At 39.3% G+C, this 72089-nt stretch overlaps 3 protein-coding genes and 1 non-coding gene across 6 annotated transcripts; 3 read left to right on the top strand and 1 right to left on the bottom strand.

The window, feature by feature from the left end:
* Positions 1-12300: 12300 nt before the first annotated feature.
* On the top strand, positions 12301-13978 carry LOC131253861 (polycomb group protein EMF2B-like). The gene is made up of 2 exons (XM_058254991.1): positions 12301-13350; positions 13455-13978. Exons 1-2 carry the CDS (start codon positions 13246-13248, stop codon positions 13668-13670), a joined length of 321 nt encoding a protein of 106 aa, XP_058110974.1. The 5' UTR covers positions 12301-13245; the 3' UTR covers positions 13671-13978.
* Positions 13979-14258: 280 nt separating this feature from the next.
* LOC131253860 (sugar transport protein 13-like) lies at positions 14259-15696 on the top strand. Of its 2 annotated transcripts, none has more exons than XR_009175312.1 (2): positions 14259-14795; positions 14910-15696. XR_009175312.1 is itself a non-coding variant. In XM_058254990.1 (2 exons), the coding sequence occupies exons 1-2, from the start codon at positions 14484-14486 to the stop codon at positions 15257-15259; spliced, it is 342 nt and encodes a 113-aa protein (XP_058110973.1). In that variant the 5' UTR covers positions 14294-14483; the 3' UTR covers positions 15260-15696. The 2 variants fall into 2 exon arrangements, 1 of the variants encoding a protein (XP_058110973.1); XM_058254990.1 differs by having other exon boundaries at positions 14294-14795; positions 15230-15696.
* Positions 15697-28185: 12489 nt separating this feature from the next.
* Positions 28186-45904, bottom strand: LOC131252816 (uncharacterized). 2 transcript variants are annotated; one of them, XM_058253541.1, is made up of 11 exons: positions 45585-45903; positions 45295-45465; positions 44183-44332; positions 39049-39103; positions 38832-38890; positions 38102-38227; positions 31306-31437; positions 31142-31196; positions 30864-31033; positions 30695-30778; positions 28186-28575 (listed from the first exon to the last, which is right to left on the bottom strand). In XM_058253541.1, the coding sequence occupies exons 1-11, from the start codon at positions 45702-45704 to the stop codon at positions 28552-28554; spliced, it is 1146 nt and encodes a 381-aa protein (XP_058109524.1). In that variant the 5' UTR covers positions 45705-45903; the 3' UTR covers positions 28186-28551. The 2 variants fall into 2 exon arrangements, with proteins under 2 accessions (XP_058109524.1, XP_058109525.1); XM_058253542.1 differs by lacking the exon at positions 38102-38227 and having other exon boundaries at positions 45585-45904.
* Positions 45905-66552: 20648 nt separating this feature from the next.
* LOC131254607 (small nucleolar RNA R71) lies at positions 66553-66658 on the top strand. The gene has a single exon (XR_009175726.1). It is a non-coding gene; the product is annotated as a small nucleolar RNA R71 (small nucleolar RNA).
* The last annotated feature ends 5431 nt before the right edge of the window (positions 66659-72089 follow it).

The following is a 72089-nucleotide window of genomic DNA, read 5'->3' as shown; positions in this document are numbered from 1 at the left end:
CAGCTGCAATAGTTGTAGGGCAGTCCATTTGTGACCATTGAAACCAACACGTGTGCGTGCATGAGTGCATAAAGTCAACATGGGTTTGGCTAAATCGAGCCCCTCTGCATGATGAACGGCTCGGATTGAGCATTTGGACCATGATGATGGCCCACTAAGATCATCCGCAGTCTCTGTTTCATACCAAAAACAGAGTTCTGTTTTTTTTGAAGAGGAGACGTCCCTGTGTTGCCATGCACGTCTTAGTGCAAAAAGTGTACTATGTACACTGTATGATGATGATGATAAATCCACACCATCCATCTTGTTCTCCATTTCATTTGAGCCGTGGGGGCCGAAGTTAAAGCGTATCTGGACAGCGGGTGGGCCCCAAATCAGGGTTTTATGGACTGATCTATTAGTTCAGCCACTTTCACGAGGATCCAATGGCTGAAATTTGACGTGTACGGTTAGTTTTTGGTCCTCGAGCCATGTATAAAGTTTCGAGCCAAACAGATGATGGAAACCCAGTGATCTTGCATTCTGGCTGACTTTCAGGCCGCTTGAGCTTCAGTTTCTCAATTTTCGCGGATCCCTGGCGTGTAATTCCGTCGATCTTGGTCCCCTGGAGTCCGTCCCTTGCCTTGGTGCATTCTGAACGTTAAATCCGTGCTTTTAACATCCCGATCCAGTCTCAGCTCGCAATTCCACCTTGCAACACAAACATGATTAAAATGGGCTATTCAACGGTACCATGTTCATAAATCCAGGCAATAACTGGGTCTGATATGCAATATTTGACCCTCAACATCCACTAGGACTTGTTTGGGCCCCCTAGGGCATCTAGTGGGCGATATAATAATATGGTGAAGGAAGCCTGTTCCGGATCCTTAGGTTTATAGGTAGGCCACCTAAGCCCAACCTTAATATGAAGAGAATTTATCCTCACCATAGATGAAGGGATCCATGCTATCAGATTTGGTATGTCCACAGTTGAAGACTGACCCTCATGTTATAGATTTGTTGTCCTTCCATGGACCTTGCCTTGCATATAGGCCGATTATCGATGTTGATTATGAGTATGTGATAGTATAGCTTCATGATACATGCTCATACGCATCATCTGCATGCTTGTTATGAGATGTGGTTGATCATTGCATATGTCATTGGACAGATTGTTGATTGGGACTCCCTGATAGGCAGAGTTGTCCCATATGAGTGCACGGTACGCGCAAGATTGATGCATGATTGGATTATGTGACTAATACATCTTGTATTGTGTGTTATGATTGCTGTACACCTTAACGGTATCAGGGTTGTTGCCTCCGCAGTTATAGCGCGAATGGCAAGATTGGATACCAGAACTCTTTTCTCTACATGGGGTACTATAAATACCCCTGTTTGAAATTTTCTAAACCCTTATGGTGCGAGAACGTCGCTCCAGTGTCTAGATCGAGTGGATATATGAGCGCACGAGGGCCATATACCATTAGGCCGCGTCTCTCACTATGTCATGGTCAGTTAGAAGGGGGTGCGGCCTTACCCGCCCAAGAGGAGGGGGCAAAGCTAGGCTAAGTTTGACCGGCTCAAGGAATGGGTCCGCTATCGACGAACCAAGCCCGATATTGGCAGGCGGATAGTGAAGTCTCTTCCACTCACCTTGTTGTGCGCGATGGGGCGGCAATTTGGTTTGGAGTGTACTAGACCCCGGTGATTATCCAAAGAGAACTGTACTGATATACGATGCTTCATAAATGAGCTGGTTTGATATGTGGATTGGTATGCTTAAGCTGCATCTTACACGTGACATTGGCTATGTAGGCCTTGCATTGCATCGCATGACATTGGTGTGGCTAACAACATTCATGCCTTGCATCGCATAGCCTTGGTATGGCTAATAGTATTCATGGACTCGCTAAAATATTCCGTATTACTCTGATATTGCATACTTGCATTACTACCTTGCACACACACTTTCACCACCCTCTAAGCTTTTTATAAACTTATGCATGATTGACGCGTGCAGGTGACGCTAGGTCATACCTAAGCATGAGCAGGAGTAGGAGTGTGTCGCAGAGCTTCTGGAGTTGTTATCATTATTATCTTTGTGTTTCCCTTTATGCGCTTTGTACTTAAAGTTTTGATTATAGTGGATATGTGGTGATGTTTCTGGTTGTTGTTGTTTGTGAGTTATGCTTCTTGCGAGATAAATGTACGTAAAAAAAAAAAAATTTTAAAAATCATTCTTGTATGATCGTAGGATCAGAATCTGACGTATGGGAGCTAGAAGCCGAGAATAAGATACTATGGAGGCTATCGGCACTGGATTCGGCAATCGAAAATTTTGTGAACCCAATTTCTAAGTTTAAGGCGTGACACAAGAACTATTCATATTTGATAAGGTTTAATTTCAATAATTAAAAATGGTCAAATTTTCATTTTGGGCCTGTTTGGATACCACCAAATAATTTACTTTTTCTACTTACAACTGTAGAAAAGTAACTAATTAAAAAAGCAAGTTTCGTTCAAGGTCAATTATAAATAACTTTTTTTTACTTAAAAGTTACTTAATCACTTTAGCTTAATAAGTAAAATTGAAAATAAGGCAAATGTAGCTTATCTCAAGTAACTTATGATCCAAGCACTCCTTTAGAAAAAATGAAAATGTAAAAAAATTGGAGAATGAAAAGTTCAAATTTAGCATAATCATTTCTAGAAATATAAGTTTAAAAAAAAACTATTTATGCATATGCATGGATATACAATATATTAGAAAAAATACAATACCTCAAGTAAAATTGATATATTTCCATAAACATGAGAAATAAAATACATAGGAAATCAAATGCTTTGGGTTAATATCATTCCTTGCCTGTCTTAAAATTAGGAATATAAAATTAATTTGCCTACGCTAGGATTATTTTACCTTTTACTCAATTCTATCAATGGATGGTGAACACCAGTATTTATAGAATTGTTGTAGGAGGTTTTTAATTTTTCTTAATAAGACATGTTTTTAAATAAACGATGTTGATATTTTTTAACACCCACACACTCACGCCCACATACTATATGGGCACTCAAACCTATGACTTCAGTGTTGAAATGTATAGGCCTTTTTTTTCTTATTCCTCTTTTCAACAAGGTAAGAAGTTTTAGACGTTGAATGAAGTACATGGTTTTTATTTCTCTTACAAATAGAATTTTGCAAATTAAGGTCACACTTGAGTATTGGATTAGGATAATTCTTGTGATATATGTTAAACACAAGGAGGGGCCACCAAATGCATGGTTTGGATTCTAAATAAGAATCATAAGAGGGAATTGCACGGATGGTACATATGATAATTATCGTGCATTCAAATAATGTGCCGGATCATTCCATTAATGGTTAAGGGACTTAGACAACTTGGACCCACTTATTTAATCTCTATTAAAGAATGAATAAGCTTGACATGTCGGAGTCATGAATTGTGTGCACGACTCGTGGTGCTGAATCGAATCAGGTCTGACAGACAGTCGTAAAAGTATGGCCATTCCCCATTAGCCAAACCTTGAAATTGCAATTACGTCATTTCAAGTTGGACCATCAAACCATCGTGGCTGCAATTTTATTTGGCTTCTTTTACTAATGGAGCCTAGTGGGCCCACTTGTGTCACTTAATCCATAATAGATCCAATAATTACTATTTTAATTAATTAAGCATCCAAAGGCAGTCCTACAGGTGTAAATTTATAGTCCATTTGGAGGCACTTTGGAAGATAATTAATATAACTAGGGAAAAGATAATTTTTTGTGTATTTTATATAGGAGTTTGACATATAGTATCCTTCCTTTTTTTCTGCAAAGAAAAACAGCACCCTCTCATGCTCATATTTTCAAGATAATACTTTGTATTTTTAATTTTTTATCGAGATCAACTTGTGGCTAACATCCTTCGGGAAAATGTGCTACAACCATGTCATAAATATTATATTTGATTGTTGACCATATAAAATGATATGTTTACCCTCATTTTAGGTTTACAATTAGGGTTTTGGGAGAGGCTATGTTAGGATTATGATTCAAGAAAAGAGAGATTAGGATTAAGGTTAAAGTATTAGGGTTTTGGAAAAGTGGTAATATTGTAATTTCCAAAATTTTGATAATTAGACTATCATAAGTTTTTCTATCAAAAATTAAGGCAAGGTAACCTTTTACTATATTTGGAAAAATCGGTGGTGTTACTTGAGAATCGCAAGAGGGTATTATTTATTTTTAGACCAAAAGGGAGAGTGGTACATGTCAAAACCTCTTTTCTATCAGATCAACGAGCAAAATGCAACAGCTACATGTGTAGCATTACAAGCATTTTAATCCTTGGGCCTGTCTATACTAAATTCATGGATGTGCCACTATAGAGGATCTCACTAATTTGATTGTGCCAATAATCTGATTCTCCACCAGCAAGTGAACCAAGTCAAACACAGAGATAGTGGGATCCTTACTCTTGCTCCAGTGGTAGACTCTTGGGAGTTTCAACACCCGGTCAAGGGTTCGAGTATCCATAGGTGGTGAAATCCCACTACAGCGTGAGTGTGTGGGGGTGTGTGCGCGCGTGTAAAAAAAAAAAAAATACAGCAGTAGTGTAAATTTTTCCATATTTATTTGACAACTTACTAGATTTAGAGCTCTTTAATGTGTCAAAATTTGAGTGGTCCACGGCTGTGACCATAAGGAGCGTCTGGATCGTAAGTCACTTATGCTTTAAGTAACTTATATTGGTTTATACTTATTACGATAACTTAATTAACTTTAAGTAAGAAAGTTATTTATAATTGATCATAAACCAAACTTATTATCTCAAATAAGATACTTATCTACTGATGAAAAAAAAAAAAAAAACCCTTATTTGGTGGTAACCAAACAGGCCTTTAATGGTATTTTGGTTAAAATTGTCCTTGTATAATAGGTTTACTACAAATTATTCATCTACTTGTAAAAGTTATTCACCTACACACGTAATGTGTGGTTTAGATGGCTTATACGTGTGAGCCACAACGCAATGATCGGATGCCTTAAAATTAAGTATACCTAATCATTAGGTGGGCCACACCATAGAAAACCGTTCTAATCACCTAAAAACCTCCAAATTCACAATGTGGCTTACATGGCGATTGGATTGGCTTGATTTTAGGAGCATCCAACTTTTATGATGGGCTAATCCTTCTAGAAAGGTTGGATGCCACGTGCAACCAATAGGCTTGTTCCACAAGGCATGTAGAGGAACCGGCCTCCACCTGTTTTGACTTAAAAAGAAAAATTGAAAATAAAAACGGTTGACATGTCCAAACATATCCATTTTGGGATTAGAGGGAAATATTCAGCAACTATCCGTTACCGCTAACTGCCATTTGAAACCACCTTTCCCGCCAAAATCGGGAACCCATATTTTGACAAATTCAGCTCAGTTCCCACCTCATTTTCTTATAAAAACTCCAATAACATACAAAACCAAGAAATAGGAAAGGAACCCATGTCCTGGAATTTCAAAAATCGAGCCATGGAAGAAGAACACAACATCTTCAAGCATCAAATCAAGAACTGGGAAGGGGATAAGCCACAGAGCAGGCTACAAAAGCAGGCGCCCTTGTCTCTTCGGCTCGATCCAGGCCCCATCGATACCTTCTCCTTCGGTACTGTTGCATCTTCTAACAGCCCGATTCCATTGTTATCGCCCCTCGTGGTGGCACCGCCCCCATTACCAGAGTCAGAAGACAAAGGGACCGAAGGAGGAGGAGATGGGCCCGATCGTGGTGAAGGTGATGACAAAGCAATGGGGCCACCACCATCAGATGGTTGGAAACACCCGGCGACACCTGTTGAGACAGGACCTTCGTCTCTCCTTTCATTCTTTCAGTCGCAATGTGTGCTAGTGCACCATGCAAGATAAGTTTGATTTTTTATGTAGTACGCCAACTTCATTGTCCTTCTCAAATTCTCTCTCTCTCTCTCTCTCTCTCTCTCTCTCTCTCTCTCTCTCTCTCTCTCTCTCTCTCTCTCTCTCTCTCTCTCTCTCTCTGTTTTTGTTTTTGTTTTTTTTTTTTTTGGGGGGGCAGTATTGAAATCTCAATCTCCCTCTTCTATTGTAAATGTATGGCAAGATGGAAAAAAGATTAATGTTAATTCGATACAAAGAATCGAATATTCTTGGCTCATTTTCATTTTTTCCTTATGAATTTTAAATAAGGGTGTGTTTGGTTGTTCCAAATTTCATGATATTTTGTACCAAATTAGACTGATTAATTATAAAACATCATGAAATGGTCTTTTGTTTATTTATTTATTTTGAAAGTTCAGACCATGTGGTATTTTCTGGTATAATTAGGCAATTGAGAGCTGGATTTTGTTTCTAATTATCGCTTTCGTTAGGACTGTCCGACTGGCTTGACTTCCAAAGCAGTTCACATTCGTATTAGGACCCACCCGATGAGCAGCTCAGATCTTGTAACTTATGTTCATGTGCGCACCAGCTTGTATCATATTAATGTAGAGCAGATCGCGGATAATTTTATGGCCAAGATGGATCAGAAAATGCCCGATTGAAAGTAGAGGTGATCTGGACCGTCAGAACTGAAAACGGACGTATCTTGTAAACTGGAATGAGCTATTGGACGTACCATATATGATTTTGGGGTAGGACAAGATACTTTAGCCACCCAATATTGGGTCCCCCACACCAAATTTGCGAAATGCCATTAGATCGACGGTCGAAATCCTGTTTTATTTTTGTTTTTACTATTTTTAGTAAGTTTTAGTTTCAGTATAACTCTTCATCCATTTGGCTCTAGGAGTTGGGCCCAACATAAAAAGTGCTTAGAATAATTAGGAGAACATCATGGTTTGGCCAAATAGGACACTATTTTTAGTCGAAAACCATATGCACTAGTAGACATCACGACCGTCTATAAATAGTAAGTTAATAAGTCACGATTTATAGGAGTTTTTGTTGTAGTTTAATTCTGAAACTTCTCCCATGGCTTAATATTCATATTTAAAGAATCGTGAACTCGTTTATTTCATTCATCAATCAAATTATGAATTTTATAATTTTTATTTTTTATTTTTCTTGTTTTTTCCTCATGAATTCGAGAAGTTTTTGCGAGGAGTCCAGAGAAGCTCCATGAATTTGGAGTAGTTATCCTTGAGGAAGACGGTGATCGACCTCATCACGATTCATCCTGTATTAGATATGCAAATCTCCTCTGTTCCATTTTTAACAACAAGAGGGAAAAAATTGTCAGATAAAGGGGCTATGATACAGCCATTTTTTTCGCGCCAGCATATCATGTATAGAATATCCAATCCGTAATAAAGGTAGACCACACCATGGTAACCACCTGACATAAAAACCTGGCCGATCCACTGATTGATCGGTACACAACATCAAAATAAAGGGACAGACAACGGTTTGACTCGGTGTACTATGTAACCCATCCAATGAATGGATCTGCAAGATTTTCATACAAGGTGATGATCATGATCATGGTGTGGTCCACCTCCCTCACGTATTGGATATTCTTACGTGACAGGGGAAATAATGACACAGACACTATATCTGGTCATTTCTATATACAATCACGCTGTTTCAATCAGAGGAATTGTATGAACCGCCCAGATTGGACAAGTGCACCTAGTGACCACTGATCCAGGAAGTTGGTCTCCTGGGTCCCACCGTGGGTGAGAAACTCCTTACTGGACAATCCTAACTCTCCCATCAGTCGTCTGCAAATAGAGTGGTTAAGAAGAAAACAGCTATCGCTAAACATTAGACTGAAAAACGGATTTTTTTACCTTAAAATCCTCAGAAACTTAGGATTTTATAAAATAAAGCCTCCAAATTTAGGGAAGTGCTAAAGTGGAGAGTTATAAGGGCCGCATGATATATTTATGATATCGAATCCATCTATAGAAATAATTAGCCAAGACGTTAGAATAAAAAATTCGGTCCATCTAAACATAGAGTGAGGCACATACCATAAATAATAATAATAATATATACTACTTTAAAAAAATATCAAAATACACAGTGTAAAATGCATGCGCAGGCTCATATGGTGATCCAATTTCACTACAAGAAAATAGGCCTTTAGCCACAATTTATTAGCCTCAGTTGAAAAAATGGAGGCTAAATGTGTCTTTTAGCCTCGGTTGCTAAGGAACTGAGGCTAAAAGTTCATCTTTTGTCTCAATTGCATAAGAACCAAGGCAAAAAGTCTACCTTTTAACCTCAATTATATAGAAACCGAGGCCAAAAGTCTACCTTTTAGCCTCAGTTACATAGGAACCGAGGCGAAAAGTCTACCTTTTAGCCTCAGTTACATAGGAACCGAGGCAAAAGTCTACATGTTAGCCTCAATTGCATAGGAACTGATGCGAAAGGTCTACTTTTTAGCCTCAGTTGCATAGGAACCGAGGCGAAAGGTCTACTTTTTAGCCTCAGTTGCATAGGAACCGAGGCCAAAAGTCTACATGTTAGCCTCAGTTGCATAGGAACCGAGGCGAAAGGTCTTCTTTTTAGCCTCAGTTGCATAGGAACCGAGGCCAAAAGTCTACATGTTAACCTCAATTGCATAGGAACCGAGGCAAAAGGTCTACTTTTTAGCCTCAGTTGCATAGGAACCGAGGCCAAAAGTCTATATGTTAACCTCAGTTACATAGGAACTGAGGCGAAAGGTCTACTTTTTAGCCTCAGTTGCATAGGAACCAAGGCGAAAGGTCTACATTTTAGCCTCAGTTGCATAGGAACCGAGGCGAAAGGTCTACATTTTAGCCTCAGTTGCATAGGAACTGAGGCGAAAGGTCTACTTTTTAGCCTCACTTGCATACAAACCGAGGCGAAAGGTTTACTTTTTAGCCTCATTTGCATAGGAACCGAGGCAAAAAATCTACTTGTTAGCCCCAGTTGCATAGGAATCGAGGCCAAAAGTCTACTTTTTAGTCTAATCGAGGCCAAAAGTCTACATTTAGGAATATTGAAAAAAAAAATTGAAAATATTGAAAGAATTAATAATTTTTAAAATTTTTGACAATTGTGAAAAAATTGAGAATTTTGAAAAAAATGAAGACAATTGGGAAAAAATTGAGAATTTTGAAAAAAAAATTGAGAGTTTTGAAAAAGATTTGAATTTTGAATTTTTTAAGAACTAAGAATTTTTAAAATTTTTGAGAACTTTTAAAAAATTAAGATTTTTTTTTTGAAAAATTAAGAATAAAAAAATGATAATTATGAAAAAGTATGAATTTTTTTTAAAAAAAAAAATTGAGAATTTTAAAAAAATTAAGAATTTTGAAATTTTTGAAAAAAAAATTTTGAATTTAAAAATCTTGAAAAAAATTGAAATTTTTTTTTAAAATTGAAAATTTTCAAATAATTAAAAATTCTGAAAAAAATTAAAAAATTTCAAATGAAATCGGATGAATGGACGAAAGGAAGATTTCATAGGGAGGTCAAATGTTTACTTTTTAGCCTCGGTTGCATAGGAACCGAGGCTAAAAGTCTGGAATATAAATTCGACGAGCATGCTTTTTCCCTGCCTCCTTTTCTCACTCGTCGTGCGAGCGAGCGAGAGATATCTGCGTTCTCTTTCGAGGGTTTTCCCCTGGGATTTTCACACCTCGATCGTCCTTCCTTTTTTTTTTTTTTCATTTAATTTTTTACAAGTCTCTTTGATTTCTTCGATCTTTGAAGAACCTGTCAAGACCTCGATCTCTTTCTTCGCTTTTTCGCCTAGGGTTTCTGCTCCCGATTCGTAGATTTTACTCCTTTTTTTCTCGTTTTCTCAGCTTCAATCTCTGTAAAAGAGCTGGAATCCTTCTTCTCCGCTCCTTTCTAGGGTTCCTGCCCGAGATTTGCTGTTTTGTCCGTTGGGTTCCAGGACAATACATTCAAGAAGGTTGGGAGAATGCAGCAGAGATTGAAGCAGCAGCAACAGCAACAAGCCCTAATGCAGCAGGCGTTGCTACAAAAGCAGCAACTCTACCATCCCGGCGTCCTCGTGGCTGCCATGTCTTAGGTGCCATTCCAGTATTAGATTTCCCCCCAAATTTCTCAGTTTTCGTGCTTAATGCATGTCTATGTCATGATTTGCTCAAAAATGCATTTTCTAAAAATCTCGTTTTGTACGTTTTGATTCTCATAATAAATTCCATTATTTCGTTTTGATATGCCTTTTGGGAAGAAATTCCCAAATTCGACCTGAAAATTGTGTTGAATGCCGTTATTTTTTTAAATCTTAGTGTATGATATCTACTGGCGATAACATCATTTAATATTTATTCCAACCACTTTTGTAACTCGCCTTTTCATCATTAGATGTGAATAATTAAAAGGTTTGTCGTTGATTCTGTTTTTGCGTATCACGGTCTATTAGTATAGTTTGTTGGGGTTTTAATCCATTATGATTAGGTGGACCACACATGGACGCTAATTAAAACCAGTGGCTATCATTGATTGTGATGGTGTTGCTTCCTTGATGAAGGGATCGGCCTAAGTTTTAAACAGGTAATTTCAATGACTTTACTAAAATAATATAAGTAACAGTGTTAAATCAATTTAGTTGTTCTTTCTTCGTCTTATTCTTACATGTTGTCCTATCTTTCCTATTATTTTATGATGTGAGTAAGATTCACAACACAATTATGAAGAGATCTTCTGCAAGGTCTCTTCTTATTCTGAAGATAAGTGGTGTGCTGTCAGGCCAATGGACCATTGCCATATCATTATGGGGGACCAGATACAGGATTGAATTGTTATTCATGATCTAAAGAAGAATACATATTCATTTAAGACAGATAGGAAGAAGTTCAAACTTGAAACCTGAAATCAGAGGTGTGGCTCAACTAGAGGTTCCAAGCCTGATGTGACTTCAAACTTGAAACTTGAAATCAGGTTTTAAGGTGTGTTTCTTTGATTCATCTATCCTATATCACTCAGCTTCCACTAATTGAGTGGGCCACCATGTGGAAAGGGGTTGGAATGTAGTAGTCATCCAATCATTGACCTACAAAATAGACTGTTGACTAAAAAGTGCAATGGTCCACATTCAGCAGGAAAATCACAAATTCACAACACGATTGGATAGGCAGATTATGCATCCAGGCCTCTGACTGCAACAACCTGCCACCTAAAATTAAATCGGGGGGCACCACAAGCAATCAGATCATGTTTTCATGTGTGCAACGCTTGTCCACGTACACCGTTCACCCATACACACGCATGGGATAAGCATAGTTTTCTTTTTTTCTTTTTCTTTTTTTCAGGTTAGTAGTTTGTTTCCACTTTTAAGTAAAAGAACACTTGCTAAGCAAGCACAGAGTTAGAGTTTAAGTCAAACTAGGAAAGTACATTATCCCCCAAAAAAGAAAGGAAGAAGTTAAACTAGGAAAGTGGTCTGTGCATAGCCTATATATAGAAGGTTGTAGGTATGGAACTCTACATGTTTAACTTTTTATGGTTAAAGACTTCTTTTACTGGTAACATCTAAGGGTCGAGATTGTGGGATGTGATGCTCCCAAAATAGTGGTGTGATGCCCTAGTTCCGTCCTTTATAAGGTGTGATGCCCTATAAGTCTTTAATTAATTTATTTATTTTTTCCTTCTTTTTTTTTGAAAGGTGAATACACACACTCTTACACCCACACCCACACACCATATGGGTTCTCGAACCCATGACCTCGGTGTAGAAACACACATTGTCTACCACTGAGCCATGAGTCTTTAAGGCGGCGTATGGATCTTAAGTTACTTAAGATAAGCTACTTATGCTTCAAGTAGCTTATTTTGGTTTCCACTTATTAAGCCGAGTTATTAAGTAACTTTAAGTAAAAAAGTTACTTATAATTGATCTTAAACTAAACTTACTTATCTCAAATAAGTTACTTATCTATTGCTGTAAGTAGAAAAAAATAACTTATTTGGCGGTATCCAAACAGGCCCTAAAGTTCATTCAACAATCCTTTAATTATCCAAAGAGCCCTGAAGCCTTGGCAACCAATTTATACTAGAATATAAGATAGTAGCAAGACCAGTGTTGAGTAGAGTAATAATTACAGTGGATTGGCATGAATTTTTGGCATGAAGCTTTTTTGCTTCATGCTTTGTTTGCTAATGAACTCCATTAGCTAGTGGCTTGTAGTTGGTTATTATGTTGACTTCTGATATCAGCAAACTTTCAACAACTAGTCCAAGTTTTTAAAATGCTCTAACTATATTTGAAATATCTGTTATAGATTAGATTATATTAGATTTTAGGTTACCTTTAGTATATAAACATGTCATTGCCAATGGAATAATTCACCTAAGATCTTCACAATGTAGTTGCTAGATTGTAAGAACTCAGTGATTTGGTCCTTAGTACAAGCTAAATGTATGTCATCTCATCTAGTGAGGTTGTCACATTTCAGGCACTTGTGGTGAAGCTAAGGGAAGGCACCGGGCCAAATGCTAATACTGGTGTTGTCACTGGAGTTCTTGCAACTGTTGGGGAGCTTGCTAGGGTGGTGGGTTTACTTCCCTATTTTTTGGGTTATATTTTGAATCACGCAGTGTGCTATGGTACAAGTTCTAATTTCATCAAGTCTGATACTTTAAATTAGCTTGCCTTTTATGTGGGCGGTATGAAAAGGAATGATGAAAAGGTTCTATTTTGATGCTAAAATGTCGAAGCATTGCTCTAGGAGGTTTTGCTTGTTTACTTTAATTTGTAACAAGTAGTAATCATGTTGTCATTTTGGTATCTACCTCCTTTCATAGAGGCTAGCATACTTGCTTGCTGCATTACACTTTGGGGACCACATGATGTGAATTATTGTTCTTGAAGTTTTTCAGCTTAGTTTGGAAGAAAACCTTCAAGGTACATTGTTCAACTCTATTGAATAAATTTCAGGTAGATTGGATTTAATCTTCCAGTTGCTGATCTTTTCCATCATTTGTGTTGTTAGGGAAAAAAGATCATGTTGTCCTCAGTTGGAATCAGAGATATAAGATTGCTATCAATGTAGCTGAGGCACTTGATTATCTACATAGCCGCAGTGCTTAGTCCATTATCCAAAGGGATGTGAAATCATCGAACATCCTTCTAGCCGATGATTTTGAGCCACAGTTCTTACATTTTTCTTTTATGTAGCTGAATTGATATGTTTGTTATGTAGCATCATCATTGTCTTTAGCCATTCAAACCTGAGGACACTGACTATATCACCATCATTTGACTTGTAGAATACAAATGACCATATCACTTGGGACTGGGAGTGATGAAGTGCAAGTGCAAAATGCATTACTCCTGCATGTTCTGTTGGCAAAACCTGTTTCTGATATTACAGTTTCAGAGGTATGCCATATCAAATGTACATGCTTCCATAGGTCATTTAATTTCCTGTGGCATGTTGCCTATCTGTCTCTTTCTGGATAAGCTCTGATGTGGTTGTACAACAGCATTCTGCAGTTTATCAGCTCAGGAGGACATGCATTCTGAAAGCTTTCTCTAAGTTTGGGAGTAGAGATAAAAAAGAAGCCACCTTTGTTATTCCTGAGCTTAGGAAGTTGTCAGCTGATGGCAAAGCTGGCAATCTCACCATCTTACTTTTTCTTCAGGGGAAGCCGCAATTACTTCCAGTGAAAGTGATCTACTCAAAGACCAATTCGATCTAGCATCTTTTCCATGTAATTTTTATTTCTATTTTCTTTCCTTTTTGTCTGATGAACTGACTTGTTATGTTGGTTGGTAGACTTATACTTTATGCATGCAATGCAGAGAACTACATTGTTATCATTGTTCATAGGCTTCTTTTCCATGTACCATATTCGTTAGACGCAGAACTAATCTGGAATGTTGGTTGGTTATAATATGTCATATGGGGGATGCAAAGAACCACATGTTTTACCTGCATTTTACATTGTTGTCATGGTTCATGCTCTGGAGTGATTAGAAAAAAAATAATCTAAAAAGTTGGCAAAAATCTCGCTACAGTTCAATAACTGTTTTAATACATTGCTACAATTGGATTATCCATATAACATGCTTTTGTGCATATGCGTCGTGGGTGCCTGCTTGTATATGTTTCTGGTTGAGTGCTATAATATGCCTGCTTGCATACCTTTCTGTTTCCGGTGCCTTGCATTCTTTATTTTTACCAATGAGATTAATCGCCCTCAATCCTTTTTAAAAAAAATTTAAAAACATGTTCTGTTTGGAACTCTTTATTTAAAAAAATGCTTAGTTCTGTTACCAAACACCTATATAGGAATTAATCTCACTCTAGATAGCAGTAATTATATATTAGATATTTTGAACTCCAATGCATAAAATCAATCATTACATTGAACAATTAGATCAACTCACTTTTTTGGGTGACTACCAAACAGGGCCTTGAGTATAAAATAAACATGCAAGTCTAATTGTTATGAATCACTCCTCTGACATGGTGGTGTATTGGTTTCTCTGTTGCAGGTGATGTAACATCGATGGACGCCTACTTGATAAAGTTCTTCCCAGTCGTCTATCGAAAGACCAAAGATCTTGGTTTGGACAGCCATTACTGCAAATACGACAACCACGGCCTTCAGCTATTGATCACATCATCGTTGTATCTGGCTGGCTTGATTTCGTCCTTCTTCGCATCCTACACCACAAGAAACCTCGGTCGGAGGCTGACCATGCTTATTGCAGGGATTTTCTTCATCATTGGCGTGGTGCTAAATGCAACTACCCAGAACCTTGCCATGCTCATTATAGGAAGGATCTTCCTGGGGTGTGGAGTCGGCTTCGCTAATCAGGTCTTTTTCTAGTTTCACTTCCGATTCCTCAGGCATGACCATTTTTATCCCCTTTTGTAACCATGACATATGTAGATTCCCATTAAAATGGCATTTACCTTATTTTGCTAGCAGTGTCATTACTAAGATCAAGATTCACGGATTTTTGGTGCAACATAATATCTACAAGTCTGATAATTCAGTGTTGAATACATGCTGATATTTCATTGGCAGTTTCAAGTTATTTTTTAAAAATCTTTTTCTTTTCTTTTGTTTTTGTTGATTGGTAGGTAAACAAGGTTCAAATCTGAGACCTCAATGTTGAAATGCACCCTGTCTACCATTGATCTACTGGCTCAAATTCTTGCAGTTTTGCTACCATCTATTTTTTATTTTCTTGCTGGTAAGATCTTTTTTCTGATTGTTGTGGATGCTTATATTCCTTCTTGTGGCAGGTTCAGCTGCACAGTATCGTTCCTTGGTAGTTAGCTAATTTGAATCTACAACAAGTTGCTGGAAATAGCAGCTATGTTGATGTTGAATTCATCGATCCTGTGATTATGGCCGTTGGCAGAGGAAAGCTTCCACTGCCGATGACGCACCAGATCTCTCCCAACTACAGCTCCATCATGTTGGCTGATTTCTCTGAGATGGACCAGAGGCTTCAGTTGTTGCAGTCAAGATCTAGTAATCTGAATTAGAATCCAGTGATGACGGTTGATCAAAGCTTCAGTTGTTGAATTCTTTTTTTTTCCCCAGATTTCTATTTCAAATAGAAACTAAAATTTCAATTTGAAAAGTCGGTGTGATTCTCATGTTTTTCTCCATGAGTTGTTACCTTATGAGAACAAAAATGCAAGCCATTTGATCAATGGCCACTGAATATGCATAGGTTTATGAATGGGTTAAAATAAATGATTTAGGCTCGATTATTGATAAATGATGTTAGAAATTGATTTTAGCCTCAATTGATGTCAACAAAGGCTAAATCTATCTTTAGTCTCAGTTTTGCCTTAGTTACCTAAACTGAGACTACAACTCTCGTGGCTAAAGGCTTTAGCCTCGGTTGTTGAGAACTGAGGTTAAAAATAGATTTAGCTTTGGTTGGAGGCAATTGAGGTTAAAATTTAGATTTAGTCTCAGTTGAAAATAATGGAGGCTAAACTTTTGATTTGGCCTCATTTCGAGAAAATTGAAGCTAAAAAGGCTTTTAGCCTCACTTGAAGAACCGAGGCTATAAAAGTCAATTTAGCCTCGGTTGCTAAAATTGAGGCTAAAGCCTTTAGCCACCGGGGTTTCAACCTCGGTTTGGATAACCGAGGCAAAACTGAGGCTAAAGGCTTTAGCCTCAGTTTTTAACCTATTTAGCCACGGTTTTGAACCGAGGCTAAAGCCCCTTTTTCTTGTAGTAATTAGCAAGATTTTTGGTTAGTGTAATTATCATGGTTTGATACATATTTTTGATAGATTGGTATGTGGGTGCTAAAATTTTCTGACTTTATTACATTTTAAAGAAAGACAACATGTGGAGCTATTTTGTTTACTTCCTTTCTTGAAATAGCATAGCTTACTTTGATTCGCAATTAAACATTCTTCAGTAAATTTGAGATTCATGAAGAATTTTGTGAGTGTGGAGAAGGAGAATAATGCTCACCGGCACACCTGCTTAGGTGAGCAGCACACTTTTCTCCTGATTCAAAACTTAGGTGGGCCATAGCAAAATAGAGGCAAATCAAGGGGAAAGATTTGTTTCTCTTGCCATGGCCCACCAAAGTTTTTGATTGGTTGAAAGTTGGGCACCCCAGTCTCTTGGGTGCCGCATCACATGTGTATGTGTGTGGGAAATGGTACTATGAGGTCGACCTCATGGGAAGTTCCTATGAGGTTGAGCTGCCCGGGCCCCACCATGATGTATGTCGAAAATCAACACCTTGCATTTGATGGGTCCCTTTTAGGTTATGGGATATATAAAAAATCAGCCGTATATGGAACTCAGGTGGGCCATATCATCTAAAACTATGTGAAGACATGCCTAAAACTTATAAAAGTACTTGGTGGGGCTCACCTAAGATTTGGATGAGGCTTAAACTTGGTTTGACCCCTCATCCAAGTGGGACATACACAATGGATGGTCCGGATTTGTGAACCACATCTCGGTGGGCCCAATAAATGATTGTGAATGTTTTAATGGGAGGCTACCCCTCTCAATTGTTGTATGTGGTGTGGTCCACCCAAGTGATAGATTGACTTGATTTTTCAGTCTGTGGCCCACCATTGAATGTTGCATCTGACCGATGGGGTAGATGTTTGGCACACATCACGGTGAGGCCCACACAGCTCAACCTCATGGGATTCCCATGAGGTCAACCTTATAGTACCATTTCCCTATATATATATATATATATAGGGAAATGGTACTATGAGGTCGACCTCATGAGAACTTCCCATTAGGTCAAGTCGTGGGCCCCACCGTGATGTGTCATATGTGTCGAACATCAATCGGTGCATTTGATGGGTCCCCTTTAGGTCATGGGATATACCAAAAATCACCGACATACGGAACTCAGGTGGGCATACCATTTAAAACCATGTGAAGACATGCCTAAAATATGTCAAAGCACTTGGTGTGGCCTATTTGAGTTTTGGATGCGGCTGAAACTTGGCTTGACCCCTCGTCCAAGTGGGACACACACAGTGGATGGACTGGATTTGTGAACAATACCTCGATGGGCCTAATAAATGATTATGAATGTTTTAATGGGAGGGAAACCCCTCTCAACTATTATATGTGTTGTGGCCCACCCAAGTCATGGATTGAGTTGATTTTTAAGCCTGTGGCCCACCATGGAATGGTGCATCTGACTGATGGGGATGATGTTTCACACACATCATGGTGAGGCCCACACATCTCAACCTCATGGTACTATTTCCCATATATTTATATACATAACCCAATGCTCAGCTGCACACCAGGTCCCATGGAACTCATGCAAACTTTTTGAGAACTCACCATACGTGATGTGAGTCCAATATCTGAATGGTCTGCGTTATGCATCACCCCATGAAACCCCTAGTGATGCAGGACATGAAATTTAAATATGATATGCAAGATTTCAGGCTTAAAATCATACTAATTTAGAAACAATCACAGAAATTCCACATCCCACATAAGATCAAGCATTTAACAACGGGAATCTACGAGGGTCCAAGCCTACACATGTTACGGCTGGATCAATTAAAAGTTATAAACCAAACAATGCTCAAAGAAGAGTAGATTCATCCACACATGCAAAGGATTATTCCCTAATCCAAGGGATTCACATGTTCCAATTCGAAAAAATCTAGAGTTGCAAAAGTGGAATAGTAACTTGGGATTTAGGATTATCTAGGGTCAGGGTTAGGGAATTAAGGCGAGAGAAGAGTGAAATAGAGAAGAGACGAACCCGAGATGTTCCACACCTGTGGACAGTGGGTGGGTCTAGACGCACGTGCGTGGGATCCTGCCTGCACATGTGTGGGGCCCACGAACCCAAAAAAGGAAAGCTTGGGTCTAGTCGGGCAGGGGTGGGCAGCCCACACACCAAATTTCAGGCTGATCTGACATCCGGTCTGTACGTGGTGCTCCGCCGAAGTTTCAGCCCTCCTGTAGGGCCTGATTCTACAAATCTGTTGTAAAGGAATTATTGACTACAAAAGGGGGTGAATTTAAAGCGTGGATGACTGTGGGAGATGATGAATATTGATAGTAGGAGATGGGAACGATTTAGGATGGGTGTGGCTTCGCACCACGGTAGTTAGCTCTTCGAATAAGGGAGGGTTTCACACCTAATTAGATTCCTCAACTCAGAGAATTAGAGAAGCAGGAAAATGCAGAATTTTTTTTCACAATCTTCAATGAGAAAAAACGTATAAGGGGTTGCCTATTTATAAGAAAACATTATACCCCAAAAGTCGCGTTATATGCGCACACTAATACTTAGAGACGAAGTAACAAAAATAACAACTAATCAAAGTAATTTAAATCGTTCATGATGTTCCTAATAATGATAATAAGCAAGACTCAGAGTCCTAAATCATCTAGGGTCGTGGGCCACGATCATGAGATCCAATGGTGGAATCCACATGATGATCGGATCCACTCCAAGGAATCATGGCACGGCCCTCTAACTAGGAGGCTCTCCATGGATGTTGTCATCGATCCAGATAGATGGCGGGGCCCTCCTCCTCCTTGCATACATGCGTATGGGGGTGTGCGTTGCGCAAAATGTCTCCATCAACTCTTTCCAACTGCGAAGATTTTCCCATTGGCGAAACAAAACTTCTGAACCGCTCCAAAATGTCAGGATTAATTCGTTGAAGCTCCTCCTTAGTGAGCGATATACTATCTGAAACTGATTGTGACTTTCAATGAACCAGGTACTTTTGGAACCCGTCGTCTAACGTTGATACTATTTGATGGTCCAGAAATCCCTTATCTCCTCTCTAGGTGTGGGAATGGTAGGTATGAGAGGTAGAGGTTGGGAAAAAGAGTTGGGAAGAGGTCATGGATCAAAGGAACAGTCTGAGAAATCAGGATGGTTAGGCGAAAGGCTAGACAATGTATCAGGGGTCCCCTGAAAAGCAACTAGATCCTCCACATTGAATATGGAATTAATTCCCATGGAAAGTGGAAGATCTACCACATACGTATTGAGACCGTTTTGTTTTATAATTTTGAATAGTCCAGTGCTACATGTGTGTAATTTACGAATGGCTTCCTGAGGATACCGCTCTGGCCTGATGCGAATCATCACAGAATCCCATATATTGAATTTCTTGAAATGTTTATGCTGGTCTATAGAAAGTTTGTAATGTTCATTACTAGTAGTGATCTTTCACCTGATTTCTTGATGTAATGAATGAATGTAATGTGTAAAAGACTCTGTAGACTCTGATGGCCTATGGGACTGACATAGGGACAAGATCAATAGACTTCCTAGGTTTATAACCAGTAACGACTTTAAAAGAACTTAAACCCGTGGACCTATTGACAAAACTATTAAATGCAAACTTGGCTATAGGTAGTGCAGTGTCCCACGTCCTGGTTTGCTCCCCCACTAAACATCTGAGTAAACTCCCTAGGCTCCTATTAACCACCTCAGTCTGACTATCGGTTTGAGGGTGGTAGGCAGAAGAAAATTGAAGCCCAGTATTCATCATGTGCCATAGTGTCTTCCAAAATAACTCATGAATTGCACGTCACGGTCAGACATTATGGTTTTTGGTAACCCATGAAGTTTAATGACCTCACTAAAGAACAGCTTGGCAATATGAGATGCATTGGAGGTCTTAAAATAAGGAATGAAGTGTGCCATTTTAGAAAAACAGTCCACGACAAAAAATATGTAATCATGTTTCCGAATAGTCTTGGAGAGCCCAAGCACGAAGTTCATACTGATGTCCTGCCAAGAGATGAATGTAACTGACAAAGGTGTGTATAGTCTCATATTTTATTTTTTTCACATTGTCAGTTAACAAGTATGACATTGCCTATAATTTTGGCCACGTTTCGCTTGAGGCTTAGCTAATAGAACCTATCCTCCACTAAAGCAATAGTCTTGTCTCGACCAAAATGACCTGCGACCTCTCCTAAATGTAACTCCCAAACAAGAAAATCGTAGAGGGAGGTGCGTAGTATGCATAAGCGATCACTCCTAAACAAGAATCCGTCTAAAATCAAGTACTCATTACTAGCTTTTGACGGACTCTCTAATAATGACACATACATAACTCTAAAATCTGGGCACTCAAAATAATCCTCTCTAACACGTTCAAGGCCCGTGACTTCGACGTCATGGAATTGAGTAATGCAACTCGACAACTCAACGCATCGGCGGGTTTATTCTCTACACCGGCCTTGTGCTTAAGCATAAAAGTGTACTCTCGAAGGAATTGAACCCACTTGGCGTGCCTAGGGTTTAATTTCTTCTGAGAGTTCATATATCTCAAGGCCTCGTGATTTGAGAACAAGACGAATTCTTGCGACAATTGATAATGATGCCAGTGGCGCAGTGATTGCACTACCGTAGAGAATTTCTTGTCATATGTGGAGTATTTTTGCTTCTCTTCATTTAGTTTTTCACTAAAAAAGACAACAGGGTACCCTTCCTGACTAAGTACTCCTCTTATGTCGACTCCTGATGCGTCACATGCTCCTTTAAAAGCTTTCAAAAAATCCGGAAGTCACATGATTGGAGCTTCAGTCATCTTGATCTTTATCTTCTTGAAGGCTTTCGAAGCTGCCTTCGTCCATTAAAACCTCATTTTTTAATGCAATCCGTTATGGGAGCCATAACGGAACTAAAGTCTCAAATGAACCGCCTATAGAAAGTGGTCAAGCCGTGAAAGTTGTACACCTCGTGAATATTGCGGGGTTTAGGCCAATTGACAATGGATTTGACCTTCTCGGGATCCGCCGATACACCTTCAGCTGACACAACAAAACCTAAAAAGATATCACTACTAGACATAAACGCACGCTTCTTTAGGTTGGCGTACAATTTCTCGGGTCTAAGGATTTCACAAACCTGCCTCAAATGGCTGAGGTGTTATTCCTTGGTCATGTTATAAATCAAGATATCATCAAAGTATACGACCAGAAACTTCCCCATGAAGGGCCTCAACATTTGGGTCATCACATGCATGAAAGTACATGGGGCATTAGTCAGCCCAAAAGGCATGACTAGCAACTCGTATAGCCCGTCTTTCGTCTTGAAGGTTGTCTTCCACTCATCACCAGGGCGTACACGGATTTGGTGATAACCACTTTTGAGGTTAATTTTTAAGAAGATAGCAGTGTTCGCCATCATATCAAACATGTCATCAAGACGCAGTATGGGAAACCGATACTTGACTGTGATTTTGTTGATGAGCCTACTATCAACACACATCTTCCATATGTCATCCTTTTTAAGTGTAAGAAGGGTGGGCACGGCACACGGGCTCATACTCTCTCGAATGAAATCCTTTTCTAAGAGCTCATCAAAATCTGTCTTTTCAACTCTATGTACTCCTTTGGGTTCATTCTGTAATGAGGGAGGTTTGGTAAAGTCGCCTCAAGGACTAAATCAATGACATGCTATATATCCCTCATAGGGGGGAGCTCATCCGGTAAATCCATAGGAAAGACATCACGGAACTCATCTAGTACCGAAATGACCTCAGTGGGTAACTCTACGCTAGCCTCTGGTGCACTCTCCCTAGCCACAAGGGCGTACATTATTGAGTCTGACTCAGTCTCTCGCTCAAAGTCCTTGGCATTTAGAATATGGAGAGGCTTAGACTTGGACTTCGATTCCTTCAATTCTTTTGAGCCGCTCACACCACTTTGTGTGATGGACTCCTTTCCAGTCGTGTTCTTGGGCGAAAGTGAGTTTAGCTTGACTTTCTTGCCCTCAAACCAGAGTGTACACACATTCGAACAACCAAATATGGTAACATCCCTATCATAGAGCCAAAGCCTACCCAGAATGATATGACCAACATCCATGGGAACAATATCACACTAAAGTGTATCTTGATATGATCCAAACTGAATATGAAAAAGAAAACGATGAGAGACTGGAATGGAAGTTTCATCAACCCGAGACACTCTATAGGGTTGAAGATGGGCTTCAAGCTTCAGGCCCAAACGGCTTACAGTGCTAGTTGATGCCATGTTGACACAACTACCATATCCACGATCATCTTACAGCTCTTTTCACTATATTTTGCATAAGTATAGAAGATTATGTTGTGGCGCCAATCGTTAATATTCTTGGCTTGTGCAAAGGCGCGACACACAACTGCGAGGGTCACAGACTGTTGCGCTTCCTCTTCCTCATCACTAGGGGTATCTGTTGGCTTATATTCTTCCCTTTCGCCGTCACTCTCTGGGGGCACTACTTCTACTTGTCAATAAGGAACACCTTGGTGTCCTCTTTCGTGCCACACTGGTAGGCAAAGTGACCAAACCTCTGACATCTAAAACACATAGTTGCCTCATTTTTGAGCGAACTAGACCCGACAACCTCTTTACCCTTATCATCCTTGGGCCTAGATTGAGAACTACTGGAAGGTTTGTTTTAGTATCTAGTGCTAGGCTTAGCCCCAAAATGGTTGGCGTTAGCGCCAGAATCGCGAAACTCAAACCGCATTCCCACAAACACTTTAAGGTATTGCTCAACCTCCAACATTACTTAATACAATTGTTCAAGAGTGTTTATGTCCTTGGCGAGAAACTCTCTCTTAATGTCAGAACGGAGGCCCGTCTTAAATTAATCAAGAGTGAGTACGGGATCCTTATCAACTTTACATCGGGTCAAGTACTCTTCGAACTTATCAATGTATTTAGCAACACTCATGGAACCTTGTCGAAGAGACTGTCATTCCTCAACTAACCTCAAGTGATAAGAGAAAGTGAGGCATTTTTTCTTAATTGTTTCTTTCATTTCTCCCCAATGGATTATTGGGACTTCCCTCGACCTTTCTTTCTTTCGCTCTACAGTAGCCCAAAATCCCTTAGCTTGGCCCACAAGCTTCATCTTGGCAAATTAGACTCGACGAGCATCCGATATATCATACCACTCAAAATAGTGGTCAATATCCGCCAACCAATCTAGAAAAGTCTTAAGGTCCAAGTGGCCATCAAACGTAGGGGCCTCTACTATAACTCCCTCGAGAAGTTGCATATTTAGGTCATAATGATCATGATGCCCTCGCGGTGCGGGTGTATGGGTACGCACTTATGACCAATTCTTTGGTCACCTTCATTCCTTGGTCTATCCTCCTGACCACTTGTATGGGTATGCGCATATTAAGTTGTTTAAAGCGTCGGTCAATACGTTATTTTAAGTGCCTACCCAAAGACTCAAACTGTCGGGTTATGTTGTTCATTGATTCTTACAATTGCTCCATGTTTAGTGTAGGGTGCGAGCCAAAACCACAACTAGTACGTGTGGGCATACAACTACTCACTCAACTCAAAGACCCTCTAAAACAATTATATACGCTTAAATGAGATTAAATGATCATATAAGAATCTATATGAGGAAAACTACATAATGCTACTAAAATTCCAGAAACATAACCACCTAAATAGTCTATTAACAAAAAATTCGGCCAAGAAATTTAGGGATTTTCTGACAATAGAAAATTTAGCAGCCCATACTGTGAATTATGGGTCCTAAACCACCCTATATGATGAGACTTGCTGCAAAATAAACACAAACAAATTAAACCGTAAACATGCAATGCATTCCCCTATGAAAAACCTAAGCTATAATACCAAATTTGATGTAGGACATGAAATTTAAATATGATATGCAAGATTTCAGGCTTAAAATCATACTAATTTAGAAACAATCACAGAAATTTCACATCTCAAATAAGTCGAGCATTCAACAATGGGAATCTGTGAGGGTCTAAGCCTACACATGTTAGGGCTGGATCAATTAAAAATTATATATCAAACAATGCTCAAAGGAGAGTAGATTCATTCACACATGCAAAGAATTATTCCTCAATCCAAGGGATTCACATGTTCAATTCGGGAAAACCTAAGGTTACAAAAGTGGAATAGAACTTAGGATTTAGGATTATCTAGAATTAGGGTTAGGGAAATTAGGCGAGAGAGGAGAGAAATAGAGGAGAGAGACGAACCCGAGATATTCCACACATGTGGACAGCGGGTGGATCTAAACGCACCTGCGTGGGATCCTGCCCGCACGTGTGTGGGGCCCACGATCCCAAAAGGAAAGCTTGGTTTGGTCGGCCAGGGGTGGGCCACCCACACACCAAATTTCAGGCTGATCCGACATCCGGTGTGTGCGAGGTGCTCTTCCGAAGTTTCAGCCCTCCTGCAGCACCTGATTCTGCAAATTAGTTGTAGAGGAAGGATTGACTGCAAAAGGAGGTGGATTTAAAGAGTGAATGGCTGTAGGAAATGATGAATATTGATGGTAGGAGTTGGGGGCGATTTGTGATGGGTATGACTTCGCACCATGGTAGTTAGCCCTTCAAAGAAGTGAGGGTTTCGCACCCAATTACATTCCTCAAATCAAAGAATTAGAAAAGCAAGAAAGCGCAGAATTTTATTCATAATCTTTAATGAGAAAAAACCTACAAGGGGTTACCTATTTATAAGAAAACCCTATACTCCAAAAGCCGCGTCATGTGCGCACACTATTACTTAGAGACAAAGTAACAAAAATAATAACTAATCAAAGCAATCTAAACCGTTCATGATGTTCCTAATAACGATAGTAAGCAAAACTCAGAGTCCTAGATCATCTAGGGTATTAGGCCACGATCATGAGATCCAATGATAGGATCCACACGATGATCGGGTCTAGTCCAAGGAACCATAGCACAGCCCTCTGACTAGAGGCCCTCCATGGATGTCATTATCGATCTAGATCGATAGTGGGGCCCTCCTCCTCCTTGCGTACATGCTTATGGGGGAGCATGCGTGTGCGTGAGATATCCCCATCACCCAGGGCTCAACTTTTACTTTGATTCAAAACCTTGGTGGGCCATGAAAAAAGAAAAGAGTTTCCTCCCTTGATTTGCATCTCTCTTTGCTATGCCCCACTAGAGTTTTAAATCAATGTGAAAATTGGTCCTTTGGGGTTTAATGGGATGCTACATCATATGGACTGCTTGGATTAGACACCCATGAAACATGTGCAAAGATGCACACATGCGCAGGTGAGCATGCCTATATATATATATATATATATATATATATATATAGGAACTTCCCATGAGGTCGAGCTGTTTAGGCCCCACTGTGATGTACATTGAACATCTACCCCATCAGTCAAATGCACCATTCCATGGTGGGCCTAGGGCTTAAATATCAAGTCAATTTGCGAGTTGTATGGGCCACACCACATACAAAAGTTCAGAGGGGTTACCCTCCATTAAAACATTCATAATCATTTGTTGGACCCACCAAGATGTGGTTCACAAATCCAGCCCATCGATTATGTGTGTCCCACTTGGAGGGGGGGTCAGACCAAGTTTCAGATGCATTCAAGTTTTAGGTGGGCCCTACCAAGTGCTTTTATATGTTTTAGGCATGTCTTCACATGATTTTAGATGGTATGGCCCACCTGAGTTCCATATACGGCTGATTTTTGGAATATCCCATAATTTAAAGGGGACCCATCAAATGCACGGTGTTGATGGTTGACACGCATCACGGTGGGGCCCACACAGCTCGACCTCATAGGAAATTCCCATGAGTTCGAGCTGTGTGGGCTCCATCATGATGTGTGTCGAATATCTACCCCATCAATTAGATGCACCATTCCATGGTGGGCCATGAGCTTAAAAATCAAGTCAATCCATGACTTGGGTGAGCCACACCACATACAACAGTTGATATTGATAGGGGTTACCCTCCCATTAAAACATTCATAATCATTTATTGGGCCCACTGAGATGTGGTTCACAAATGCAGCCCATCCATTGTGTGTGTCCCACTTGGATGAGAGGTTAGACCAAGTTTCAGCCGCATCCAAAACTAAGATGGCCCCCATCAAGTTCTTTTATATGATTTAGGCATGTATGCACATGGTTTTAGATGGTATGGCCCACCTGAGTTCCCTATATAGCTGATTTTTTGGATATCCCATAACCTAAAGGGGACCCATCAAATGCAGGGTGTTGATGTTCGACACACATCATGTTGGGGCCCACAACTTCCCATGAGGTCGATCTCACAGTACCTTTCCATGAGGTCAAGTGCTGGACTGCGTCCTACCCCCACCGGGATGGTAATCCGTCTGGGCAAGGCTATGTGGGGCCCAATGTGATATAAGTGGTTTATCCACATTGTTCATTGCTTTTCTCAGCTCATTTTAAGATATGATCCAAAAAATGAGTCAGGTCCAAGGATCAAGCGGACCAAATCTATGATTTCTTTCGTATGGGTCTAACCTTGCTTTCTCATTCATCGATATATATATATATATATATATATATATATATATATGTGTGTGTGTGTGTGTGTGTGTGTGTGTGTGTGTGTGTGTGTGGAAAAGTTTCTATACGGTCCAGCTCATGGGAACTCCCCATGAGATCGAGCTGTGTGGACCCCACAATAATGTATGTCGAACATCAACACTGTGCATTTGATGGGTCCCCTTTAAATCATGGGATATCCCAATAATGAGTCGTGTACGACTCTGGTGGGCCATACCATCTAAAATCATGTGAAGACATGCCTAAAACATATAAAAGAATTTGGTGGGGCCCAACTGGAATTTGGATGTGTCTGAAACTTGGTCTGACCCCTCATCCAAGTGGGACACACATAATGGATGTTCTGGAATTGTGAACCACATCTTGGTGCGCCCAAAAAATGATAATGAATGTTTTAATGGAGGGTAACCCCTCTCAACTTTTGTATGTGGTGTGGCCCACACAAGTCACCGATTGACTTGATTTTTAAGCCCTAGGCCCACTATGGCATGGCGCATCTGACTGATGGGGTAGATGTTCGGCATACATCATGGTGGGGCCCACACAGCTCGACCTGACGGGGAGTTCCCATGAGCTCGACCGTATAGAACCTTTTCCCATATATATACCCCAAAGATTGGAAAGTCCAATCTCCGGGCACATCCAACCATCGGATTAACAGTCCACACCCCCATGGACCATGCTTTGAGGCTACTCTGTATATGTTTAAGGCCCAACTAAGATCCAGATTCTTACAACTCCTCCAGCCTGGTTGGGTAGGAGGGAGCTGACGTTAGGACTTTCAATGGACAGGCTCTGTCGGATCCAATCCAGTTCAACCCCACGAGTCACACCCAACTCGGGCGAGTCACAACTTAAATCGGGACTGAACAAGTTGGTCCAACTGACCCAGTCATTTAACTGACAATAATCTCCTGAAGAGAGTAGATTGGTTTGACCCAGTCTTTTATCTCACAACAATCTCCTGGACAGAAGGTAGTGAGAAAATATATAAAATAAAAAATTTACAACCTGACCCACATGGAGGGAACCAGGGTCGTCTGCAGACGGGGACGGATTGGTTTGGGTCCATTGGGCTGACTCTGTAGAGCAAAGGCCTTTTCATAATTTTGACTGCACTCAAGCCTCGCTCATTTGAGTTCGGTCACCCCATTATCACAATCCAAGCTCTTAAATCTACAGTTTAAAAAACTGGTCCAAGATCCAACTCGGCAATACGTAATCCGATTGATGGATAAGAACTTCAAAATCAGTTGGGATTTTCAGTATTTCTGCTTCATCCAATCCATAATATGCACAATATCACCTACACATCGAAGATGCTGCGGGCTCCATGAAGAAACGAATAAAAGAAAAACATACAACCAAAATGCATGGGCAGCATGACCAGGCCATGCCGACAATCTGATTTAAATGCATCCCATATAAAAAGCTCAAATAAGGCTTCTTGAGTCAGGGTGCTGCAGTTTCCCCGTTCAAAGTTGTACATGTACAAAGGGGTTCTTCCGAGGGAAATATGAAAGCAGACATTAGTAAATATCATACTGTAATTATCACCACAAAAGTAAAATTTACAAAACGAACAAAAACACAAACAATCTCTGCAGAAACGAAATGGAGTGGAGCAGTTGGCAACAAGGGCTTTTCTCTATACAGATCTCTCTTAGGCCATTCCCAATTCCACTCTCACCAGACAACATCCTCAGGAAACAAATCCTTCCAGGAACCCATCGGCTGGGATTAGTTCTTCTGAGGCAGAACCCGTCAAAGGCTAAAAGTCGAACTCCCCATTTGCCTGTCAAAGAAAGAAAGGAGAAATGGGGGAAAAACACATTGGAGAAGCGCCCAGATGGCCGCAAGATGACAATGTTTATGGATGATAACAGATGTATTCCTTAGAATATAAAAGAATAAAATACTATGAAGACTGTAGAAGCAGCCGGTTAATGGAGCCCACTATGATTATGGCTGTCAACACGGCTGTCAACGGGCCTAGTCTGGGCTGGTTTGGGCCCTGATTGAGCCCCTTTGACAGCTGATGATAGAAGGTCTTATTATTGGAGAAATGATAGTGAGGGAACAGGAATAGGTTGCTCCAGCACATGGTACAGGAATGGGTACACAGTACACTAGTTCATCTGATATACGGTATGCTAGGGCTAGGATCACATGGATTGCTCTAGTGCATACATTAGGCATACACAGTCTATTATCATATACGATTGATATTGTAATTTATGTATGAAACGAGGAATATGGTTATTTTTATTGAACTATACAGACTATTTCAATAAAAATAACAATATTCATCATTTCATATATTATATATAATATAGCGATGAATATTAGGTCCCAGGAGCATACTATTTTATGTATTCATGCTGTTGCATACGTCAACATGTAAATTTATCATCATCATCATTCAACACTTATCCCCATTAATTGGGGATGGCTACGTAAATCCTATTCCGCCATTCCACTCCATCGTGGGCCAAACCTTCAATTAGACCATAGGTCATCAAGTCTTTTCTTACTATCTCCATCCACGTCCCTTTGGGCCTTCCCCTTGCCCATTAAAATAATTCCATATGTTCTAAATATAGATTGAAATTACAAGTTCATCTACACTAGTAGTAAAACCAAAATTTCAGATCGGTAAAAATAGTGATCCAGATAGCAAATGATCCATAATCTGGATCTTGCAATCCGGAACGAAAAACATAGGGGGTTTGGTGATTTAGGTAACAGCTCCAACATCTAATGCTCCTTCCTACTTGGCCAGGAAGGATGGATAAGCAAGCTTTATAGAACCCTTTCATCCTTTCAAACATTTCCACTCCCCCCTCGTGGGCCCCACTTCACATGGGTTCCGCTTCACACGAGCCACCCACCCCGAGCGTGCCTCTGCATCCCACAAGCCACCCCACTTGAGCCCGGTGTGAAAATACCCTTGCATTAATCACCCTCGGTAAGGAGTCTCGAACAATTAACCACTTGCTCTAAAAGCTCGAACTGATAGAGCATGGCGAATTAATCTTTTTGTCTCATTGCCCAGGCCCCATATCCCATGGATTAGGACCTCGGCTGAACCCCCCTTGTAGGCCCCACTTCGCATGGGTTCCGCTTCACACGAGCCGCCCGCCTCGAGTGTGCCCCTGCATCCCACAGGCCACCTCACTCGAACCCTGTGGGAAAATGCTCCTGCATTAGTACAGCTGTACAAGGAGTTCGTTTTCACTTGAGCAGCTGACTGGGATGGCAATCCCCAACCTAACGACAGTCCCTCTAATTGTAAAAACAATATCAGCATTAGGCAGACCCTACCCTCATATCAGATGATGGAAATCATGGTTCCAAAGGCCAAAAAACCCAACTTGAAAGTCAGTCGAGTTGAATTGAATAATCAGTTAAGCGTTGATCAAGTCTTGAACATCGAGGGGCAATAAAGTAACCATTTTAGCTGAAAGAATTATCTTTCTGATTAAATCTTCAGTTTCAGAGTGGGTGCCGTATGTTCAGGATGCTAGATCTGCAGATTTGTCCTTTCTGTTCTAGTTTTTCTGCTGCTTTGTATTCTTTTCGCTTCCGCGGTTTTCTTAATAAAAGTTTTGTTGCTTCTCAAAAAAAAAAAAAGGTTCACATTTTATGATATAAGGTTGTTGTAGTCTTTGTAAGTCGCAACAACTGAATCTCAAGTTGAATTGAGTAAATTTCTCATCGAATCAAGTTAAATTGGCTTCACTGCGTTGAGTTTTCCAAGTTTTCGAACAATATTGGGAACTGAAGCAAGACCATTCAGCCATCAAACAAAACTAACAAGTAGGTAAAATTAACGCAGGCGTTAGAAGAAACTAGAGAGGCCATTCCATGCAAGCATTTAAAAAAAAAAAAAACGCAGAGGAAATTCGACACACCTTATTGAAAAGAATATCCTTACTGTTGATGTGCATTATTCCATCCTTAAGTGCACACTTCCATCTGTTTTTGGTCCGTGTGACCTACACAAATGCGACAAGGTACGAAGATCGTTAGTTATTCTAAGGATAGCTGCTCACAAGGAAAAAACAAAATGATGGCAATTACCTTATCAAACTGGGCCAGAACCAAATGGTGGGTGCTGGGCTCTTCCTCTCCTTGTTCCAGATCATCCAAATCATCGTCGTCGTCATCTTCATTCAGTGGTGGCTCATCATCATCAGCACCCTCATTCTTAGCTGGTTTTGGTGTGCCAACAGTGTGACCGGCATTTAGATCTATTGAAAGAAAAAGCCTCCAAGGTCAGCATGACATAAAACTGTAAAAGTCTCATCTCCTTGTTCCAAATGGTCCATGTTTGACATGAATTCATCAACATAATTTACCATGGTCGACCGGGGTATTGAACTCTTCATTGGCAACACCTGGAAAATTGAAAAACTTCAAAAGGAAAACAAAAGAAACAGAGTGAAAATTGAGGAGTGAGATAGAAAATAATAATAATAATAGCAACAAGGTAGATGAAATTCACAAGAGTTGTGGTCATTACATCATCGTAACCATCATGAACCCCATCCTGTTGTGGAATCCTCTGAGCAGTCCTTGCTTCTTGCGCTGATTGCATGTCACCATTTGCAGTTACTCCGCCATATCTATTTGATGAACTTTTTGCTGTACTGACCTAAAAACCAAGGGCATATGAGAAGGTCAGAAGTATACACATAAGAACAGAAGAAATATGGCCAATGTTAGAAACATGCTACTTATGATAGATGATTCTGAATTGACTCAGACCCGCAAAGAATGAGTCATGTGTCGTCAAAATTGATGCACAAGGAAAAAAGGATTAGAAAAGTTTCACACTTCCTAACATGCAAGATGCAACTAAAAAATTACGGTTGATGACCAGTGCCGTTTCCCTCTCCAGCCATGAAGCATTGTTAGCTGCACAGAGTATCAGTGGTATATCTTTCATCTTTTAATTAGTTTCTTGCATGGTGAAAGTGCTAGGATTCTTGTCAAATGATAATTGATTCCCCTAGAATGACATACGAGTATTGGGCAGGCTATTGATAAAAAGAGATTTCCAAGAACATCAGGTAATTAGGCATGCATTTGGATGCATTGTCGAAATGAATGCAACAATGAGTTTGACTGAGTGAAAATGAACCAATTGTATTACCCTGCAAGTAGCATTCACATCGAGGTACTAAGCTCCTTTTATCTTTTGAATGGAAACGAAGTTATATTAGAAAAACACAGAAACATTGCAAAAGAAACAAGTGACCATGACCCTTTCATCAGTCCCTCTCTAGTGAGTCTATTGGATGCAGGACGCATGCATGTGGCTAAAGAATCAAGTGAGATCAATCATCGACTTAATCTAAATAATTAAAATTTACAAACTATTTACAAACTATGCTAAATCATCATACACATCGAGAATCAAGCATTTGACTATGAGAATTCCAGGCCACATGATATTTCTCATACAAGTTTTTGTTCATAAACACACCAATGAGTGGCAAACCTAGTGGTGTGAAGAAGTAAACAGCCATTGGTGCCATGTTAAGCTCAACAACTGAAGCAAAACCAAGTTCATTACAAAGCTTTCCTTCAACTACGAGTGAGCCTGTTCTTTCTACTATATATAAAGAAATGGTACTGGTAGTCCTACAACCACTTATTTTGTAAACAATGAAGAAGGATTTGTGTGTGTGGATATATCCCTATTTCCACTCAATTGAGAAACAAGATCAAACATTATACCGGTTTGTCCCGTTTTTCACAAAAATTATTCCTCAGACAAGGTAGCCAATAAGCAATCAAAGGATTTGTATGAATAACAGAAAGGTAAGCATTAATCATTTGAAAGTATTCCCCGCTGATCTGATCTTCTTTTTTAAAACTTGTGCAAACTGCTTCTTTACAATCTGACGGTGGCAGAAACTCTGATGGAGGAAACATGAAATGAAACAACAATGAGGGTTATAACTGTAGTAACAATGACATGTTGCATCTTTTGTCCCTATAGCTCATCCCAGATCTAGAGAAAGCCCTGATTTAGCGCTTTAGCAAATCGGGGAATTTCTCAGTTCGGTCTCTCTACCGCATGCTCTCAGCCTAGCTCAGGGGAGGATTGCTTCTTCACAGCGGAGTTATGGTCAATGGCGCCCCACCAAAGATTGCGGATTTTGCAGGGGTCGCAGGGAGAAGGAAAATCCTCACGATTGACAATCTGGAGAAGAGAGGAATGGTCCTTCCAAACGCCTGCCCGTTGTACCTTGCTGTGGAAGAAACCAGGGATCATCTTTTCATCCTCTGCGCTTTTGCTCGTGTTGTGTGGTCTGGTATCTTCAGTTCCGCTGGCATGGCCTGGGTAATGCTGGATTCAATGGAAAGCCTTTATTTCGGGCCTAGCACGGTGATCCTGGAGGTCGTTTGGGTTCTCGGAAGTGGAGGCTTTCTCCATTGGCTTCTTTATGGTTGATCTGGCCTGAGCGCAATAACAGGGTTTTTGGGAATCTCTCTGTCTGCAGAGATGGTTTTCGTTCGGGTGGGGAATTCAGTGTCTAAGTGGTTGTAATTTGTGAGCTTGGGTTTGGAACTTTTTAGCTCCTTTTTGTATAGTTTTCCTTTTCCTCTTTTGTTTTGCTTTTCTTTCCTTTTTAGTGCTTCTGCCTAATAAATTTGCATCATCTTTCCAAAAAAAAAAAAAATTTGTAGTAAACAATGACAACAATGTGTGTCACCGTGATGATGACGGCAATTAGCTTGCAGTAGGGAAGATGAGTTTCCCACCAACATCCAGGGCAACAGAATCAAGGCCATCAAGATCAGAATGTCAATTGTCACCAGATAGGAGCTAAGAAAAATCAAATCCAAAACCAAGCAAGTCCCCTTGTAGCCGCAAATAATCAGAACAAAGGGGATAATAAGCAACCTCTTCACTAATTCACCCCATTGAAGTTGGACCTATGCTCGGTAACACAAAGATTCCATTTTCCATTCACCCTTTTGAAAACATTTGATGCTAGGTATAATCCCACCAACCAACAAATCCAACTTAAGCCTAAAGGGCCTAATCTGATCAATCGTGCAAGAACCCTACCAGCCTACCTCATCAAACAAAATTCAGATGAGAATTCGATGATGGATAAGAGAGGTAAATCTGAAGTGCTCAGATTTGGTAAATGACAACAAACTATTGGAACCAATTGAACCTTCCAAGGAAAGGTACAAGCTCCTAGGCAAAGTACTTACATAGTCATATTGAACCTGTTTCAGTTGCCTTACAGCAGGAATCATGTAGGAGGTTATGCTAGGGGAGAGTTTGACTACACAACATAGATAAATTCATTGTTGTCATGTGCAATCGCATAGGCGAATATGCAATTGCATCGCATAGGCGAATATGCAATTGCATATGCCATTTTTTTCAGAAGATTGCGTATGCGACCTGGGAGAGTATGCGATGGCATACTTTTTTGCAAGATACGTGCGAGATCGCATATGCAAGTATGCAATGGCATACTCCATATGTGATGGCATACTTTGTACGTTGTGCTTTTTTTTTTTTGTAAATTAAGTTGTAATTTGTAAGTTGTTCAAGTTATCAAGTTATCATTTATTAATCAAATTTGTATGTTAAAAGTTTTAATGTAACTTGTTGGTTGTTATATTAAATTTTATGTAAATAGCATAGAAATATTTAAGTACTTAATTTATAGATGGTCTAATAGTCTCGAACACAAACTACAATGAAATAGATCGAAGAACCCAATCCAATCACTTGTAGTAAGTAGGCGTAGTTTTTTCCCTTTTTTTTAATTTTTCCAATTTTTCCCATTGTTTTTACATTTTTTATTTTTTTCGAAAAAAGAAAAAGAAAAGAGAGGTCAGAGCAATATGCAATTGCATATGCGAGTATGCAATCGCATATGCCAACAGCATATGCCGGTCGCACACAAACGCATATGCGAGTTGACAACATTGGGTAAACGGTTATTAATGTTTACGTTAAAAGATGGAGATTGAATAAATTTAATAAATGTTACAAAAACAAGGTGGTTGAATTTAAAAGGAGAGAGAGCAATTTATTTAGTAATTAATTGATGGAAGATGAAAATTTCGAGTTCATGTTATGTGGAACAAGATGGTTGAGCATTGGGAAAGTGGCTAAAGAAGTTTTAAGAGTGAGGTAAAAGCCACTGACAAGAGGAAACTTAGAGGTGAAATGATGAAGTCCAAAAAGGCAAGTGGCATGAAACAATCATGTTTCAAGCCTACAAAGCAACTAGAAATGAGAAAACATTAGAAGAATATAGAAATGCAAAAAGGAACTCTAAGAAAGTAGTGAAGCATATAGTATTTGTATCATATATTAGGGACAAGAAAAGGTGACAAAGATGTCTTCGAACTTGCAAAAATGAGAGAGAGGAAAAGTAGGGACCTAGATCATGTTGAATGCATTATTAGCAATGACTAAAGGGTGTACTAATTAAGGGCAATTAATTAGATCAATGAGAAGTGGAGAAGCTATTTTCAAAACATGTTAAATGGAACTACTCCCAAAGCACAGGGGGATGTAAGGAATCTTAAACTCAAATGATGCCGGACACCATATGTTTGTAGGATTACAATATATGAAGAGAGAGAAGCTTTCAGAAAGTTGAAGTGAACAAGAGGTACAAGTTTATTTTGGCTGACAATGTTGTTCAACAAGATTGTAAGATTGAAGAAAATGGCAGACGTGTGAAGTGTGGTACCTATTTACATGAATAAAGGAAGCATATAGAGTTGCACTAACTATCATGGGATTAAATTTATGAGCCATAGTGTGAAACTTTAGCAAATCATGATCAAGCTAAGGTTAGTCAAGGCTTGAGAAGAATGTATCGGGGGATCTATGCAAGGATTGTCAACCATTGAGGTACACCGTTATTTTTCAGAAAGAAAGAAAAGGTCAACCATTGAGGTACATCATTACCTTTCAGGAAAAAAAAAAAAAGGTCAACCATTGAGGTTATTTTCCTACATAGACAGTTGATGAAGAATTATAGGGTGAGGAAGGATTTCCACATGGTTTTTATTTTTTAATTACACACACACACACCCCACACACTCACGCTAGTGGAATTTCACCACTTACACACGCATACACACGCACACACACCCCACTTATGGATCCCAAGGAGTTAGTGGGCATAAATGAGTCTCAAGAGGATAAGTTGACATGATTAAGGATATAGCATGACAGAGCGGTAACAAATGTGATGAGCGCTAGGTGGAAAGACAAGCGAGTTTCTAATGATTGTAAGATTACATCAGGAGTCGGCACTAAGCCTGTATCTTTTTAATTGGATATGGACAAGGCGAGGAGGCATGTACAAGAAGAGATCTGATGGTGTGTGTCTTTTGCAAATGACATAGTTTTAATTGACAAGATGAGGGAGGGCATGAACATAAAGCCAAAACTATGGAGAGATGATTTAGAATCTAAAAGTGCTAAATAGTCAGACTAAAACAAAGAATAAAAAATGCAATTGTAGTAACGTATCGGAGTGGAAACAAGGAATTAGTTAATATTGTTGGCCAAAAAGTACCCCAAAATGACCATTTTGGATATCTTAGGTTGATAATTCACGAGGGTGGTGAGATTGAGAGGGATTTTGCTCATAAAATTCAAGTTGGGTGGAAGAAGTGGAGATGTGACTCTAGAGTTTTATGTGATCAATGTGTATCGATCAAACTAAAGGGGAATTATTATTTTTTTGGATAGCAATAATAATGCAAGAGCATTTTCACACCTGGCTCGAGTGAGGTGGCCTGTGGAATGCAAGGCACACTAGGGGTGGGTGGCTCATGTGAGGCATGTGGCTAGTGTGAGGCGGTACCCATGTGATGTGGGGCTCACGAGGGGGTTTTAGCCGAAGTCCTAACTCATGGGATGTGGGGCCTGGGCTATGAGCTAAAGGGATTGATTTGTCATACTCTATCAGTTCGAGCTTTTAGAGCAAGTGGTTAATTGTCCTGCATGGTTTCAGAGTGGGAGGTCTCGTGTTCGAAACTCCTCACCGAAGGTGATTAATGTATGACATTTTCACACCGAGCTTGAGTGGGGTGGATTGTGGGATGCAGGGCACGCTCGGGCTGGGCAGCTCGTGTGAGGCGATACCCATGTGATGTGGAGCCCATGAGGTGGGTTTGGCTGAGGTCCTAACCCATGGGATATGAGGCTTGGGCTATGAGATGAAGGAATTGATTCGCCATGCTCTATCAATTCAAGCTTTTAGAGCAAGTGGTTAGTTATCCTGCATCATATAAGACCAACCATGTTTTATGAGGTAGAATGTTGGGCAGTTAAGGAACAACATGTTCCTCGGACAAAATATAGCTGAAATGAGGATGTTGCGATCGTTGAGTAGAAAAACAGAAGGATAGACTTAGAAATAAATATATTGGGGGAATTGAGTAGCACTGATAGGTAATACAATGAGGGAAGTGCATTTAGATGACTTGGTCATGTGCAAGAAAGACCAAGAGTTGCACCAGTTTGGAGTGGGTTAGTTCAAGTTTAAGGCTCTAAAAGGGCAAGCAGAAGACCTAATAGGAAGTCAGTGGAGGTAGTAACAAAAGACTTGATGACCTATGGTTTAATAGAGGATATGATCCATGATATAGTGGAACGGTGGAATAGAATGTGTAACCAACCCTGTTAGTTGGGATAAGGCTTAAAGGATGATGATGATGCTATCCTTCTATGACCCTCAGTATGTTTTTCATGAAGGAGACAGCCACTTTCAGTAGGGCATACAACTTTTTGAGTTGCCTACCTTGGATGACAGCATGTGCAATAATTGCATTCAGTCACTCATTTGCAGGCAGAGAGGAATCTACTATTCCTCTGTTCCAGGTGGAATCTCAAATATCAGACAATTCTTCTATTGTTCATGTGGGAAGTTTATATTTGTATGTCTGTTCTGTGTGGTTATATAATGCAGTAATTCAAAGGCATCTCAATCCTTCCCCTTGAAGTTAGTCCACATATGCAATCCCTGCAGCCACTCCATTTCGGTTTTTTTTTCACATTGGCAAAACCTAAACTGACACACACATGTATGTATTTGCATTAGCAAATGTAAGCCAACATATACAAGGTGAATATAGAATATACTTCAAATAATAATTAGACTAATTTACATGATTGTATACCCGTATTACTTGCATCAGGTAAAAACATTGCCAAAATAACCAATCATTGCAACAAGAAAGTGATAAAGGTAACTGAAAGATAAGAGAAAAAAGAGGGACGAATATGAACATAAATATAGGGGACAAGGCACCTCTAGTTCGAAAACCTCCAATATAGCATCTCCAGCTCCATCTTGCTGTGGTATGTACCCACCTGGTGGAAAACGTGAAGCATAATCATCTCGTTTCCGCTTACCAGAAGACATCATGAAAAAATCCTGGAAACAAGACAAGTACTGAACTTCAGTGGTAACACATGTGCAGAGAGAGAGAGAGAGAGAGAGAGAGAGAGAGAGTGATTGATAACACACATGTTAATTTACAATCTACCCAGTGAATTACTGGTAGACAGACTGTTTCAACACTCAGATCATGGGATCAAGTGCCCATGTGGTGTGGGTGTGTGTGAGTATTGTGTGGTGTGGGTGTGGGTGTAATAGAAAATAACAATAATAATAACTTAGCAAAAACATGTTTAGCCATTGATAAATAACGAAATACAAGCATGGTTTGCTCAGTAAGTGGATGTGGCTGATTTTTGCACACGGTAATTCCAATGATTGGGCCAACTTATTGGATGGGTTGGATGGCGAACAATGCGAAGGTTGGAAGTTATTTGCTGGGTGGACCATAAACTATGATCCAACAGGTTTGGACTTGAGACCTCATATCTAAAAGGAGTACAAAAATCTAACTCTATTTATATAATAACATTGATAAGTAATAAATGAATGCAAGAACTAATTCGCCAACATCTCCTGAATAAACAAGTAAATATATGGCACCAACAGAAAAATAGTTGGTTATCAAATAAGAAAGCACCTGTGTCATGGGTTGATGAGAACTTCCTCTGTCCACCTCCTCTCGTCCCTCCACATAAGCTACAAACAAGTATAAACAAGCAATTACACTGATTATTGAAACAAATTAAACTCATTACGCATGGTGAGGAAAGTAGGTCAACATCACCCTAACAAATGACAAACTTGTGAAATTCCCATGAGGAAGCTTCCATCTCCCCTTTTCCCATTATACTTACCTACATTAACATCAACACCAAGAGGTCTTTGATTCATCCAAGGCGAAGGTGGTTGCTGTCAGAAAAGGGAAAAGATACATAAAACATCACAATCCCAGGGATTTCATATGTCATTTACCATACAATTGAATAAACCAAGAAGCTGAGTCATTATAAACAAGACTTAAATCACTGCAGCCCATTTATGCAGGCTTACTAATTGAAATCCCGCAAATTCATTTCCATGGATTAGTTAGACAACAAAGTGGCAATGTTTCCAGTCTTACTAGCAATGTCATCTCTTGGGATTTGGGCAGACATGCGCATTCTCCGGCTCCAAATTTGAGAAAAGACAGCCACCTCAAATGATATCATTTGTGAACACTAATGTAAAAGTCACTGAGTCCACACAAATCCTACTTTTGGCAGACATCAATGTTGCTTGATGGAACAGCTTCAAACCCGAATTCTGTTACAGATCTTGTTGAATTAGTAGATCTTGGGAGATTTTCTTATGATATTTTGGGAGATCTAGATTAAATAGGAGGGAACAAATATTTTGGTTGGGATAAGCTGCTTGCCCTCTCTTTCCCTATAGTGTATTCGCTGTCCACTAATTTTGTGAAGATCAAGGATTGCTTCAAACTAGAGGGGGGAAGATCATTTGGAGACTTGTGTTCAAAAAGAACCTTCGGGAACATAAAGGTCCCATGGTTGAGCTATTAGGTATGCAAAAAGATGTCTATGTGACGGAAAATGATGTGGATAAGCACATATAGGCACCTTTGCTAAAAGAAGATTTCCCTGCTAAAGGATTCTTTAAGGTTATTTGCCCTAAGCATCCTTCTTTTTCCAGAACTTGCAAATATTTGGGAATTGGTTGCAAACTCTACAGTTAAAGCATTCTGTTGGACGGCCTCGTCTTCTAAAATCCTTATGCTCAATAATCTGCAAAAAGAGGATGTGTGTGTGTGTGTGTGTGTGTGTGTGTGATGGGAGAGTCATTTGTTCTCATGCCAACGAGTGGCACTCCTTGTTTTTCTGAAGTTTCTTTTTCTAGTGTTAAAAAATAGGTGGTTATCTCTAAAGAAGCAATGAAGGAGCCCATCCCTCCCAAATGTGTACTATGAGAGAGAGAGAGAGAGAGAGAGTCACCTTTTTGCACTATCTGTTGGACCGTGAGATCCAGGCCTTCTTGTTCGATCGGTTTAAGGTTAGTTGGGTTCAGCCATAGAGTATTATCACTCTTTTTAAGGGATGGGGAGCGTCTTTATGGCTAGAGGAAGAACTTGTGGAGAATGATTCCCTAAGCAAATCTCTAGAGCATTTGGAAGGAATGCAACGGAAAAAAAAAATGAGAACTTGCCCTAGTGCACTACTGTTTTTTTTTTTTTAAAGATAACTTTGCCCTCTACTGTTGACAGCCTAAAAGAGAACATTAAATTTATTCTTAGGGGCTGTTTGATTTTCTAATTACCCCTGGAATTCTAACGAAATAGGCAATAATTATTTACCTTTTGTATTTCCAACTACTTCTCACTCTGTTGCAGCAGTCAGTCATGCCACCCGAGAAAAAAATTGCTGAAACTATGCAGCCCGCAATGATGTATGTGCCTTATCCAAACTGTCCATCCCTTTGGCCAGCTCATTTTAGGGCATCACCCGAAAAATGAGGCAGATCCAAAGCTCAAGTGAACCACACCAAAGGAAACAGTGGGAATTGAACACCTACCATTGACAGCTTGTTGCAGGCCCCAAAAGTTTTAGATCAAGCTGATATTTTTGTTTTCCCTTTATCCATGATTGTGTGACCTAAAGAACAAGTTGAATGACAAATAAACATCAATGTGGAACCTAGGGAGAAAATATCTTTCAATGGACATCTTTAGGACCACTGTTTCCTGAGGTATGGTACACTCAATCTTTGGATCCACCCCCTTTTTGGGCTAATGCCCTAAAATGTGCTATTAAAACATATGGACAGCATGGATATATCACATACATCATAGTGGGGCCCACATTAAATTTAGTAGCAACAAGGTTTTCTTTCAGACCAATTTTTGAGACAAAATTCCTCACCCATTTTCATCTCCATCAAACAGATGGAGGTAGTCATTATTATCCATTTCCAGTGTATTTACCACGGAAATTGAAAATCTAACGGCCCCTTATAGATTGAGCCCGAGCAATGAAAGTAGCAAGTTTGGATTGTGGGAAAACCGGAAAAGAAAATGGGAGATTTCCATTGTTTAGACCTTTTGCATTGTTTAGATAGCAAAGGAATAGTGAGATTGGAAATAGCAATCATTAGCCTTTTTCCATAATCAAATTCCCACACACAAGATTTGAGGTAACCATTATGAGAGGAATATGAGATTTTCACTTGGTATCCAGACAAGACACTCAAAAATGGAATCCATGTTTCAACGGTGCTGATGGAACCCATCATTGGATAATCATTACACTTTTCTTTTCCCACAATCCAAACAAGCCCTAAAGGAATTTATGCCCAGAGTTGGGTAAAAGCTAGATCAAAGACCTAAACAACTATGGTAGTCCAAGAAAACAGGACTAATGGATGGGTCCCTTCTTTAGGTTGGTGGAAGTTTAACGTGGATGGAAGCTCCTTGAGCAATCTAAGATGGTCAAGGGCTGGGAAAGATTGTAAGATATTCAAAAACCATTCTAGGATTGCATTTTATGGCATTTCAGGCTTTAGTGATTCTAATCAAGCCTAATTGGAAGCATCAAAAGTTGCGGTGTTGTTGCCTCTTGCGTTTTTGGGACCTTTAACAGGGTCATCATCAAAGGGGGCTCGAAAAGCAAAGCATGGGTCTCAAGATTGAGACCATGTCCTTGGAAAAGTTCATTTAATGTTAATGAGATCAAGGGACTGTTGTCATCAGGTACTCCCTATACAATTTGGTTCCCATTCGTTGCCTTGTGAAAAAGGATCACAGTTTATTTTTAATAAAATCTCCATTTCATTTTCTTTAAGAGAGATAAAATCTCCACTACTTATAAAAAAATAAAATCATCATCATCTAAGCCTTACCCAACTAATTGGGATCCGATAAATAGGTAAATAATGAGGGATATCTTGCACTTTGGGAGACCTAGTTCATTAGGAAGAGTTGAGGCCCATTGGGTGCAGTCTATGGGACTAGGATATAGATGAAGGCACTGGTATCAGGCCCAAGCGAGAGAAGTCAGATACAAAGACCCCGGAAAATTCAATATGTATCATCATCATCATCATTATATAAATTCTAGTTTATAAATGCATAAGATACATAACAGAACTGTATCTGCGTAACTATAAACACATTAAAGTTTAAAACTAAATTGATAATACATAAATATACACGAAATGTAAGAGTTGAAGATAAATTAAGGTTCTTTTTTCCTGGCATCGGTGAAGGTGTGTCTGGCACATCTGACAACATGGGTATTGGATCCAGCAATTTTAGAAAATGAACTGATTTTGTTATAAAAGGGGGTGATCTCCTATTAAGGTTTTCATTCCAGAAAAGAAAAAGCTATTTGGGTTGCTTAATGAGAAATGGTCACGTACAGTGGCCATATGTGAACTTCCACATACTGCTATTCATTTCCCACTGACATGTCACACGAGCAGAATATCAGATCCCTGAAAGAAGGTGGGCCACACCAGTAGATTAAGTCATAACATTGTCTTTCCAATTATTTTGAAGTTGCGTCATGCTTGATGAGTGAATTGGCCTGCTTTTCAAACAAGGTGATCATCATGGTGTAGCACACCTTTTGCATGGATCAGATATTCTACACATGTGAAACGTTAGCAGGAAAGAAATGGCTGTATTGGAAGTTTCAAGGCAGCAGTTGTGCATGTCATAGTTTTTCTTGCTTAATTAGGAATGACTGATAAGGTTACTAATTTGGAGCTAGGTCAAAGTGTCATAAATATGGACAGGGTGGTCGTAAGGGGGGTGGTTTTTGGGGTTGGGGATGGTTCTAGGGTGAGATTTTGGAAGGATATGTGGCTTCATGATCGGAGTTTGCAGAATTGTCTCCTAGTTTAGCATCGGTAGTACAGTTTATCATTGCTTCTCGGTGGCTAGAGGGGTGTGGGCTCCTTTGTGTCACAGGGATCTTTATGATGACGAATTTATAGAATTATTCTCTCTTTTGAATCTGTTATCAGGAGTTTCTCTGTCAGAGGAGGCCGACTCTTTGCGATGGAATGAGGTAAATTCAGGTAAGTTTTCAGTGAAATCTCTATTTTCCATGCTCTCGGGCGTTTCTATCGAAGTTGGCAAAGTGCATACTTAACCTCTTTGGTCGTATGATGCTCCCTCAATGGTGGCTGTGTTCGCATGGTTAGTGGGTTGGAAAAGGGTGTTAACAGTCAACAACTTGAGGGAGAGGGGCCTCATCATTATCAATGTTTGTCCTTTGTATTAGCAAAATGGTGAATCATCTTTTCTGGCATTGCACATTCTCTAAGGAGGTGTGGGAAAGTTTTTTCGGCTGTTTGGCGTGTCTTGGGTTATGCCGTGGTCAATCGAAGGTTTTTATAGGCAATGGCATGGTGGGGTTTTGGTAATTTGCGTGGTCTAGCACGGAGAATGTTTCTTCTTGCTAGGCTCCGGGCGATTTGGGGGGAAACAAACAACAGATGCTTTCAGAACAAATCAGGCCATCCAAAGGGAGTCTTCTTTCGAGCAAAATTGAATGTTATAGAAAGGGTTGTGGTTTCTTCCAATTTAAAGGCTTCTAGTTGAGCTTAGTGGGTTGGGGTTGTGTTGTAATGTTTTTTACCTTTTTCTTTTTCTGTTTCTTTGTTCTTTGGTCTTTGCCGCTTTTATGAATAAATTGTTATCCTTTGGGAAAAAAAAAATTAATAAATAAGTAATGTTTGGAGAAGATCTTTTATCATTAATTGCACCTCAAAGTTACTTTACAGCAAGGACGCCATGAAGTGACACTGTGACAGTTTTTTCCCCCATCTTTATTCATTGACTAGGTTATTTACAAGCCCCACACACTAAATCATTGCACTGGATTTCTGACGTTCAATATGCAGGGCATATGCAAATGGATGTTGGCAGACACATCACGAAAATGGAATGAAGATGAAAGACACATTTTAAGTGGATGTAATAAAAGAATATACCATATATGGGCTTGGCCTTCCACCTTTAACATCTGCACCACCCCTACTAGTATCATTTACAGGAGTGAAATCATTAGATCCCATGGGAAGCTGATATAGGGAATTCTCAATTCCTGGCAAGGGAGTCTGAATGGGAGTCTGTAAAGGCGTCTGCAAAAGAAAATTCCATTTCCACATCAAAAACCCAAACACCTAGAAACAAGAAAATGTCAAATAAAGCCAACCATGCAGTGAACTAACAGTGGACTCTCCAATTAAGAACTCAAACTCAAGTGTTCTAGCTGCCCCATGGAACCCATCACTTAAGAACTCAAGTTCTGCAAAAATGGCCTAAAATACAGGAGATGGGTCCTTTCATGAAAGAAATGATCTCTCTATCCATGGAACCCTCTTTGATGGAATTCATCATCCATGGAACTTGGGTGGAGAGTTTCATGCATCCAAGCAACCCCACAGAATTTTTTTCCTTTTTATAGTATGGACTAACAGAGTAACTATTGATCACCCAATTGAACAAACAACATTTTTGTTCTGCACAGCAACTGTGCAGGCGAAGCCCAACTTTCATGGCATCCGATCTGTTCATCTGGCAAGACCCATTTGAGCAGGCCATGCCAGAAACATCTCCTTGATTGAGAAATTTTATAACTGATTAAAGGCCTGCAAACAGAAAGTTTTGAACAATGGTCCACAATCAAGAAGAAAAAGAATCCACCAAACACATGGATAGCATCTTCCAATGGGGGAGACTTTTTGGGGCATGTCACATTCATCATGGGTCCCACCCGATTAACAATCAATTCCCAAAAGAATCCATTCAATTCCGCCGAGCATTATTTTATTATTTTATTATTTTTTTTGAAGACACAGGGTGTCCCCGCCTCTTTTTTGAAGTGAGACTAATCCCTGCGGATACACGCAATCACCCACAACCACGTGTATCAGGTAAAGCCAAGGAGGGGAATCGAACCCTCACCTATAGGGAGCAAACCTATGGTGAAGACCATTCGCCCAAACCTCGTTGGGTCCGTCGATCATTATATGCTTCCTTGCATTTAAAAAAGCAAAAATAAAAAAAATAAAAAAAAAAAGGAAAAAAAGGTAAAGATTACCGGTGGAAAGAGCATCTCAGCTGTGGGAGTTTCGTACTCCTCCGTCCCTTCATACGGCACATTCAGATCATGAACGGGCGCAGCGGGCCCCGCAGTGGCAGTCTTAGGCAGGGACGACCTATCTATTGGACCGCTTATCACCCCACATTGCATCATTTTCAGTTCCCAGAGCTGAAATTCACCATAAAATTTTAATTAAAAAACGAAAAAGAAAAAATCAAATTTCAGGCACGGACGCATCTAGAATTCCCCTAGAATTCCCGTACAGGGCAGCAGAATTACGAAATTACCCCTTGCAACTCGCTGAGGACGTTGTCCCCCACGCCGACGCTGAGGAACTCATCGCGAACCTTGCTGATGACGTCCTCGACGACGTGGATGTAGACGGAAGACACGCTCGGGGTTGCCATCAGTGGACGGTCAGGATGCGTCCGGGCTTAGGGTTTTGTCGAAGGAGGAAGAAGGGGAGGTGTTTTGGATGGGAGAGAAGTGGCAGAGCGGTAAATTCAAAGGGATAGGAGGGCAGAAGCATGGGGTTTTAGAGGGCGGAGGATTTTGATGAGAGAAGAAGAGCTAGGGTTTGAGAGAGAGAGAGCGCGCGGACGAGAAATGGGAATTAAGAGGCGCAATATAAATAGGTTTGCATCCGAAGGTGGGGTGTGGGGGCCACGTGTCGTGAAATGCAGGCTCGAGTCGTTCTCGTTCGTCTGGGAGCGGTTAGGTGCGGCCCCGGCCTTACCCTAGACGGTGCGTCCCTTACTGTGGGACCCACCTTGATACATTTATTCTACATCCATTCTGTCCATTGGTTTTTTCAGATCATTTTAAGTCACGAATTCTAAAATGAAACTGATCCAAATCTCAGGTGGACCATACCGTAGGAAGCAGTAGTGAATGACCATTGACAACTTATAATGAGCTACAAAATTTTTTTGATCAGGATGATATTTTTTTCCTTTACTCCAGGCTCATGTGACCTTATTAATACGTTGGATGAAAAATAAATAATTCAGAAACATTTTGGTGGACCCTGGGAATATTTTAATGGTGGGACGTTCAATCAACACTCTTTCTTACATCATGGCCCATCTGAGAATTTTACCCGTCTCATTTTTACTATTATAATATAAATATCTGAAAAAACGGATGGAGGGCGTGGATATAGAATAAATACATCAAAGTGGGCCCATCATAAGGGCCGCACCGTTTTGGGTGAGGCCGTTGCCGCAACTAATCTGCTACCCGTTCGTCTACGACATCAGGATGTGTTGCCTTGGAAATAATGCGTTGATTCGCGCGAGGAGATATTTAAAGTCATCATCTGTTACACACGTGCCAGAAGTGGCTCCTCTTAGATGAATCTGTACCATTCAACGTGCGGAGGCTACGTTAAAAATTCTATATGCAAAGTATTTAGAAGGTCCACTCATCAAATGGGCCGATATCATAAGTCGAATATAGACCACATGTTGAATTTTCTCCCAAATGTCACTTTTCTCAGATACATGTAATCCAGAACAGAATCTATTATATGATGAATGGTCAAGATTTTATACGGTTTTCAATTTTTCCGCGAATATCCTCTTCGATGTCTCCTGTGAGAATCGCCTTAAAATTCCTCGTATGATATTTTCACAGAGTAAATTAACCCGCACGCACGCACGGTGCTAAACATACACGTGTAACATATTGCCTACATCAGAACCGTCAAAATCAGGAGGCTCATTATGGATAGGTTATATCCTAAAAATTACATAAAACATACACATGGATGCAAACATGGATGGTTAAAATGAGAAAACATCAGCATTCCAACAAAAATCTCCACTAATTGGAGGATAATCTTCTCCAACCTATCGAACATCTGCAATGGGGGCCACGATTTAAACCGTCTGGATCAGTGTGCGTTTATCTCACACGTGCAGAGATTGCCTGGATGAGTATGGATGGTCATCTCAACGGCTAAAATGTCATTGCCCACAGCGAAACAAAGGTCCAGATAATCCCCCCACTGTCCAACAAATATTGGAAGCCGTTGGAAAGAGACCCACTTAATATGACTTTTTGAGAGGCAGCGGTATGAAGTGGGCTCATTTTCCTTTGGGTCCAATCAAGATCCTTCAATGTGCCCGCCCTTTCTGCCCCACCTTGCGATGATCCAGTCCGTTCATCTAGAATTTCCCACCGTAAATGTCTAACAAGGATGATATCTCACTCTTCAGTGGCTTAATAACAATAGTCAAAAGAAATCAGTTTCTAACTTGCTTTACGATGAGGGATGATGGTCTCCGATCCGTAAGATTCTTTTCATGTAGACCAGAACCTGTATGGATTTCTCCGTGAACGGTCTGGATCATCACGTTGGGGGACAGATGGGGTGAGCAGATTGAAATAATCTAAGGAAAGCTATTAGAAGCCGCTTATCTGGCCTTGCAGATGCTCCAAACACAAGAAACACGTACATGTTGAAGGACGCGGATCGCCTTCTTGGTAACTAAGCAGGAAGCGGATTAGATACTGAAAAGGTCAGTATCCAGATGGCTACTGAAGCGACGTCACCAAGCTGTGTGGACCCCAACACGATGCATGTGTTGTATCCATACGGTCCAACCATTTTTAGAGATCGTTTTATGGCATTACAAAAAGAATAAGATAGATCTAAATTTCAAATGGATCCACCACAGAAAACCGTGGGAGCAGTCACACCCACCGTTGAAACATTTAAAAGGCCGACCGTGATGTATTTTTGAGATCCAACCTATTCATAAGTTAATATAGAGATAGATGAAGTGAAAAAATATATATATCAGCTTGACGGAAACTACTGTGGCCCCTAAGAAGTTTTGAACGGTGGATGTCACTATCCCCACTGTTTTCTATGGTGGGGTCCAATTGAACTTTAGATCTATCTCATTCCTTTTGTAATGCCATAAAATTATCTCTCCAAATGGTTGGACGGTATGGATACAATACACGTATCATGGTGGGGTTCATAGAGCTTGGTGACGTCACTTCAGTAGCGATTTGGCTACTGACCTCCACGCCCAACTAAGCACGCTATAAGCTCCGTGGGGGCCACGGTGACGTGCTTTTTTTTTTTTTTTCTCTAAATCCACGCTGTCCATCCGTTTTTCTGTTAAACCATATCCAAAGCTCACATGGACCACACCACAGGAATAGTTTGAATTGAATGCCAACCGTTGAAAACGTATGGGGCCATATAAATTTTGTATCAAGCTGATATTCGTGTTTTCCCTTTATTCATTTATCCATTTACGTGTGACCTCGTGAAAAGACTAGATGACAAATAAACATCACCCCAGGTAACAGTGGGCATAAATGATTTCCAGCTCATTCAAGGGTTTCAGCCCACCGTGAATATATGTCATTTATTCAGGCTGTCTATTCGTTTTTCCAGCTCATTCAAGGGGTTGAGGCCCAAATGGAAGCATAGGAAAAAAAATCAAGAGGATCATACCGCAGGAAACAGTGAGAATAATGATTTCCACTGTTGAAATCTTTCTAGGCCTCACAGTGATGTCTATTTATCATCTAACTGTATGTAAGATCATACGGGCATGGATGAAGGGAAAACATGAATATAAGCTTGATCCAAAACTTCTATGATCCCTAAGAATTTTTCAACGGTGGATGTTCAATTCACACTATTTCATGTGGTGTGGTTCATTTGAACCTTGGATATGTTTCACCTTTTGGCTGAAGCCCTAAAATTATTTGGTAAAATAGATGAATGGATTGAATAAAATATATAAATTAGGGTGTACCTCACCAAGTTTACTCAGTGCACCAGTACTAAATCCACTTCCAGCATATATGGGGCACTCGAAGGGGAACAGCTTCAAATGTAGTGCGCTTAAAAGATAGGTGACAGCACATGAATCTACCATATGGGATACTTTTATAAAGACACCCTCTCCTCTCAATTCCCTGGAGTTCATGGGAAGGAAGGACTTTTTTTTTTTAATTTGAAAGGAAATAGAAAATGGCATCTTTCAAGAGACATAAGCAAAATAAAAGCACCATTTTCCAAGAATAATGTTTCTTAATTTATACTTTAACGAATCTAAACATGCCTCACTGGATAAAAATATAAATAATAATAATAATAAGACTATTGTCTCGGTTGTTGTTTTCAAGGGATACTTCAAGAAGGTCGTTGGACATCTCGGGAAGGCTGATATCTTTTTTATCCTCCTTTAAGAGCATTAACAAGTTTTTCAAATAATTATTCTTTTGTTACCTGGATTTTTAATTAAAATCTTTTACTTGAGACTTTCTCAAATGGATTTTTCAGTTATTGCATATTTTGAAGAAATATGCCGATCTTTGCCTTTTAGCATATAATCATAGTTAAACTTCCCTCACCATTTAAGACTTGTTTGCACTTCGGGAGTGGAAAAAAAAAAAGATCGAGAGTTAATAGAGAATTCCCACCTAAGATTCCACGATAGGAAGTTCCCACGGAATAAATCTAGAGAGTGGAAATGATCTCAAGTGGAGAGAGTACGGTTCTAAATTCTTAAAATTTTTAACGGAGGGAAGAAGAGAAAATGACTTCATACACACCAAAACCTTACCACCATAAGAAAAACCATGCAAGGAAGCTCCACTTGAAAGAAGAGTCGAATTGAAGGAACCGTGAGTGTTTAAACTGGCAATCTTGATAAAAGATAACATATGTCCATGCTTGAGTATATAATTATCGAGGAATTTTCCCTACAAAATGTTAATTTGAACACTTTAAGAGTCCTGGAGAACTTTTGAATAGCATTCTTGAGTTTTGCCATGAGATAGGGGAACTAGGTATTCACCTCCCAGGGAAAAATATTTTGCGACAATGTCATGAACGGGATAGGAAATATCTCGAGGTTCAATTGGTAGAACACGGTATGTTTGAGCATGAATATTTGGTGTTTTAGTTATGAGTCTTTCATTTGACTATTGTGAATAAATAGTTGGAATTCATTAGTTTTCAATAATTTTTTGAGTTCTTTTAGAGCATGAAGAAGAATATGATCTGTCATTAGGGGTCTTGAGCCGGTAGCTAGAGTCTCGATGGGCCATATGACGACTGTCTCAACAAAATTTCTCTAGTAAGTTAGGAAGAGAGTGGAGCCATTGATAAACTCAATTTTAAAATAAAAAATGGCTAAAAGGCTTTGCCAAATTGGCCAATTTTTATTTTAATGCTAGATAGTTTACTTCTTTCTCGAGCACTTCTTTGGTGCTTTTGCAATCAATTCGAATGTGAATTTTTTGTTTTAGGAAATCATATTGGAATTTATTGATACAATGGATAATAGATTTATTGTGGAGTACCTTTGTCGAGTTTTATTTCACAATTTGAATGTAAAATTTACTAGTTGTTCTCGTTTATTTTCTGTTTTAGTATTCCACCATATCCTACGTAAGAAGCATCTGTTTCAACTATTTTTGCTGCTTTAGGATTAGGAATACCGAGGCATGGAAGAGTTTTGACGTTACGTTTAGTTCGTTGAACAACTTATGTATAGTTGAATGACTAAGCTAGAGGTTTTCCTTAGCCTTCAAGTTAACAAATTTCGTTCTTCATGAGTGAGATTTTGGTAAAAACCCACAAAAAAAAAAAAAAAAAAAAAGAAGAAGAAGAAGAAGAAGAAGAAAAAGAAAGAAAGTGAAGGCAACCCAAAATTATTTGTAATTGAGATTTTCTTTAATCTCATATGGAATTTGTTTGCAAATTGGATGACTCTATGGATAGGGATGATTTTACCATGTATCATTTTGTGATCCAAAAAATCAAATTTTGTCTAAAATTTGAGATATAACTAACATATCATGTTTTATTTTATTGAGGAACATATTTAAATGTTTCCAGTGTTGATCTATGGACTTGGAGAATATTAATATGTCATCTATATATATGATTGGAAAGTTGGTGCAAGGAATAAAGATTTTATCCATTATTCATTGAAATTCAGAGGGTGTAGGCCAAATGGCATCACATTCCGTTAATAATATCCGAATGGGATAGTAAAGGTTGTCTTGTCCGAATGTGAAAGTAAAGGTTGTCTTATATTGGTCTTCTAGTTTAATTTGATATTGCCAAAAACTTGATTTCATATTAAATATAGAAAAGATTGTGACTTCATAGAACCATTTTAGTAAGTCATGTTTGTTTGGGATTGGAGATCGAATCCAATATAATACCTTACTCAAGTGTTTATAATTTATGACTAACCTCGTGTTGTATTTTTTTAAAAAAAGGTACTAAAATAAATGTGCTTCAAATTTGAAATTTCTCCCTTGTTTTTCTTTTGAAAAGTGTTTTATCTTTTACTATATTTCTTTGTCCTACATTGGAAATGACCAAAGAAAATTCCGAGTATATAAGAGATGTGGTTTATATAAGGCCTGAGCCACTATAATAAGAAATGGATGTTTAGATTGGACCATCTCTTTATAACATCCATTTGCGTGGTCGCACCAATTGGGTTTTAACTTGATAGATCTAATCCATTTGAAACGGTGCTTTAAGCACCTAATTGTGGTATTTAAATTGACTTCTTATTGATCAGATTTCATTCATTCATAATTCATTTTTTCTCTACTTCTTCTTCAAACTATCTCTAGGTTCTTTATAACTTTTGTTTGTCATCGAGTCAACTCATGTCGGTTCTAAGTTCTTCGTTGTATCCTGGATACCAACTACTCGAGATTCCTGTTGCACTTGGGATGTGGTCCCAGGAGGGTAGATTCGGTTTCAAGCCAAGTGACTCGGTCACACCTCGTCTCAAAACTATATGTCATATTTTCTTTACTTAACTTTTATTATTTTTATTTTTTGTTTTCAAATTTTATCTCCTATTTTCCAACACTCTTTCAAGTTCAGCCGTATTCTTAATGTAGAAGGCAATGCAATTCCAAGGTGATGAGCAAAGTCTTATTAAACCCTTCTGAAGAACTTTCATTTATTATTTGCATATTTCCAAAAGTCAAAGACTCATCTGGATTCGACGAGCTTTAATTGGGATATTTGCTTCATTAAAATCTTTGATATATGTGAGTCTCGCTTGATAAACTTTATTATGCCAAAAGGCACTAAGGACCACAGAGGAGACTTCCATTTCTATTTGATCTTGGAAATCTTTTACTTGCTTTTGTAAGGATATATTCAGAATTAAGTAATTTTGGAGATATGCTTTATACGAACTTCTTCTCTCAATTTGTTCATAGACATTTCCTTTTGTTAGATTAAGTCTTTTAATTGGTTTATTATAGAGATTTTTGGCTTTTCACAAAAGTTAAAAATGATTTTTGTTCAGTTTAAGACAATATGAATTCTGTCTTGATCCACTTTAAAATATTTGATAATGGTAAGGAATGGCATTGTTAGGATTAGATTTTATTTTAAATATTTATTAAGAATAAAGCTAGTTTTTGAGCAACTTCTTCTATCACAAATGTGAGTATTGAGAATTTTAAATTGAGGAAGCCTTTATTATTCCATTCGGACATTACGAATGGAATGTAATGTCATTTGGCCTAAAAAATGCTCCCTCTGAATTTCAACGAACAATGAATGAAATCTTTAATCCCTACACCAACTTTTTGATCGTATACATAGATGACATATTAATCTTCTTTAAGTTCATAGATTAACATTGAAAACATTTAAATGTGTTCTCAATGGAATCATACATGATGAGTTTGTTATGTCTAAAAAAATATAAAAAAAAATATTTCAAACAAAGTTTAATTTTCTGGATCACATAATAACCTAGAGTAAAATCACCCCAATCCAATCATCCAATTTGCAGACAAATTTCCATATGAGATGAAAGAAAAATATCAGTTAGATTTTCAAGTTGACTCTAACTGTATTTCCGATTTTCACCAAAATCATGCCTAAGAACGAAAATCGTTAACTCAGAGGCTAAAGAAAAACCCTCCAGCTTGGTCATCCAACCATACACAAGCTGTTGAGTGAGTTAGACGGAAGATCAAAACTCTTCTATGGTTTAGTATCCCAATTTTGAAGTACCAAAAATAGTTGAGATAGACGCTTTTGACATAGGATACGGTGGAATACTATAACAGAAAGAAAAAGAAAAAAAAAAAACCAGTGATGAACAACTAGTAAGATTTATATCCAAGTTGTGGAATAAGACTCTACAAAGGTACACCAAATATATATATTACCTATTGCCCTTTATATTAATAAATTCCAATCTAATCTCCTAAACCAAAATTTCCTCCTCCCAATTGATTGCAAAAGCACTAATTAAAGAAGTGCTGGAGAAGGATGTAAAACACATAGCGTTAAAGCATATTTTTGTCCATTAGCAAAGCCTTTTAGTTATATTCAATTTTCAAATTGAGTTTATTAGTGGCTCAACCAAATATCTTATTGGCTTCCTTACTAGAGAATATTTGCATGGACAGTCTCCACATGGCCCATTGAGATTCTCGCCAAGAACTTGAGACCTCTAATGAGCGATTCGCTTCTTCATCGACCTCTAAAAGAACTCACCAAAATATATTGGAAACTGATAAATCTCAAACTATTTATTTGTGACTGTCAAATGAAAGAGTCATAAGTCAAACACCATATATTCATGCTCAAACATGCCATGTTCTACTAATTGAACCCCGAGATATTTCCTATCCCATTCATTACATTGTAGTAATTTTTTCCAAGAGGTGAGTACCTAATTCCCCAACTCATGGCAAAACTCAAGAATGCTATTCACAAGTTTTTCAGGACTTTGAAATTGTTCAAAGTAATATTTTTGTAAGAAAAGTTCATCAAATGTTGCATACTCAAAATTTACAATATTTAATATTATCTCTCATGAAATAGGGAATAGACCAGCTTTGTAAGACCATGAAAATAAGATTTTCTTATTATGGTTGCATTTATTATAACTATTATGACAATGTGAAAGCATGAACTAATGTTAACTTTTATCAAAATCGCCAGTTTAAACACTTGTGGTTCCTTCAATTCAACTATTCTTTAAATTGAGCTTTCCTGCCTGGCTCTTCTTATGGTGGGAAGGTTTTGGAGCATTTGAAGTCCTCCCTTCTCTCCTTTGTCAATAAATTGAAGAATTTAGAACCAAGCTCTCCTCCACTTAAAAGATCATTTCCACTCCTTATATTTCTTCGCTAGGAACTTTTATAATTTCTTAGGTGGGAATTTTCTATTGAAACTCAATCTTTTTTGTGTACTCTCCAAAGACAAATTAATAAGCCTTACATGATAGGTTAAGTTTAATTATAATTATATGCTAAAGTCAAAGCTCCAACAAAATTTTCAAAATCAGCACTCACTAAAAAATCCATTCGAAAAGGTCTCAAGTAAGTTTTTTTAAATTAAAAGTCCAAATATAACAAAAGAAGAATTATTTGAAAAACTCATTGATGCACTCTTAAAGAAGGATAAAAGAATTATCTCAGCCTCCCTGAGATCCCCATTAAGAGGCAGAGACTTGTTTATCACTTGGCATCGACACGGTGGGGAATGCCCCACGAACGCCACTGATTTCTCACACGTGTGCCTTGGTTTGATAACCCCATGTAGGAGATGTCGCATCAACAGGCCACCATATATATCACCGTGGGCATGATTGCAAGATCCAAGCCATCCATCAGGTGAGTCCAGTGTAATGAACGGGATAGGCCACTAATAAAAAATGGGATGGGCCTACTTAGAAAAAACATGGACTTCTTAATTTTTTCCTAGATTATGATTTTAAGATTCATGGGATTCATTAAGTCAACTTGGAGTCGGTTGAACGTGACTCAACTGAGATCAGACAAGTCCGTCTCAAATCGCCGAGTCTTTTAACCATGGTGTAAACCTAGTATCACGGCTCCGTTTTGGCATGTATGCCAGGTAGGCTGGGCAGATGTAGCATAGACCACAAACTGCATATTTGGGCCCAAGCCCATCTTTTATATTTACCAGGCGCGGTCAATTGGACATTTTAGCCAGAGTTAGACCCATGCCCAGCCCACAACAGGCTTGAAAATACAGGACTAGCCTGATGTAGAGCGGGTCACGGACAATTTCATAGCTAAGATAGATTAGAAAAGGCCTGCTGGATAACAGAAGTGATCCGGACCGTCGGACCTTAAATCGAGTGTATCTCACAATCCGGAATGAGTTATTGGATGTAAAATATATGATTTTGGGGTAAAACGAGCTACTTTAGCCACCCAACCCTGCAATATTGGATTGCGCAAGCCGGATTTGTGAAATACGATTAGATTGACAGTCGTTTCCCTATTTTAATTCCATTTTTACTATAAATGGTAAGTTTTAGTTTGATTATAACTCTTCATAGGTTGGGCTTTAGGATTTGCGCCCAACGTGAAAAGTGTTTAGTATAATTAGGAGAACAACATGATGAAGTCAAATAGGACACTTACTATTTTTGGCTGAAAACCTAGCACACTAGTGGAAATCACTACCATCTAGTTTACTATTTATAGTAAGCTGCGAATTCTAGGAAATTTTGTATTTGTTTGATTAAAAAATCCCTCCCATTGCTTAGTATCCCTATTGAAAGAGTTGTGAGTTCATTTATTTCATTTATCAATCAAATTATGAATTTTATAGAATTTATTTTTATTTATCTTGCTTTTTCCTCGTGGTTTCGAGAAGTCTCTGGAGGAGTTCAAGGAAACTCCATGGATTTGGAGTAGTTATCCTTGAGGGAGACGGTGATCAACCTCATCACGTTCATCCCTGTGTCATAGTTAGACCTGCTCCTGTAGCACAGCCCAAGCCCATACGGAATTCAGTCAAGCTTAAAGACTTGGCAATTCAACCTGACTATTTTGGCCCAGATTCCAGTCATGTAGCTCGAGTGGGAGCTGAATCAGCCTGACTCACCCAAGTCGGGGTGACTCAGGGCATCCAGGTTGGGTCCGACAGGACTGAGCCTGGCTCAATTATCATTCGAGCCCAGGAGGAAAGTAAGATTGATAGCAGCCCATTGCCCATGTAGATTAGAACTCCAAATCCCCGCCCATTGCCAGCGTAAATTAGAACTCCATATATATATATATATATATATATATATATATATATATATATATATATATATATATATATATATATATATATATATATATATATATATATATATATATATTCTAAGCCAGATTTTGGACCGGTGAGGCTGAGCCTGTTCAAAATTTTGGTTTTTCTGAGCTTTGGTGAGGCCCATTCACAGCCCTATATGCATGGGCTTTAACGCTCCGATTTGGATGAAATCGGCCGTCGGTAGATTTGGTCATAAATATAAATCGGGGCTACAACCCAAGAACTCAATGTTGAAATGCACCCTGTCTACCATGGCTCGAACCCAATAGAGGTTTAGTTACTCTTGGGTCTTTAAAACTAGGACAATGTGATTAGGCCCATTTAGGGTTTTCAAAGGCATTTCATGGAGGGGTCCTCAGGTGGGATGGGTTGAAGGTCAACCCAAGCCTAACACAATTTCAAAAGGACCAGACCCCCAGCCCGACCCAACCCATATTCCAACTCGACGTGCCCAACCTGAAGTCCTCTATACTCCACCCAGTCCGACCTAAACCAACCCAGACTGACCTAAATACATGTGATTATTTCCTACCCCATCTAACCCGTCCCAAATTTGCTCAACCTAAACACAACTTCAAGTCATGTTGGACCAGAACTTAGGTTGGATCAATTTAGTTCTAGTCAACCTGAACCAAAGTCACGGTCCTATTTTCATGAGATATTGCATATATATTATGTACACGACATGGGTGGCAGTGGACCGAACCCAGCCCTATTCCCTTAAGCCCGAGCCCTAATCAAACTAAAAGGGCCCTGGCCATGGGGCTGGCTCTTTAAGAAAAAAATAGTTTTAAATAGTCCAATCTAACAAATCTAATCATATGAATGGATATGATTTGGATCGTTAAAACGTGATATGTTCAAATCTAATGAATGTGACGTAGAGCGGGTCGCAGACCTCTCCTTGGCCCACATGGATCGAAAGAAGCCCGAACGGAAGCGGACATAGTCTATCAAATCCGGGCCCAGTCTTACGTGGGGCATGATGTAACTGTGCCCCAGGTGCATCCGAAGCAAAGACATTCATTCCAGATTGAGAAAAATTCTCATCCAAAGCGCGAATTGTAAATCAACTATAACTTTTGATTTGAGATGAGTTATATAACACACACCATATGAATTCCTACTATAACAGGCCATCTGAGGTAAATGCACCTCGCGTAGTGGGTCGAATCCATCTGTTTCGCAAGAAAACAACTCATTTCGCTTCAAAATTATAGTTTTAAGAAAACTTTTTATTTTTAGTAAGTTTTGATTTAGACATATCTCTTTTCTTTTAAAGTTTTAGTACGTGATGTCTTCTTAAAAAATTGCTTCTAAATATGCTAGGAATCATCTTGCATGATTAAAATTAAAACTTTATATTTTTAGTATATTTTATTATTTCAGGTAATTTTCAATTTAGTCAAATTAAAATTCTTGATTAAAGTTTGCATTTTACTATTGAAAGCATTGTAACCTCGTTTTAGAAATAGACTTCAATAAAATATTTCTAGTTTTCTTATTTTCTTGTAGATTCAAGAGCCATTCCACCTTATGGATTTAAGGTTTTGATTACTTGAAAAAGATATTACTCTTTCTCATCACCTCATCATGTCCTTCCCGTGTCAGAATGTCTTCAAACTATGCATTTAAATTGAAGGAAACCATTAATGAGCATCTTTAAGTCGTCCATTCTTTATACATAATAGTAAGCCACTTAATGATTAAAATAGGCTAATGGACAAGGCCATGCCATTCATTATTGGCTTGAGCCTAGCTCAATCTAAATTTCAAACTTAGGCCCAATTGATGTAGGAAAAGCCACGAACAAATTTAGGAATAACAAGTATTGAAAGAAATCAAGCAATAAGGGCTAATATGTGAGGCAAAAAACAACTTAGTGCACACTATAGCTTCTAATGCCCATAACTTTACTATTGGTTATATAAGAAGTCATTGGCTAACAACAAGCACTACCACTGTTCACTCCCCCAAGTGCAGGGTTGTGATGTAGTAATAAACTCGGTAAGACCGAGGTCGAATCCCAAGGGACTGATACCTGTACGTTACCTGAAACTAGGTAGAAATAGAACTAGCCTAAGATAAAATCTAAATCAAATATAAATTGATGAATGGTGGTGAGAAATTATTGTAAAATTTAAGAGAAATTAGTGATAAGAAACTAGGGATTCAGAGGATCCACTTGTAGAGATCGGGGAGATCTTATGGCTGCATCAACATTATGAAAATTAAACCGAACTTCCTTAGATATAATTTTAAAGAGATGAAAGGTATATGAACTAGAATGGATTCCATCACCAAACCATGCCTAAGGGACAAAGTTAACAAAAGAATTAAACTAATTACCAACTAATCAGATGATTATGAATGTTAGAAAGGGTACCGTCATCTGACCATGCCCATGAGAAGATGGTGAACAACAGGGCTTCCTGACGTCATAAACATAAAAGGAAAGGAACATGCTCAAAGTTATCACAGACCCATTATAATTTCAGTCATAGTAGACCATTAAAAACTACAAACATTCCATTAATAATTAAACCACAATCAAGATCAATTCACAATTAAATAGTTAAATCAACAAATAGAGTCTCCCATCTCACTACAAGCTTCACCTCTTAGCCCTAGCTAAGAGGTTTAGCCGACCATGATTAGGCTAATGACCTTAGGAGTCATAAAAGAAAGAATGAAGAAAAAAAACAGCAAAGAAGATCAGGAAAAGGAAAAGAGAATAAGAAAAAGAGAACCGTGCTCTCCCTGTCTTCACGTTCCACCCCCCCGAGCTAAGATCCCTGTCTTTCCTTTATAATAGTGATGAGGTCGGCTGGAAGTGCATAAGGGTTACTAGAGTCGGTGAAAATCGGACGTCGTGCGAAGCTTTTACGTAGACAGGCCGCGCACACAACACCTTTCGCAGCGAAAGGCAGCGCAGAAGACTCCTTTTCCCTGCTTTCTTTTCAAAGGATTTCCAAAGAATTAACATCCCTTGGGACGATTTTCAACGGCCTACACGTTGAACGGATCAGATCTTTTCATCGGCCAGTCCTGGTGGCCCACCAGGGTCGACAGATCCAGCCGTAGAACAGAGCTTACGCAGCTCTGTTCGCGCTGGTGAGATGGTTGGGCCCATTATTGATGTCATCGGAGAAATCCACCACGTCCATTGCGTTATCCTCGAAAAACCGGTTGGAAAAGACTATTTTTGGACGTCCTTTGATGTGGCCCCTTGAATCTTTGCTTCCACCGTTCATTTTGCGTTTGACGGTGCTCTTACTCGTTTACATTTGCATGAGTCCAAAGAGAAAGCTTGGAGATGGTCACGCCACACCTCTGGAGCAGATGGATGGTTCAGATCCTCCAAAGTAGTGACGTGTGGGCCCTACTGAGCGAAACCGGCGGATCCACGTCCGGTCGCTGTTCCTGCGTAAGAAGAAAGACGAGTCAGCCCGTCTTGTGCGTGTCCAGTGCGTGTCCATAATATACACGCATTGTACATGTAGGGTTCTCTATTATGCTTGTGAGAAATCTACTCCGTCCATCCTCTCTCTCATCCGTTTTAACTGGTTAAGACCAAATTTGAAGTACATCCATGTATCAGGTGGGCCCCAAATAAAGATTTTAAGGGCTGATCTAGTCGTTGGGCCACTTTCACATGGATCCAACGACTGAAATTTGACGTGTACCGTTAATTTGTGGTCCTCAGGCCATATATGAAGTCTCAATCTGAACGGATAGCGAGAACCCTGTGATCTCGTATTCTGGATGCTTTTCATGCCACTTGAACTTCAGTTTCTCGATTTTCTTAGATCTCTGGCATGCAAATCTGTCGATCTTGGTCTCATGGGGTCCATCCCATGCTTTGGTGTCATTAGAGCGTTAAATTCATGCTTTAAGCACCCTTTTTCGGTCCACCCTCGTAAATACACTCTACATCACAAACACGATTAAATCGGGCCATTAAACGGTATCATGCTTGTAAATCCATGCAATAACTGGGTCTGATATGCAATATTTGACCCATAACACAACCCCCAACCAGCGCTAGTCCCGAGCAAAATATGCGAAAATTACTTTCAGAACTAAAAGACAATTCCTGTAAACCCGAGTGACTTGTGAACAAATAGTCGAGATGTGAAAATTCTAAGATTCATGAATGTTGGGTATAATTCTCTCCTAGACACAAGCACATAGTGACTTCATAATTAAGTTCAAAATATTAATCTGTCAATTAGAACAATTCTAACATTGAATTCCATGAATGTATAGTCTAATCTCGACTTATCAACAATTCTAACATTGAATTCCATGAATGTATAGTCTAATCTCGACTTATCAACATTAAGATTCACCCCTCTATTTAAGGATATCATTGTTAACCAATAAGAGAATTCACGATAACCTAAACTTGTCTCACACATTATCTTTTTCTTCTTTAAATTTTTGATTTTTTCATAAAAAGTAACGCCAAGAAGGGGAATCGAATCCTCACCGATGGGGAGCAAACCTATGGTAAAGACTGTACACCCAACTCTTTTTCAAACATCATCCGTGGGGAATCGAATCCTCACTTATAGGGAGCAAACCTATGGTAAAGACTGCTCGCCCAATCCATTCAATTTCTCCAAGTTGGTTCCTTTCATGTTTAGTGATTACCAAGTTAATCCTTCAATATTGAACTGAACCCTTAATGTGAAAGCGAGATGTGATATGTAAAATTATGATTCCATCAATGTTCAAAACTTTTAATCATGGATTAATAGTTCTAACTTAACTGTGAAATCTAACAAATAGTTGAATCCAAGAGTCATAAATTCCAATATCACTTATCTTGTAATTCTAAATCCAAGATAGCCGTCAAAATCACTTCGAATTTATACGAAATTCTAGAAGAAATTTTTAAAATTTTTCACAGTTTCTGCTCAAGACTAAGAAAACACTGATTAGGGAACTTAATCTCCCTACCCCCAACCTAAAATCTACATTGTCCTCAATGTAAAAGAAATAAGCATGCAATGCACATGGGATAACGAAAATAAAGAGGAGTGATAGAAAGATAGTACCTGGACGAAAGAATCAAGAGGCTTTCCAAAAAATATCTACGTAAGAACAGGTCAACACAAGAGAGAAACCAACAGAAGTACAAAAAAAAATCCTACCTACACCACTTTCGCAGGTGCTCTCGATTGCATTTAGCGTATGCAACAAGCCTTTAAACCCCTATGTTGCCCCTAGTGGACGAATTGTAGTCTCGTGAGGGTTTACAGCAATATTACCCACAAACATTGAACTAACTAACTAGGAAAATGAAAAGCTGGGTTGGCTCCCAGGAGCGCTAAGTTTACCGTCTATTCTAAAACAGAATAAAGGAAACTACCCTAGTCCTATGAAAATAGGAAACCTACCTATACCTCCATCAGACTAGGAGATCAATCCTGATAAACAGGATCAGTCAGAGGTATGGATATGTCCTCTGAATCGAATTTCTCGACAAATGGCTTTAAGCAATGTCCATTTACTTTAAACTCCTTGCCATTGTCAGGATTTCTTATCTCAACAGCCCCATGAGGATATGCAGTGACCACAATGTAAGGGCCGGTCCAACGAGATCGAAGCTTACCTGGAAAGAGATGTAATCGAGAATTATACAAAAGGACTTTCTGACCAAGTGTGAATGATTTTCGTAAAATACGTTGGTCATGAAACGCCTTCATTCTGTCTTTGTAAATTCTCGAGTTCTCGTATGCATCGTTCCGGATTTCTTCAAGTTCATTTAATTGAAGTTTACGTAGTGAGCCAGCGTTGTCCAGATTGAAATTCAGATTTTTGATCGCCCAGTACGCTTTATGTTCCAACTCCACAGGCAAGTGACAAGCTTTCCCATAGACAAGTCTAAAGGGAGACATTCCAATAGGGGTTTTAAACGCAATACGGTATGCCCATAAGGCATCGGTCAATCGGATTGACCAATCCTTACGATCAGGGTTAACCATTTTCTCCAGGATATGTTTGATCTCCCTATTGAAAATCTCAGCTTGTCCACTTGTCTGTGGATGGTATGGGGTGCTCACCTTATGAAAGATACCACATTTCTTCATTAAGCTCTCGAATGGTCTATTACAAAAGTGTGAGCCCCTATCACTAATGATGGCTCGAGGCGTCCCGAACCGCGAAAGGATGTTCTCTTTTAAGAATTTAATGACCGTGCGATGGTCATTATTTCGGCACGGAATTGCTTCGACCCATTTAGTGACATAATCTACGGCGAGCAAAATATATAAGTTTCCAAATGATTGGGGGAATGGTCCCATGAAATCAATGCCCCAGCAGTCAAATGCTTCTATGATAAGGATGGGATTCAAAGGTATCATATTTCGATGAGACAATGCTCCCAATTTCTGACAACGCTCACAAGCCTTGTAAAACTTATGAGTGTCCCTGAACATAGTGGGCCAATAAAAGCCACACTGTAAAATCTTGGCCGTGGTCTTTTTAGCAGAAAAGTGACCACCATAGGCCTGTGAATGACAGAAGGAGATGACTCTCTGATGCTCATTGTCTGGCACACATCTCCTTAGGATCTGGTCTGGGTAATATTTAAACAAATATGGATCGTCCCAGAAAAAGTTGCGCACCTTGGTGAAAAATTTCTTCTTATCTTGCGCAGTCCAATGTGTCGGTATGAAACCTGTGGCAAGATAATTAGCAATATCAGCGAACTAAGGTGAATGGGAGACTCTGAACAGTTGTTCATCAGGGAACATATCATTGATATGGGTCGCCTCAAGGGAATCAGAGGTATTAAGGCGAAACAGATGATCGGCCACTACGTTCTCTGCTCCCTTTTTATCTTTAATTTTCAAATCAAATTCTTTGAGTAAAAGGATCCATCGTATCAGGCGGGGCTTAGAATCATTCTTAGAAAGAAGGTACTTAAGTGCCGCATGATCTGTGTAGATAATGATCTTGGATCCGATCAAGTAGGACCTAAATTTGTCTAAGGCAAACACTACGGCTAGGAGTTCCTTTTCCGTAGTCGAGTAGTTCACTTGGGCAGAATTTAAAGTTCTACTTGCGTAATGAATAACGTAGGGCCTCTTATCTTTTCTCTGGCCTAGAACCGCTCCAAGAGCATAATCAGAAGCGTTGCACATAAGCTCAAAAGAAAGGCTCCAATCGGGTGGTTGCATGATAGGTGCAGTGGTTAACATGCCCTTAAGCTTGGTGAAAGCTTCTTGGCATTGCTCAGTCCACTCGTATGATGCATCCTTTTGCAGAAGATTATATAAGGGACGAGAGAGGAGACTAAAGTCCTTTATGAATCATCTATAAAATCTTCCGTGTCCTAAGAAGGATCGCACGTCTCTGATGTTCTTGGGTGGAGTTAGGTTAAAGATAAGATCGATTTTTGCCTTATCTACCTCGATTCCCTTGGACGAGATGATATGCCCAAGGACAATTCCCTTCTGAATCATGAAATGACACTTCTCCCAATTAAGTACCAAGTTCTTCTCTTCACATCTTTTCAGCACACATTTAAGACTCTCTAATCACTTGCTGAAAGATGGACCGTAAACAGAGAAATCGTCCATGAAGACCTCTAGATATTGCCCCACCATATCAGAAAAGATACTAAGCATACATCGCTGAAAGGTGGCAGGGGCATTACATAGTCCGAATGGCATCCTTCGGTAGGCAAAGGTGCCGTAGGGACATGTAAATGTGGTCTTTTCCTGGTCTTCAGGGGCTATCTCTATCTGGTTGTAGCCTAAATATCTGTCAAGAAAACTGTAATAGGAATGACCAGCTAACCTTTCCAGGATCTGATCAATGAATGGTAAAGGAAAGTGGTCTTTCCTCGTGACAGTATTCAACTTCCTGCAGTCAATGCACATTCTCCAACCAGTAGTGACTATAGTTGGCATGAGTTCATTATTAGCATTGGCTACGATGGTGATTCCGGACTTCTTAGGGACTACTTGAGTTGGACTCACCCATTGACTATCAGATATAGGGTATATGATACCCGCGTCCAATAGTTTAAGAACCTCGGCCTTAACCACTTCTTTCATATTTGGATTTAGTCTAGTTGTGGTTGCCGAGTGATTTTTGCATTATCCTCAAGATATATGCGGTGAGTACAAATCGAGGGATCGATTCCCTTGAGGTCCGCTATCGTCCATCCCAGGGCTCCTTTATGCTCAATGAGAGTAGATATGAGCATACTCTCCTGTTCTTTCTCCAGGTGGGCAGAGATCACCACCGGGTATGTCTCATCTTGACCTAAATAGGCATATTTCAAATCAGAGGGCAAAGATTTTAAGTCAAGCTTCGGCGGCTTGAGGTTAGACGGTAGAGGCATTACATCGGTTTGTGGCAATTCTTCAAATTGTGGCCTCCACCAGTTAAATTCAAGTACCAGTGCAATATCAAGTAAGGCACACGTCTCCCTAATCATGTCATCATCAAAATCATGAGAGTGGGCCATGCACGTCTCTAGAGAGTCAGAGGATAAGGTCAGAGGTGTCGTATCTTCCACTAAAGAGTCAATCATGTTACTGTTGTGGAAATCGTCATCCTCCTCTAAGTTTCTGCCGTTATTGAAAAAGATGTTTGACTCCAATGTCATATTCCCAAAAGACATAGTCATGACACCATTCCTACAATTGATAATTGCATTTGAGGTGGCAAGGAATGGGCGACCAAGAATGACGGGGATCTGAGTGCTCATGTTATTGATGGGTTCGGTGTCCATGATGATAAAATCTACAGGGTAGTAAAATCTATCAACTTGGACCAACACATTCTCAATTATCCCTCTTGGTACACGAACAGAGCGATCAGCAAGTTGTAGTGTGGTTAGGGTGGGTTTTAATTCACCCAAACCTAACTGTTTGTATACCGAGTAGGGAATCAGATTGACGCTCGCTCCTAAGTCAAGAAGTGCGTGATCAATTCGATGGTTCCCGATTGCACATGATATGGTTGGGCTACCGGGATCTTTGAATTTCTGTGGCACGTCTTACTTTAGGATGGCACTCACTTTCTCGGTCAAGAAGATCTTCTTTTGAATACTCTGCCGTCGTTTGGCCATACATAAGTCTTTCAGGAACTTGGCATATGAAGGTATCTGTTTTACGACATCAAGTAGAGGAATGTTAACTTTTACTTGTTTCAATACCTCCAGAATATCCTGAGAGTTAGAAAGACGTTTTGGTGCAACCAACCGTTGGGGTAACGGAGCAACTGGCTTCTCTAGAAGTTTCGGTTCTAATTTTTGTGGGGCATCACTAGATCCATCATTGTTGTCCTCTTCTGGTTCTTGAGGCTTTTCGGGCCTAACCGGATGAGTTTTATCAATAATCTTTCCACTCCTAAGAGTGGTGATGGATTTAGCGTGCCCCATCTGATTTGAAGAGTTGGGATCGCTAATCTCGTACTGCGGCTTAGGATTGGGGAGAGGTTATGCAGGAAGCATCCCCTTTTCTATAACCGTCATACGAGAATCTATCTTTTGCATAAAATCTGTAATTCCCCGCATTGCCTGAGCCAGCTCTTGTATGGAATTTTAAACCGGTTCCTCTTGAGGTTTCATTTGATTTGGATTTTGATTGAAGAAACCTTGAGGGGTAGCCGTTTGTCCATTCCTCCAACTAAAGTTTGGATGATTTTTCCAACCAGGATTGTACGTATTGGAGTTAGGTCCAGTAAAAGGTCTTTGATAGTTGTTTACGGCATTGGTTTGTTCATTCAACACTCCTCGAAAGGCAGGTATTGTAGGACAATTTTTAGTTGTGTGAATGTTACAATCACAGATGCCGCAAACAATTTCATTGACCTTATCCTTCTTTCCTTCAATGGCCTCAAATTTTCTTATGAGATTATTCATTTTATACTTGAGATCATCTTCTTCTTTCAGGAGATACATTCCGCCTTTCTCCATAGATTGAGTTGGTCTAGACGTGGTGTTTGATTTTGGGTAGTAGTCCCAAGATTGTGTTTTTTCAGCCAGACTGTCGAGGTAGTCTCATACCTCATCGACATCTTTATTAATGAACTCTTCATTACACATTGTCTCGACCATTTGGCGCATGGAAGATGTCAGTCCATTCTAGAAGAAATTTGTAATGCGCCACGTTTCAAATTCGTGTTGTGGGCTTGACTGACCAAATCTTTGAACCTTTCCCAACATTGGAAGAATGTTTCATCTTCCTTTTGGGCAAAGTTCATGATTGCTTTTCTGAGGGTAATCGTTTTATGATGTGGGAAGAATTTTTTTATGAATTCCCTCTGCATGTCGTTCCATGTGCCAATGGATCTAGGACGCAGTGAATGTAACCACGTCTTAGCCTTCTCTTTTAAGGAAAAAGGAAAGAGTTTCAGCCTGATTGTATCCTCAGATACATTAGGAAAATATAATGTAGTTATAATCTCATCAAACTCTTTCAAATGTAAATATGAACTTTCTGATTCAAGTCCATAGAATTTAGGAAGGAGTTGGATAACTCCTGGCTTGATGTCCATTTGTCCTGTGCTTTCAGGGAAAATCATGCATGAGGGCGACTCACTCCCGCCGGTTGTAAATAATCTCGTAAAGTACGAGGCGGGGGTGCTTGATGCACCTCATTCTCATCTTGGGTATCCTCCACCCTGGGTGGAAGTAGAGGAGGTTGGTCTTCAGCCATAACTTCAGTTAATTCAGGGAATTTCGAGTGGTGTCTAGTCCTGCGATGAATAGTCAACCCCTCAACCAATCCTCCTTCAGTCAAGGGACGTCGAGTGTTGTCACGGGCCCACTTGGGCGTGAAAAACTCGTAGCCCTCAATCAAATTCGAAACCTAATCTTAAGAAAGGAAAAGAAAATCTAGAAAGAAAGAGAGAGTTGGAAAGAAATTACCAAATTGAAGTCCCTAAGTTAAAGACCGAATTTAGAAATTTCTATCTTAAAGGCCTATAAAATAGGAAAGTTAGTTTTTAAAAAGAAAAATTTCTAAAACTAGAAAATAAAAAGTTACTTAAAAGAAGAATCTAAATCTAAAATTAGAAAAGTACAGAAAATAAGAGGAGAAGTTAGAAAGTTACTAAAAATAAAAATAGAAAGATGAGTTAGTTTATAAAATTAGGAAGAATTTCTAAAAAGGAAAATAACTAACCTAGTTTCTAAAAACAAAAGAGGAAAATTTCTAAACATAAACTATTTCCTAAAAATAGAAAAATACTAGAATTAGAAATTTCTAAAATTCAAACCCTAATTCTAAAAATAGAAAAAGTAGAGGAATTAGAAAGGGATTACCAATTTAGAAGCTTATGTCAGGATCCTACAAAACAGGAAAACAGGTTAGTTTCTAAAAATAAAATAAAATAAAAACCTTTAATCTAAAGTTAGTAAAATCCTAATCTTAACCTAATTCTAAAACTAATTAATTTCAGAAAAACGTAGCCGTCAATCCCCGGCAACGGCGCCAAAAACTTGTTCACTCCCCAAGTGCAGGGTTGTGATGTAGTAATAAACTCGGTAAGACCGAGGTCGAATCCCAAGGGACTGATACCTGTACGTTACCTGAAACTAGGTAGAAATAGAACTAGCCTAAGATAAAATCTAAATCAAATATAAATTGATGAATGGCGGTGAGAAATTATTGTAAAATTTAAGAGAAATCAGAGATAAGAAACTAGGGATTCAGAGGATCCACTTGTAAAGATCAGGGAGATCTTATGGCTGCATCAACATTATGAAAATTAAACCGAACTTCCTCAGATATAATTTTAAAGAGATGAAAGGTATATGAACTAGAATGGATTCCATCACTAAACCATGCCCAAGGAACAAAGTCAACAAAAGAATTAAACTAATTACCAAACAATCAGATGATTATGAATGTTAGGAAGGGTACCGTCATCTGACCATGCCCATGAGACGATGGTGAACAACAGGGCTTCCTGACGTCATAAACATAAAAGGAAAGGAACATGTTCAAAGCTATCACAGACCCATTATAATTTCAGTCACAGTAGACCATTAAAAACTACAAACATTCCCTTAATAATTAAACCACAATCAAGATCAATTCACAATTAAATAGTTAAATCAACAAATAGAGTCTCCCATCTCACTACAAGCTTCACCTCTTAGCCCTAGCTAAGAGGTTTAGTCAGACATGATGAGGCTATAATATCTAAAAAAATTCATAAAGAAAGAAAGAAGAAAAAAAACAGCAAAGAAGATCAGGAAAAGGAAAAGAGAATAAGAAAAAGAGAACTGTGCTCTCCCTGTCTTCACGTTCCACCCCCCCCCCGAGCTAAGATCCCTGTCTTTCCTTTATAATAGTGGTGAGGTCGGCTGGAAGTGCATAAGGGTTACTGGAGTCGGTGAAAATCGGACGTCGTGCGAAGCTTTTACGCAGACAGGCCGTGCACACAACACCTTTCGCAGCGAAAGGCAGCGCAGAAGACTCCTTTTCCCTGCTTTCTTTTCAAAGGATTTCCAAATAATTAACATCCCTTGGGATGATTTTCGACGGCCTACACGTTGAACGGATCAGATCTTTTCATCGGCCAGTCCTGGTGGCCCACCTGGGTCGACAGATCCAGCCGCAGAACAGAGCTTACGCAGCTCTGTTCGCGCTGGTGAGATGGTGGGGCCCATTATTGATGTCATTGGAGAAATTCACCACGTCCATTGCGTTATCGTCAAAAAATCGGTTGGAAAAGACTATTTTTGGACGTCCTTTGATGTGGCCCCTTGAATCTTTGCTTCCACCGTTCATTCTGCGTTTGACGGTGCTCTTACTCGTTTACATTTGCATGAGTCCAAAGAGAAAGCTTGGAGATGGTCACGCCACACCTCTGGAGCAGATGGATGGTTCAGATCCTCCAAAGTAGTGACGTGTGGGCCCCACTGAGCGAAACCGGCAGACCCACGTCTGGCCGCTATTCCTGCGCAAGAAGAAAGACGGGTCAGCCCGTCTTGTGCGTGTCCAGTGCGTGTCCATAATATACACGCACTGTACATGTAGGGTTCTCTGTTATGCTTGTGAGAAATCTGCTCCGTCCATCCTCTCTCTCATCCGTTTTAACTGGTTGAGACCAAATTTGAAGTACATCCATGTATCAGGTGGGCCCCAAATAAAGATTTTAAAGGCTGATCTAGCCGTTGGGCCACTTTCACAGGGATCCAAGGACTGAAATTTCACGTGTATGGTTAATTTGTGGTCCTCAAGCCATATATGAAGTCTCAATCTGAACGGATAGCGAGAACCCTGTGATCTCGTATTCTGGATGCTTTTCATGCCACTTGAACTTCAGTTTCTCGATTTTCTTGGATCCCTGGCGTGCAAATCTGTCGATCTTTGTCTCATGGGGTCCGTCCCATGCTTTGGTGTCATTAGAGCGTTAAATTCATGCTTTAAGCACCCTTTTTCGGTCTACGCTCGTAAATACACTTTGCATCACAAACACGATTAAATCGGGCCATTAAACGGTATCATGCTTGTAAATCCATGCAATAACTGGGTCTGATATGCAATATTTGACCCACAACAACCACGTAGCCAATTAGCAAGAGCCCATTAATCCCAAACGCCATGATTTCTATTTTAGGGGTCAAATTTCAATTTAAAGTTAAATTACATTATTGTAGTAAGTTTTAAATTTACTACTTTTTAATCATTTTAAGATTTAAAAAAGTTTTGTCTATCTTGAAGACTTCGTTTATCTCATAGTAGTTTGTGAAAGTTTAACATCTTTATTATTTCAAGTTAATTTACTATTTCAGAAAATTATACTATTTCAAGTTAAGAATATAAGCTTACTTTAGCATATCATGTACATTAATGTTAAAAATAATAATAATAAGAGTTTTGTTTGTTAAGATTTGATGTTAGAATGACATTAATGATTTTGACTCCATTTGTAAGGATGTGTAAAATATGTCATGTTGAGTGGCTTTCATTAATTTAAAAATAAGATACATTTCTGTCAATAGTCTACTGACACATGACCTTAATAACATCCTTAAGGAAAAATACTTGATTATAAAAAAATTAGAATAAACTACATTGTTACATGGTACAAAATAGTATCATGAACATTAATATATGGTCCTTCATCTTTTGAGTATCCATGGGACTTGTGATAGTCGTACCATACACAAGTACACTTGGTCCTGCAAAGCTATCGTGTCACACTAAGGGGATCAGCCTCCTATTGCCTGCCATATCGTGATAGGACCTCTTTATGCCTAGCACAGGTGATGTTATAGGTTTGCACTTGGGTGCAGAGAGCCAAAGTAGGAGAAAGATTGGTTCAAGTCATTGTGGGCACAATCCTTGAACAGGGTTGAGTAAGTACTCTGTAGCTTGGCACAAATGTTATAATAGATTTGTAACCGAGCACAAAGTACTATTCTTTGGGAGTCTAGTGTATTTGACTCTAGGCAGGCAAAATGGGCATGGATTTGGCAAGCATAATGATGCCATTTGGACACATGGAGCCTATTTTATAGAGTACAAAACCCTATGTCAACAATTGCAACTTTTTCATTATTAAAAATTGAATTCTTATTATAGATATTTTTCCTTACGAATTCAAGGCTTATCGCTGACAGAAAACACCATGATCTTTTCCTCCCTCTTTTCTCCGTGCACCTATTGTATGACCAACTTGTTACGTGTTGGGGGACTACGAAAGCACAAAGAGATGAATCAAGCAAAGTATTCCAATTGTAATAACCAAGTCCAATCATAAAGACTCCAAATTTAATGTGAAAAAATTCTTTTGAAAAAAAATCACAGCACAAAACGACAGATATCACTATGAAAGTAGAAAATACAAGAGATAAAGAGAATACCTGATTCAAACAAGCCTCGAATCTCCCTTTACAAGCCCTTTAAAACTCTACAAACAAATTATAAAGCTCTAAGATACACCCCTATATGTAACCTTAGGAAGAATTACAATCAAAATCAGTAACAAATCCCACAAGTATGCAACTCTATTTAACTCTATGCATTTGTTCGATGTAACCTTCAATGGGACTTCAATGGCATTGACAGACTGTCGATGACATCAAACCATTTTCAATTGCATTAACCTAATACCAAAACATATAATGTAACCTTCGATGGGACTTCGATGGCATCGAAGATGGCACCTAAAGTGTCCAACAACCAATTGATAAATTTCAAATCTTTATGATAGCATCAAGCAAGACTTCGATTGCATCGAACTGTTATCGACACACATGTTAATTTACAGATTTAAAATACCAATCAACATTATGAGCTCAAGCTAATCGACATGTTGACATGGCAAGTAGAGCCTGTCTCAGTAATTCCTTTCTTTACTCTTTTAAAATAGAATAATGTCAGTGTTAAAATAAGAGATTAACTCGGTTGATAGTGTTTGTAGTAAAATAGAAAATTTGTTAATATTTGTATTTATCTTACCATCTAGATAAGTTTGTATTATTATTTTTATACAAGAGGACGCTCTTCCCCTCTTTTCGCATGGGCTTGATAGGACTTGGACCCTATTACGGCTTTAGGGCAAAATTTAGGCGGCCTGCTGGCCCCAGAGAGATGGGCTGTCCAAGCAGGCTAGGCCATCTGACTAAAATCTCTTCTCCAACTGTCTAGAATATGTGAAAAATCCACCCCCATGTCTAACAAACAAACAATTT

This window comes from Magnolia sinica, chromosome 8 (genome assembly GCF_029962835.1).
Source record: "Magnolia sinica isolate HGM2019 chromosome 8, MsV1, whole genome shotgun sequence".
In the NCBI taxonomy this organism is placed as follows: Eukaryota; Viridiplantae; Streptophyta; class Magnoliopsida; order Magnoliales; family Magnoliaceae; genus Magnolia; species Magnolia sinica.
The sequence above is the reverse complement of the archived record's forward strand: the minus strand, read 5'-3'. Positions and strand labels throughout refer to the sequence as shown.

What these genes read in the sequence shown, in the direction of transcription:
- LOC131253861 (XM_058254991.1), top strand. Translation starts at nt 13,246, where the DNA reads ATGACCATATCACTTGGGACTGGGAGTGATGAAGTGCAAGTGCAAAAT. An exon ending in CTGATATTACAGTTTCAGAG is followed by an intron (nt 13,351 to 13,454) that starts GTATGCCATATC and finishes GTTGTACAACAG; the next exon opens with CATTCTGCAGTTTATCAGCT.
- LOC131253860 (XM_058254990.1), top strand. Translation starts at nt 14,484, where the DNA reads ATGGACGCCTACTTGATAAAGTTCTTCCCAGTCGTCTATCGAAAGACC. An exon ending in GAGTCGGCTTCGCTAATCAG is followed by an intron (nt 14,796 to 15,229) that starts GTCTTTTTCTAG and finishes TTCTTGTGGCAG; the next exon opens with GTTCAGCTGCACAGTATCGT.
- LOC131252816 (XM_058253541.1), bottom strand. Translation starts at nt 45,704, where the DNA reads ATGGCAACCCCGAGCGTGTCTTCCGTCTACATCCACGTCGTCGAGGAC. An exon ending in CTGAGATGCTCTTTCCACCG is followed by an intron (nt 44,333 to 45,294) that starts GTAATCTTTACC and finishes TTTCTTTTGCAG; the next exon opens with ACGCCTTTACAGACTCCCAT. An exon ending in TGGTGTTGATGTTAATGTAG is followed by an intron (nt 38,891 to 39,048) that starts GTAAGTATAATG and finishes ACTTGTTTGTAG; the next exon opens with CTTATGTGGAGGGACGAGAG.